At 55.6% G+C, this 68,837-nt stretch overlaps 1 long non-coding RNA gene across 1 annotated transcript, besides 8 other annotated features; it reads right to left on the bottom strand.

Moving 5' to 3' along the window:
* Positions 6,523–7,482: an enhancer, noted in NCBI's record as "H3K27ac-H3K4me1 hESC enhancer chr8:143123379-143124338 (GRCh37/hg19 assembly coordinates)". NCBI's record gives its function as "activates a minimal SCP1, AML or CMV promoter by ChIP-STARR-seq in primed H9 embryonic stem cells {active_cell/tissue: H9 hESC(primed)}" and the evidence as "EXISTENCE:reporter gene assay evidence [ECO:0000049][PMID:30033119]".
* Positions 14,678–15,178: an enhancer, noted in NCBI's record as "H3K4me1 hESC enhancer chr8:143115683-143116183 (GRCh37/hg19 assembly coordinates)". NCBI's record gives its function as "activates a minimal SCP1, AML or CMV promoter by ChIP-STARR-seq in primed H9 embryonic stem cells {active_cell/tissue: H9 hESC(primed)}" and the evidence as "EXISTENCE:reporter gene assay evidence [ECO:0000049][PMID:30033119]".
* Positions 18,498–19,238: an enhancer, noted in NCBI's record as "OCT4-NANOG-H3K4me1 hESC enhancer chr8:143111623-143112363 (GRCh37/hg19 assembly coordinates)". NCBI's record gives its function as "activates a minimal SCP1, AML or CMV promoter by ChIP-STARR-seq in naive and primed H9 embryonic stem cells {active_cell/tissue: H9 hESC(naive and primed)}" and the evidence as "EXISTENCE:reporter gene assay evidence [ECO:0000049][PMID:30033119]".
* Positions 20,352–20,411: an enhancer, noted in NCBI's record as "active region_28056". NCBI's record gives its function as "activates an Ori minimal core promoter by ATAC-STARR-seq in GM12878 lymphoblastoid cells {active_cell/tissue: GM12878}" and the evidence as "EXISTENCE:reporter gene assay evidence [ECO:0000049][PMID:35858748]".
* Positions 27,715–28,394: an enhancer, noted in NCBI's record as "H3K27ac-H3K4me1 hESC enhancer chr8:143102467-143103146 (GRCh37/hg19 assembly coordinates)". NCBI's record gives its function as "activates a minimal SCP1, AML or CMV promoter by ChIP-STARR-seq in primed H9 embryonic stem cells {active_cell/tissue: H9 hESC(primed)}" and the evidence as "EXISTENCE:reporter gene assay evidence [ECO:0000049][PMID:30033119]".
* Positions 28,395–29,076: an enhancer, noted in NCBI's record as "OCT4-NANOG-H3K27ac-H3K4me1 hESC enhancer chr8:143101785-143102466 (GRCh37/hg19 assembly coordinates)". NCBI's record gives its function as "activates a minimal SCP1, AML or CMV promoter by ChIP-STARR-seq in primed H9 embryonic stem cells {active_cell/tissue: H9 hESC(primed)}" and the evidence as "EXISTENCE:reporter gene assay evidence [ECO:0000049][PMID:30033119]".
* Positions 51,948–57,421, bottom strand: LOC124902047 (uncharacterized). Its single transcript, XR_007061160.1, has 2 exons — positions 57,094–57,421; positions 51,948–52,265 (listed from the first exon to the last, which is right to left on the bottom strand). It is a non-coding gene; the product is annotated as an uncharacterized LOC124902047 (long non-coding RNA).
* Positions 58,048–58,548: an enhancer, noted in NCBI's record as "H3K4me1 hESC enhancer chr8:143072313-143072813 (GRCh37/hg19 assembly coordinates)". NCBI's record gives its function as "activates a minimal SCP1, AML or CMV promoter by ChIP-STARR-seq in naive H9 embryonic stem cells {active_cell/tissue: H9 hESC(naive)}" and the evidence as "EXISTENCE:reporter gene assay evidence [ECO:0000049][PMID:30033119]".
* Positions 58,549–59,049: an enhancer, noted in NCBI's record as "H3K4me1 hESC enhancer chr8:143071812-143072312 (GRCh37/hg19 assembly coordinates)". NCBI's record gives its function as "activates a minimal SCP1, AML or CMV promoter by ChIP-STARR-seq in naive H9 embryonic stem cells {active_cell/tissue: H9 hESC(naive)}" and the evidence as "EXISTENCE:reporter gene assay evidence [ECO:0000049][PMID:30033119]".

Here is a 68,837-nt window from a genome sequence, read left to right as displayed (position 1 = left end):
CGTGAGATTTCTCTGTATTATCTCTTAACAGTTGCATGCGAATCTACAATTATCCCCAAATAAAAAATTTATTTAAATTTCCTTTTTTAAAAAAAGCAAATCACAGGCCTGGCTCACACTAAAGGCAAGCGATTTGGAAGAGTGAGAGCCCTGGCAAGGCGGGGTCATGGGGCCACAGGGAGGATGGGGCACATGAAGACCGATATTGGGGATATTGTGGGGCGGGGTGACCCATGGAGGAGCCCCTGATGTGGAGATCAGCAACAGCCATGACTGAGGGAAAAGCTGGTCCTGTTCAGGCAGCAGGAAATTGTCTGGTGTGGCGGAAGGTAACCTATTACCACAGCTGAGAGGAGATGCTACTGGAAGGGTCTGGGGCAGACTACTGAGAGCTGGATGTGCCCAGTGAGGGGGTGTGTGGATGAGCACTCCACACCTGGCCATCTTGCATGTTGCCCGAGCAAGCTAGGCCTTCTTTGTCCTTTCCACAAATGCTGGATCCTCCAAACAGCCCCCGAGGAAGTGGAAGGGAGCCTGATGGATGGGCAGGAGGGGAGAAGGAGGCTGTGCATGCTCCGAGCTGAGAAAGGGGCTACGGCGGGGAGGGGCTCTAGGGGAGGCTCCAGGCCATGCTGGTTTCCTGGGTTGTGGCTACTTCACCGGTGTCCTCCTGTGTTAGTCACTTAGGGCTGCTGTCATGGGGTACCATGAACCAGATGGCCTAAAACAACAGAAACTGATGGTCTCACAGCACTGGAGGCCAGATGTCCAAAATCAAGGTGCCAACAGGCCTGTTCTCCCTCTGAAGGCCCTAGGGGAGGGCTTGTCCTTACTCCTCCAGTTTACAGTGGTCCCAGGCCTTCCTTGCTCATGATCACCTCACTCCAATCTCTGCTTCCATTGCACGAGGTCACCTTCCTGTGTGTCTGCAGTCTCCCTAATTTCTTATAAGTTTACAGTGACTGGAATTAGGGCCTCCCCCATCCAGGATGATTTGCCATGGGATGCCTTCCTTCATCACATCTGCAAAAACCCTATTTCCAAATACGGTCCCATCTGAGGCTCCGGTGGTCAGGAGTTTGGGGAGACACCATTCAACTCCCTGTCTCCCTTCCCGGCCTTTGAGGGTCCTGGCCTGGCCCCAGCCCTCAGGTGGACACCCTCCATTCCCCGGCCCGGGCACCATCCTCAGACTCCCACTGTGGCCATGGGTCTTTTGTGCCGTGTGCTTGGTGGGAGTGGCTCAGGGCCACGCAGGGAGCTTCTCTCGAGGACTCCTTAGGCCCGGTGACCATGGGCAGTCATAGGTCACAGATGGAATTACCCCATTACCTGCAAATGTGAAGGCTGGCAAAAGTGCGGCTTAATCCCATACAAGTGATTTTTTAATACAAAGGAAAAGCCCCATAAAACCTCACAGTTATTCTCCCTAGATCTCTCCCTGTGTGCCCATGGCTGGTGAAAGTAGTCCGGCAATGGGGAGGAGCACACTGCCGGCTGGGAGCCCCTGCGAGCACGCCTGTCCCAGGGTGAGTGTGCACGCGCAGCTGTGTGCGTGTCTGAGGTGCTGTGTGCCTGCAAAGCTGTGTGCATCGTAGTTCCGCCTTTCACTCCTGCACCCGGGTGTTTGCTCCTGCTGTGGGGCGTCTGGTCTTCCGGCTACACAAAGCAGATAGAACTCCTGCCTGCTGGAGCTCACCTCCATGGGGCATTTCTGCTGCGTTAAGTGTACTCCTGAGATGACACCTTGGTCGTGTGCGTGCAGTGGTGTGGGAACATTTGTGCCACGCTTCCTGTGTGCCGGGCCTCAATCCATTGAAAGGTGTGACCCTTGTCTTCCTGATCGGCCTTGTCATCTGGGTCTGAATCCCAGCCATCGTCTAGAGTGGTTCACTGCAGGCATGGAGCTGTCCACTGCCTGGGCGCATTGCATGGGGTGGCCTTCGGCATTGGGGGCAGGGAGGGGGAGAGTCTGCAGGGATCTCTGTCCCAGAGGCTTCTCCAGGCCACAGAAAAAGCACGGTGGAGCAGGGGCAGGACACACGCATGTGGAGTCCCTTTCTGGCCGGACTCGAGTTTGCCATCACGCAGCTCTGGAGCGAGGTGTATTGTGCCCATTGCCTAGAGGAACCGAGGGTGTCAGCCTGGGTCCTAGGGTGAGTGGGGCCAGGCCGCGGATGCCGACTGCAGCCCTGAGCTTGGACACCCACCAGCCCAGCTCTCTCTGACAGCAAACTCTCCTGACCAACTGGCTCCTTCCCTGTCTCGCTCCTCCTCTGGCCCAGCTGTCTCTCCGGCCGCCCTCAGGGACAGGGTGAAAACATTCACCAAGTCACCCTTTCTCTGCCTCACTCCTCCTCTGACCTCAGCATCTGGATTCTGGAATCAGTTGTTAATGCTGCTGGGTACCTGGTGAGAGCTTAGCACACACTTACCGGGGCACCTTAGCTACGCTTTTGCTGAGCAGGTGAGGAAACCAAGGCAGAGAGGGGCAGCCACCACAGGCTCAGCTGTGTCCAGAGCTGGGCTCCCACCTTAGCCTCCAGCCCGCGGATGCCGGGGCCTGTGACCTGCTGGTCCAGCCTCCCTGCAAGATCTGAGGTTCGGGACAGAGCCTGAGAGTGCTGCGGTGATGCTGGCAGGCCTCACCTACCTACCTCTTCTGCAGGGCAGCCACGGTCGGCAGCAGCGTTGGGAAGCTGGCCCCTGTCCAGGAGGACATCCCTTTGCAGACGCTGGCTTTTCTGAGAACATGGAGCAGCCCTGAGCCTCAAGTCCTTCCAGTGACGTCTCTGGGTCACCTGCAATGGCAGGCGACAGACGCAGAGTCGGCTGGGACAGGGAGCAGGGTCCTTGTGTGAAGGTTTTTACTCCACCAACTCTCCCTCCTGCCACCTGGGGGATGAGAAAATCTTCATGCTTGGGTCTCTGTGGACCTCAAGACTGGGCGCTGCATGTGGGGTTAAGGGAGACATCTTGGCTCCAAGCCAGCCTGGCTGGCTTCGTGAAGGGAAAATCTCATTTTCCAGGACAAGAAGGGACGTTTCGTTTGTTTGGCAAAGTGACTGGAGACATGTTGACAGGACGCGTCTGGGCTGAGTGCCGCGGAATTAGCTGGGATTGCTGCTTCCACGTGGGGCAGCTGCTCTCCCCGCGCCTTGTGATGCCCCTCATCATTGCAAGCGGTCTCCTCTCCCACCCTCCCTGCAGCCCCCGCCTTGCCCAGACCCCAGTGTGGCTGCTGACAAAGCACGTGCCACCATTTGTCAAGCCGACCCCTGGCCCCGCAGGCAATTTAATAGCTATGCAGGGCCCTTGGGCCTCAAGTGCAGTGTTCAGACACATCAGGTCCCAGCAATTAGTGCCACGGAGGGATCTTTCAGGGGACTGCAGCAGGCACAGTCAGATTGATAGCTGTTAATTGGAGGGCCAGCTTTCAGCTTCCTGAGCTTCCAGGGAAGGAGAGCACTGAGGCCTGCTTGTCCCGTAGGTGGGCTACGTGAGCTGGCGCCCCTTCAAGCCCATCTGGGACCTCCTTAGCCAAGTCCACCTGTGCTGAAGCTGCAGTTCCTCCAGCCCCCACCCAAGCCCGCAGGCGCGTCTGCCTCCAGCCTGGGCTGTCCTGCCACTTCGGGCCTCCCTCTGCCCCATGCATTCCCCTCTCGCCGAGCCCTTGCATTGATGCAGACTTTGGGCTGTGGATGCAATGCCTGGGCTCTGCCCAGCGGCTTTCTCACCTGCCTTCTGCTGCTCATGGGCCTCGTGCTTCTACCCTGGAGGGTGGGCACATGCCACGGCCTGGACTTTCCCAGGCCCCAGTGGGACCCCAGGGACACCATGGGCCCAGAGCGGCAGGTGCTCCTGTTAGAGCCAATCAGAGCCCTTTCTTGAGAGTGAGATTTGGACACGGGGAGAGAAACCTCTGCTCTGTGTGGGAATTTCCGAGCCAGGGCTAGTCCAGTGCTGCCGTGCTTCCTGCTGGTGGAAAGGGCCTGTGCAGAGGGTGAGGTCACTCCATGACCAAAGCCAGGGACAGGGAAGGGGAAGCAAAGAGACAGGGCCCGGTGTGCATGTGCCGAAGTTCCTCCCACTCCTGCTGGGGAGGGTCTCTGTGGAGGCCCCTCCAGCCAGCCCGGGAGGGAGTGGTGAGCCCAAGCAGTGGACCAGTGGGGAGGGTGCTATTCTAGCCCCATCACTTTCTGTGGGAATGAGGGCACCATGCTTGACTTCTCTGAGCTTCAGTTTTCCCAGGTGTAAAAGGAGGATAAGAAAGTGCCTGTCTCATAGCAGGCTGCGGGATCAGTGGTGGCATCACACGGTGATCACAGCATCTCACGGTGACCGCAGCATCACAGGGATCATAGCATCTCATAGTGACCACAGCATCTCACAGTGACCACAGCATCTCACGGTGACCACAGCATCTCATGATGACCAGAGCATCACACGGTGATCACACCATCGCACAGTGACCACAGCAAAAGAAAAGTCCCTCTCTGGATGACCCCCAGCGTGTGTGAGCGTCGAAGCTGTGGGAGTGAAGGCACGTGAGGAGAGGGGGAGGGTGAGGACCACCCTCGAGCACCGTGCCCTGCATGCCAGTAGTGCACCTGTGCCTGGATCCTGGCTTTGTCCTTTGCTTGTGGAGTGGGCCCATGGTATAGACAGGAGATCTGAGATTCAGGGCCTTACTGCTGGCAGGGGTGACGCTGACCCTGGAACCCTTGAGGTCCTGCCTGCAGTTCCTCCTCCTTTCCCCTGTGTGGGATGGCAGAGATTACATTCTGCAGCACCACAATTTCTGGGAGAGGGAGGGGAGGTTCCCTAGGCCAGGGGTTCTGGGAGGCTTCAGCAAAGGGGAGGCCTGGGCTGGTCTGGAGGGGAGGTGAGGCTACCTCTGGCTCTTGGCTCTGTGGGTGGTACAGCTGTGAACATGGGTGTGCAGATAGTCACTCAGGTTTGTGTCCCACCCCAGTGGCTCACCCTGAATGATCTTTGACTCTGGGCAGAGTTGGCAGGGGCCGTGCCATGCACGCTTCTCCACGGAGCCTCTGGTGAGGCTCTCACTCCTGCACGCTGGCTGTCGAAAGTCACTCCGTCGGCATATTTGCTCAAAAGCTTTGTTTGCATTTGAGAGCGTCTCCATCCACAGAGCCTTAGAGGGAGTTGCCGGGCCAGCCCTTCTGGCACAGATGCTGTGCATGTGAGGTGCTTCTCAGAAGCGGAGCTGACGCCACTCCCTCCAGCGCCAAGCCCCCGCACGGGTGGGAGCATGTGGATAGGCGGGAGGGTATCTCCATGGCGCTACGATTTTAATTTCCGTCCTTACTTGGGAGGGTAAATGATTTATCTCTGCGTGTTTGTTTGGCGTTCGTGATTCCTATTTTGTGGAGTGCCTTTTCATGTATTTTGCTCACTTTTCAGCATTTGGCTTACGATTTCTCTTATCAATTTGAGCTGCTTATATAAGAAGAAGTTAGTGTTGTTGTAATTGCTGCAAACATTTCCTGCCTTTCCTTTGCTGTGTGATTTTGGCTATGAGGCTCTGACATATAGAAATGTAATTTTAGGTTATCAGATGCGGTCCTTGTGTTTGTCTTGGATGCGCAGGAAGTCCTTTTCCGCGCAGGGGCCCGATCAACCTCCGTGCCTGTTTCCTTCTGGTTATTTCAACAGGCTTTCTCAAAAGTTCAAAGGTGAGCCTGATTTTGGAGTAAACACCCCAGTCTAAACACCCCGGCTCCCGGGGCTTGGCCTGGGTTCTTTCCTGTGACATTCCAGGGCTTATCTGCAGGTCTCCCATCTCCAGCTCAGTGACATCGCCCGTGACCTTCCCGGGCCCCTCTCAGATCCTGCCCTCCTGCCACCTGTTCCAAGCAGCCACCCTTCTCATGGGCCAGCCCTGAACTTGTCGTGGCCTCTAGCCTTGTGCTTGACTTGTGGTACCCCCTGCTAATCTCCCTGCCCCTTCCCGGAGCCCATTCCTGGGCATAGCGCATGGCAAGTGCCCGTAAGCAACCACAGTTCAACATGTGCCTTAGAGGGCTGGAAGCTCTCCTCATTGCCTGACGAGGCCAGTATAGAAAGAAATCATTATTTAGTATTGTCCTGGAATCACGGGTCAGAGTCCATGCCAGCCACACACCAGGTGATGCTGGAGGCCCCTCGGGCACCTGCCTTGCTCTGGGGTGGAGGAGAGGATGCTTCCTTTCACAGTGCCCTATGCTCCTTCTGGGGCTGGCCCCTCCCTCTGTGTCCAGCTCCTAGGGAATGGGGGAGCCATCCTCTGTCAAATCTCCACCCACCACCCACCTCTAGCCTGCAGGGATGGCTCCAGCCTGTTATTCCGCAGAGAGGGTGACTCTAAACACCCCGCCCCACCTTGGCTGCTGCCACTCCCGCTCCGCCTTCCAGGGTTTCTGATTGACCATGGCCCAAAATCCAACCTTGACCCAAACCACCTGCACCGGGCCTCATCCTACTGAGGTGCTCAGCACCTGCTCAGCTGAGTGGAGCCCTCTCCCCGGGTCCAGCAGGGTCCCTGTGAGGTTCCCCACAGGACTGGTCCAGGCGAGGGGGTAGAGGAGGCCTTCTGGCTGCTCCCATCCACTGTGCCCTGGGCACAGGCTCCCTCGTGGCTCTTCATGATAGCTTGGTGCCCCCTCCAAGGAGAAACCATACTCTGCGGCAGCCCCGCTTCCTCCCGTTTTCTCTGGGCATGATGTGGTTTGGCACCACCTTCCAGAAGGTGCACTCCTGTGCCGGAGCCTGGCACTTGCCGACAGTGACCCAGCTCTCAGTGCAGCTCCCGTGGGTGGCAGCTCCACCGCTGGCCCTCAGCAGCATCACTGGACCTCATGCCCATGAGTCCCTTCAGGTCAGGGCCACTCCTCCTCATTCAAGGGACACAGACAGCAGCTCTGAGAGGTGGAGCAGCTTGCCCAAGACCAGCAGCCAGGAAGGCAGACACAAGGTCCTGCCCGAGCCGTCTGTGGCCAGTCCTGGGTCCCGGACATCGTGCCCCAGCCATTCCCAGCATGACTGGATGTGTGGATGTGGTTCAGATAACCTGGCCAGGAGTGTGGGCCGGGGCCCATCCTCAGCTGGGCCACAGCTCCCGGGCAGCCTGACTCCTTGTCCCTGCCTCATCTTGCTCAGGACAGATCCCAGCTGGATGAGTGTGGACAGCTACGGACTGAGCTGCACTTGTGGTCTCCAGGGCTCTCGCCGCCCGTGGACCCCGGCCCACCCCGTGGCCATGGCAAAGATGTGGATTCATGGTCAATGAATGGGTCATTGTCCTTGGGCACTCCTGAGGTCCCAGCTTTTCTAAGATAAAAACAACAGACATCCAAAAATGTGTGAGGCAGAGCTAATCTCCAAGGCAGTAGTTTCATGCAACAAGTTGAGGAAGTTGGCTTTCTAGGAAAAGACACCTCCCCTCCACCCCCAGGCACATGGGGGTTTGTGCATAGGTGCAAATTACCACCAAAGCCCAGTAGTTTCTTGAAGAGGAAGTGAGCCCTTCTGTCCTGCCCCTGGAGGAGCACCTGCAGCTGTAGGAGCCTATGAATGCAGCCAGTGCTGTAGGTCAAGGGCACTCAACCCCTGTCAGCAACCAGGCTGTGCAGCAGGAGGTAAGTAGTGGGCAGATGAGCAAAGCTTTATCTGTACTGACAACTGCTCCCCATGGCTTGTGTTACTGCCTGAGTTCTGCCCCGTCAGATCAGCAGTGGCATCAGATTCTCATGGGAGCAGAAGCCTTATTGTGCACTGCGCATGCGAGGGATGTAGGTTGCATGCCCCTTACGAGAATCTAATGCCTGATGATCTGTCACTGTCTCCCATCACCTCCAGATGGGACTGTCTAGTTGCAGGAAAACAAGCTCAGGGCTTCCACTGACTCTACATGATGGTGAGTTGTCGAATTATTTCATGACATATTACAATGTAATCATAATAGAAACAGTGCACAGTCAATGTCACACACTGGAATCATCCAAAAACCATCACTGCTCCTGCCTTCTAGGTCCTTGGAAACATTGTCTTTCATGAAACTGGTCCCTGGTGCCAAAAAGGTTGGGGACAGCTGCTCTAGGGGAAGGCAGAGTCCACAGAGCTGGGAGGGTGGGGTGGGGATGCCTCCCGTGCCCACTGGCTTCCTGTCCCCAAAACCACTTCCCCAATTAAACCACACAATTCTAATCTTATTCTGTGTGGACCTCTCAGACACGCAGCCCATGTGACCATGGCTTTGTGCCTTCAAGGCAAGTTCACCCTCCCCACGACCCAGTGACGGTTGGGAGCTCAGGCTCAACCCAGGGTGGGCAAGGGACCAGTGCTGGCCGGCCACCAAGGTGACAGGAAAGGCTTCAGTCCATGATTAATCTTCAGATGTGAACACAGGTGCCTCTAGTAGGCGCCTTCAACAAGATGGAAGCGGCCTTCAGGTGGAGCCAATGGGTGTGGACAGAGATGATAAATCGAACAATCCCAGCGCCTTGGTGACACTTCTGAGCTCCTGAATCAACAGACCCTGCAGGGGCTCTGCCGACAGACTTTCAGGGACGGAATAACAAATCTCATTGCTCAGGTTTGCAGAGCCTGCTGGTCTGTTAGCTGCAACTCAAGGCGTAAGGCTCTGTCTCTGCCCCTGGAGGAGGCTGGCTTCTCTGTCACCATCATAACCTGCTTATGTGGGGCGATAAAGAGAGCTCCCAGAACCCTCGCTAGGCATTCATTCAACTGCCGTGACTTGTGAGCACCTACTAGCTGCATAGCACGGGTATGAGCATGAGGCCCCTGCCTTGGGCAGTGCCAGGGAATCCCTGGAATGGGCAGGACAGTGAACAAGAGGCAGTACCACAGGCCAGGCACAGATGCTCCCCGACTGACCATAGGGCTCCTGATAAACCCCTCATACATTGAAAATATCATAAGCCAAAAACACATTTAATAGACCTCACCTGCCAAATGTCATAGCTTAGCCTAGCCTCCTGAAATGTGCCCAGAACGCTCACATTAGCCTATAGTCAGGTAGAGTTATCTTATACAAAGCCGATTTTATCATAAAGTACTGTGTATCTCATATAATGTATTGAATACTGTACATTATGTCACAATTGCACAGTTTCACACCATAGTAAAGGCAGTTTCACACCTTAGTAAAGCCGAGAAATGGCAAGCTGGAGGGACCTGTCTCTATAAGGATAGAAGCCCATGACAAGCCCAGAGCTAGGGAAAGGGTGACTGTTGTCAGGAGTGGGTGACACAGGTGATGTCATTCTGGCATTAGAGATCCTCTGGAAAAAAAACCAAAAGTGTCGGGGCGCGGTGGCTCACGCCTGTGATCCCAGAACTTTGGGAGGCCGAGGCAGGCGGATCTCGTGTCAAGAGATTGAGACCATCCTGTCCAACATGATGAAACCCCATCTCTCCTAAAAATACAAAAATTAGCTGGGCATGGTGGCGCATGCCTGTAGTCCCACCTACTCGGGAGGCTGAGGCAGGAGAATCGCTTGAACCCAGGAGGCGGAGGTTGCAGTGAGCTGAGATTGCGCCACTGCACTCCATCCAAAAAAAAAAAAAAAAAAAAGCCAAAAGTAGAAACCCCAGCATCGGGGACTGAGGTAGGAATGCAGATGGGCCCAGAGACAGTGGGAACCTTATGCGATTCCAGAGGAATCAGCATGCGACGTCGCGATAGAGTCCAGCAACGTGCCCTGAGGACCAGCACCCAACCAGCCTGGCCTTGGGAGCTGAGAAGAGGCCAGTAGGGAAGCCCTGGGTCCCCGGATGGCTGGGGTTGGGGGATAGTAGCATCAAGACTGCAGAAGGACAGGTGGGTCCCCACATCTCAGGAAGAGAGTGGAGGCAGGAAGGGTGGCCAGCCTGGTGCGGGACTTTCAGGTTAATAGAAAGGTGCTGCCACAACGGACTGGCAGAGCCTGGTCAGATGGAATGCCCCGGGCCAGGGGCAGAGCCTCACACTGGCTCAGGAATCCAGCTGGTCAAGTGCAGCTGGGTGAGCCTTGCCTGTCAGAGGCTCCTATCTGGAGCAGCCACCTAACTGGTCTCTACAAAGCAGGTGAGTCCTTAAGTGACACAACACAGCGCCATCCTGGTGGCAGGCAGGAGGAGGAGAACAGCTCATCTCTCCTGCACAGCCAGGCGGTCCCTGGCCCAAGTGTCTGCGCCACCCTGGCATGTGAGGGGGACTGGAGGACAGGAGAAGCTGCCTGCAAGGCCAGAGCAACTTTGGGGCTCTGGGCCTCCCTCCTGGCTGGAAGGTGGGGTCCTGTCGGGCTGCACATGTGCAGGGTGTGAAAAGGTAGCACGGGGGGTGCATGGCCGCCTCCTTGTCCCTGCAGTGTTGATGGGCAGAGCAGGGGCCCAGCCTGGCCTCCCATCCTCTTTCTAGCCTCTCCCTTGCTGAGCACCGCCCAAGAGATGTGGCAGCAGGCAGACACTTCCTGCCCCCAAAGGGACAGCTCTACGCTGGGCACTGGGCCAGCACCGAAGGTCGGCCTCCCTGTCCATGCCCCACCTTCCCCATGAGATATTGCCCAGGACTGAACTGTGTACCCGGGACTCAGGGGATCTGGCTTTGTCCCACTCCTCCACTTACCTGAGTGGATTCAGACTCAGTTCCTCCATCTGGAAGTGGAGTGGTGTTTGGGCATCTTAGGGCCACTGAGAGCTGCAGGGAACACAGCATATTTCCACCCTTCTCATGGCCCCAGCTCAGACACATCTCCCCCCACCAAACACAGACCCCCCACCCAGGTCTGCTGTCTGTCCCTGTGCCTGTGGGTTTGGGGGGCTTGGGAGAGCCCAGGCAGAGTGGGGGGCGCCCATGGCCAACCCTGGAGTGCCACTTCTCAGGTGGGAGAACAGAGGAGGGAAAGGCATTTGAGGATGGAAACAGGGCAAGCATGGACTGGAGGAAGGAGTCAGGACAGAAGCCCCAGGGGCTGGCAACACTCGAGCTGATGGGAGCACAAGGCGCAGCCTATGCTGGCTGCCCTTGGTGTTCAGGAGGCCACGCAGCTCTGGACTCCCACTGCCCAGACTGTTAAGGCCAAAGGGCCTTTGGGACCACTGAGTCCCGTCACCCTTGGGCATAGGAAGCTGAGGTCCTGGGGTGAGCAGGGCACAGTGAAGACGGGTTGAGACCTGGCTAGAGCGCACACACCGGGCATGCGCCTGGTCACAGAGCTGGTCCTCTCCCATGCTTGGAGTCTCCACGTGCACACCCGCCCCTCCCAAGCCCATGTGCACCTGCCTGGCTGCCTGCCCCTCTGGCCCACCCAGGCTGGTGCAGATGGTCTGAGATTTTTCTTAGAGGACTGCAGAAACTGGAGCCAGCTCAGGGGTGGCAGGGAGAGGCTGGGTGCATGCTCTGCTCCCTCACACGCTGCCTGCTGGCACATCCACTCACAACTATCCTGCCTCTGCCACAGCGGCCTCTAACACCATGACCTATGGGCTCCTTGGAGTGATTCATTACCAGCCACATAATGTCTGGCATCCTCCTGAGGGGTCTCCCCAGCATTTCACAGGGGGGAGACTGAGTCCCCAGAGGTGGTGAAGTGTCTGCCTCAGATGCTACAGTAAGGACAGAGGGAGGTGGGGTCTAAGCCCAGGGGCCAGCTCCAAAGCCAGGGCCACCCACCCCTCCCACCAATAGGGAGCCCCCAGGTCTTGGGAAGGGGCTGGGAGGGAGAAGAGAACCTCTAACAAACATCTCTCAGGGTAACCTGGGCCTGTCCTCCTCAGGAGGTTCAGTCGACAGCTTCCCAGTCCACTATAGACACTGTGCAGGGTCAGCACCTCCCCCAGAGCCCATCCTGAGCACCTGCCATGTGCTGGCCTCATGTCAGGAGGGGGTTCTGGGCACACTAACCAGGCTGGTGGGCCAGATTGGGGCCAGTCACCCTGGACCCCCGGCAAATGAGGTGTATTTTGTCCTTGTGTTAATAGTTTTCCCTAAGCTTGATTTTTTTTTAATATTATGTCTGCTGCTCATGTTTCTCTTGACTCATGTTAGGGTCCCTTCCTCTGTCTCCTGTGTCCCCCCCCCCGAGGCCTCCTGCTTCACCTGGGCCTTTTGCAGACAGCAGGTTGCCTTCCTCCTCCTCCCCCTCCTCCTCTTCTTCCTCTTCCTTTCTTCTTTTTCTGTTGAGAGACACTTTCAATTAATACATTTGATTGACAAATCAAATCGTGTATATATTTACACGATTATAATTACTACTATCTTACGACTTGTTCCTGCTCTTTTATTTCATATTCTCCACATGTCAACTTTTCTTGTTTTCCTTTTTCTTTCCCTACTTTTCCCTGGATAGATCACACTTTTCCCTGTGGAGAGTGCCGTTAACTTAAAACTCATATTCACCATGTCAATTTCCTAAGCTTTTCAGCATTCCTGTCTCTGCCCCTGGACACGGAGCCCACTCTCTGCTCTCAGGACTGTTGCTAGCCCACCTAACCCTGACTGGTCACGTGGATATTGTCTAGAAATTTCATTCTGGCTTATTGTAGACTTTTTTTTGGGTCTTCTTTTCTCTAGCTATGGATTTTTGTTGTTGTTGTTTATTTTATTTCAAAAGCTAATGATCGATTTTACCAAAATATTTGATCATCTGTACTTACCGCTTACAGCACCTCCTAGATGTTTTCTTCTCTCTGTTGATGAGTTCTTGCAAAAAAAAGTATTTTCATTTTGTGTCTTTTCATGGAAATCATCACTCTTGCCTGCCGGTGAATATTTTCTTTATATCATCATATTTAATTGATAATTTTGCTGAATGCAAAGTCCTAGATCCAATGATTCCTTTTTTGTTTGTTTGTTTGTTTTGAGACAGAGTGTTGCTCTATTGCCCAGGCTGGAGTGTGGTGATGTGATCTCGGCTCACTGGAACCTCCGCCTCCCAGGTTCAAGCAGTTCTCCTGCCTCAGTCCCCGAAGTAGCTGGGACTACAGGCATGCACCACCATGCCCAGCTAATTTTTGTATTTTTAGTAGAGACGGGATTTCACCATGTTGGCCAGGCTGGTCTCGAACTCGTAACCTCAGGTGATCCATCTGCCTCAGCCTCCCAAAGTGCTGGGATTACAGGCATGAGCCACCATGCACAGCCCCAATGTTCTTTTAACAATTAAAAATGCCATTGCCTTGTTTTTAGTGTGTCAGGCCCCTGGTCTGAATCTCATTCCTCCATGGATGATCTGCTTTTGCTCTTCGGAAGTTTTTAGGAGTAGCTCCATCTTGGCCTTTTCTTAAATTTTACTTTCATCTGTCCAGGAAGGATTGTTCATCTCTTACATTTGGCATTTGATGAGCTCTTCAGCCAGACGTCTTTTATATCCCAGAGAATCTGTTTCTAGTATCCCTCAAATGCCTCTATCCTTTCTTCTGTCTTGTAGCCAGGGGCCTTCTGTATGCCTTCCACAGCGCTCAGCTTTTCTTTTACCTTTTCTACCTCTTCATTCTTTCCTGCTCACCTCTGGGGCAGTTACCACCTGATCATTCAGCTCACTGAGCAGCATCTCCACTGTATCAGCCCCAGCCTTCATCCCATTCCTCGTGTTGTTTGTTTCGATTATAATACCTTTCAAATCTAATGGTTGTTCTTAGAGCTTCTGTTATGTGTTCTTTATTTTATAATACCTTTCCTTGATCATCTTATAAATATTTGGCATGTCTACTTAAAATTTCAATCTGTCCATTGCAATGGGCCCAGCTGTGTGTTGTGTATTCTATTGCTTGTTTGTTTGTTTTAGGTAGTTGCTATGGGGTAATGTTTTTACTTGTAAATTCATCTTTCTTTAAGGCAGGGCACCCTTTGACCTTTGACATCTGGGGAAGCCTGTGGGTTAGTTCTCAGAATAAGATGTTTGGTACTGTTCATTGAATAGTGGGTGAAGCCAATTATTCAGAAGCACAGCTATGAAATTCTTCAAAAAACGGATTGTTGATGTAATAACATTGGTGCTTCTTTGTCACATGCAGACCTATTGATGGCTACAGTCATCCTGAGTTTTGTTATATTTTGAGACATCTGTGCTGTCTACTGATGGAAAGTCATAGGATTTCGGGTGGCCTGTTGTTTATATTCATAATGAAAGGAAATAGCACATTTCAGTTGCATTCAGTAAAAGTTAAGGTGTACATTTTCTCCTCACCAAAACCTGGCCTCCAGAGTTGGAGCACAGGGGCTGGGGTACTTGCTGTTGGTTGACAAGGACTCTGTCCCGGTCCAGACACTGGACAGCAGAGGCACCTGCTCCCTGAGGACTGATGGAGCCCTGTCCCTGGACACATCCTCAGGAGCCCAGTTTTGTCAAGAACACTGCAAAGTCATTTTAGAGAGAACCCCCCGACCCTCCCTCTACATCTAACCAGGTTCTCCATCCTCCACCCTCCAAGGGAGGCCTGGTCCGCTGGCCTGCCTTCAGCAGGCATTCTGTTAGGGGGTTCCACCAGAATCCCCTCACTCTGGCTGCTTCCTCCTGGTCATTTTCCATCCTCCAACCCCACCCTGTTGCCAGCAGTAATCCCCACTGGACTGCACTGTGCTGGGGGTCGGGCCCTGTCCTCCTGAGGCCTCTACCCCACTGCATCATCCTGAATGGGAGCTGCTCTCATGGCTCTGACTGCTGCCAGGCTCTGGGTTTCCGCACAGGTAACCAAGCTGGAAAGGGCCAGGCCTGGGTCTGCTGCTGGGGAGGATGCAGAGGAGACACCACACGGGTGGCCTTTGCTGCCTGCTCACAGCTCCTCTGGTCCAGGTGTCCTGTTGACCCTTAGTATCCCCTCAGGGTTTGAGGGTGTCACCCCCAGCCCTGGGTCATGGCGGAGAGGCTAGGAGTGTCCAGCCACCATCTGAACCTTGAGGACAATTTCACTTCTTTGGTGCAGAGAGGTGGACAAGGCTTGTCTGAGGCCACACAGGGCCAGGGACAGCCAGAGAAACGTGGAGGGAGGAAGGTTCCCCAGCCTCTCCAGACCACCATGCAGAAGTGCACCTGAAGGCAGCCTCTTCTCCCGACACCCAGACCACCGTGCAGGTGTGCACCTGAAGGCGGCCTCCCCTCGTGACACCCAGGTGACTCTGGAGATGGTTTTTAGCAGCCAGGCTGGGCCCCTTCCTAGTAGAAGCCTTGCTCTCCTCCTGGCTGTGGGGTCCCTGCTGATGGCCAGTCTCTCTCCACGAGAGAGGTCTCTGCAAGGTAGACCTTGGGGTGCTATCCACCACGGCTGCAGGTTCCCTGATCCTGAAGGGGGTCCGACAAGCAGTGGGACCCCGGGTGGATTTGCTGAGTGGACCAGAGTCTTGACCCTGATGACCAAATCTGTCCCTTAGTGGGGATCATCCCACTTGCTGACCGCCCTGCAGGAGGTGGATGGCACATTCTAGCCGGCTCTGTGCCAAGGCGTCATTCAACAGTGGTGGAGTCTAGGCCTGGCTGCAGGACGGGCTTTTGGCCCACCTGAGAGAACAGGAGTTTGCGGTGCTTTAGGAACGCCTTCCCATGCAACTGACGTTATAATGACAAGCAACTCTTATGTATTTGTGGAAGCAGTTTCTACAGAACCTCACTTAGTGAATTTGTTCACCCGGTTTGTATAACTTTCATGTTCTCACAGAATCGCAAGGCTTTAAAACTCTATAATTTGGACAGGCATCAACTCAGTTGGTTTTAGAAAATGAGTCTCAATTTGTAAGTTCCTGATAAATGCTCCTAAGCAAAAGAGAGGCCTTGAGAGGAAAAGAAGGTTTTGTTTCCTGGGTGCGTTTCCTCTCCCGTTTACTCAGGGATGGCAGAGGGGCGTCCAGGCTACATAAGCCCCTAACCAGCTTTCAGAAATAGAAAAATACAAGTAAGAGGCGGCCTTTGCTCTTGAGACACTTGTCCAGAGATAGAAACAGACATCTGCAGAGCACGGAGTGTGGACTACGCTGTGATTAGCGTGATTTCCAGGGAAGGCCCCCCACCAGAAGGAGCACAGGGATTTCAGGGTAAGGAAGAGATGGGAGAAATGGGGCTGGGCAGTTGCAGCCACCATGGAAGCCAGGCTGACTTTTTGAAATTTCACTCCAGGCCGAGTAGGTCTTGCTCTTGGGGCGCAACGGAGGCACCTGCCAATCATCCCTGCTGCCTGAGTCCCTGCCCACAGGGCCACCTGGTGAATCCGCTGCGTGTGCCCACGTCATGTTTGGAAGGTGCCACAGACAACGTTATGTCCCTTCCAATTCACATATTTAGCCCTAAGTGAGATGGAGCAGGGGCCCCTCTTAGGGGCCTGCGGGCCGCCCCCTCACCCCAAACATGGAAATAAAGAAAAATCCTGAGTTTCTTCAGGGGAATTCCAGGCTCTCGGCTGACCCAGGGAAGTGAATGGGCAACTTGGTAGACAAGAGATTAATGGTATCATAAAACAACAGCCGAGGGAGCCAGGATCACGGAATGTTCGGTTCCCCTATGGAAACTAAGAAACTAAAGGTAATACTTTTTTTTTTTTTTTCAGAGGGTGTCTCGCTTTGTCACCCAGGCTGGAGGGCAGTGGTGTGATCTCGGCTTATTCCAACCTCTGCCTCCTGGATTCAAGCGATTCTCCCGCCTCAGCCTCCTGAGTAGTTGGGATTACAGGCAGCTACTTAGCCACCAAGCCCGGCTAAGTTTTGTATTTTTAGTAGAGACGGGGTTCACCACGTTGGCAAGGATGGTCTTGAACTCCTGACCTCAGGTGATCCGCCTGGCTCGGCTTCCCAAAGTGCTGGGATGACAGGTGAAGATAGCATTCTTCAAGTAAGTCCCTGAGTTGTTTTTCAGAAACCTGGATCTCCACGCTGGATCCGATCCGAGGGCACGCAGGCCTCGGATGCCGCCGTTCTTTGTTCTATATTTATTCCTGAGGGGCCTGGAGGGAGTCGCATCCATGAGACAAAACTCATATTCTTTTCTGCTGATCCCAAATTTTTAAGCAAAACTTCTCTTCCTTTGCCAATTGCAAATCAGAAAATCTTTGAATCCACCTGGGACCTGTAAGCCTCCACTTCAAGACATCTGCCTTTTGAGGCCAAAACCAATGTGTAACCTCCGAGGATTGATTTCCAATTTTGCTTCAACTTCTGCTTTCCTGAAACGTGCCCCTGCCTTTAAAAACCCTTATCTGCCAGCCACTGGGGAGGTCAGGACTTAAGTGTGCCCTGCTGGGGCCCCCCTCCTTGGTGCCTGCAAATAAACACCCTTCTCCCACTCGAACCTCTGTGTGGACGTCTGATGTTACCTTGTGGGGAGAGTGGACCCCCCTTGGGTTCCAGAACATCACCACCAGTGAGACCGTATTTGGAGATAGGGTCTTTAGGGGCCAATGAAAGTTACATGAAGTCTTAAGGGTGGGCCCTGATCCAGTAGACTGTGGCCTTATGAGATGAGGAAGAGAGAGAGACCCCCACTCCCCGCTCCACGTGAGCACACAGTCAGAAGGCACCATCTACATGTCAAGCCACAGGCCCTCACCACACCGGAGCTGGCTCACACCCTGATTTTGGACTCAGCCTCTAGATCCGAGAGGAGTAAATGCCTGTTGAAGCCACTGGCTCTGTGGTATTTTGCATTCTTAGGTCATGAACTTGCCATCCAGCAAATTTCAGTCCAGTCCAGGCCTCTCTAATGGTGTCAACCAGAATTTATTTCATGTTTCCTACAAGCTCCATACTGTGCTTCTTAGGGTAGGGAAACTCATGTAAAAATGGCTCTGATCAGTGCTACACCACGATCAAAGTATGATAAACTTCTTATGAGTGTTGTATTTTCAAATTATTCTACTATGATTCATAGTATCAACAAGTCCTCCCCACTAACCAAACACCTTCATAACCATTATTATGTCGACCCTGCAGCCTCCAGGGAGGCAAGCAGGTGTTGTTATAAAGACACTGAGGTACAGGGAGGGTGAGTGGTTTTCCCAGGGTCAGGGAGCTGGATGAACCTGACCTGGACTTATCCCAGGAAGCCACAAAGAATATTTACTCTCAGGAAAAGAACATGACCTCAAAGAAGCTCCTAATGCTTCCAGCTCTGGGTCCTGCCCCAGGAAAGTTGTGAGGAGGCCAAGGCTGGGTTCTTTGCCAGGAGTCAGGCAGGACAGTGTGGGCCCAACCGGGTCTGCCATGGACTGGTGCACAAGCTGTGCACTGCTCAACTCAAGTAGCACTGCTCTTGAGCACATAGAATATGGCGTGACTTGGCACCCTGGAGTTAAGCAGTGTGTGACCTGCAGGACTGAGCTGAGACACTGGGGCCTGTCAGAAGGCACTGATTACACTCTGCCTCTTCTAGGGAACAAGCTGGGGAGACGCATATGATCTAAACCTCAACCCAAGAGTCTGGCAGGGAGAGCTAGAAGACACCACTAGACAGTTTATTGTGTAATCCTGGGCAGTCCTTCAGGGGGTTCAGACGGAGGGAACTATGTCTGTTGACTGGGGCTGGGAGGAGGGAGCTGAACAAGCTTGCCTCAGAACGTGAAAACCACAGGGTGGCCCAGCTGCGGGCTTGTCTCATGCGGCCCAACAGGTAGATGTTAAGGCCGAGGATGCCTTGGACCTGTTTTTCATTCTTTCAGGCCCTGCTGATAAGTATCGCTCTGGAGAAAGCCCAGGCAGGGAAGCCAGGATGAGAAATGTCACTTGCCAGTAGGTCTTTCGCGGGCTTATTTGAAATCTACAGGCATGGTAATGGGTCTGATGGATTTTTAAGGACTCCGGCTGTGTTCATTTCCCACCAAAATGAGGTTCACATTCAGGGTTAAGTGATGCAAATAGTGCTCTCACTTTCTCATTCTCTCTCTCTCTCTTTTTGCTTCGGATTAAGCAGAGTTTATAGCTGTGGGTCTGTTTTCACATTGATGAGTCTAAATGCAAAATGCAGGCTGTGCACCTGCTCCCTGGAGCACACACATGCCTGTGCACGTGAGCATGGACACACACATGCACACCTGGATAGCCTCCAGCCACATACACACAGCTGTGTTCATATGTGATCAGGGCCCGTGAGCACACACCTGGCAGATCCTTTTGAGCAGGCATACCTGCCAACATGATAAACACACGTGCAAACATGTGAACACACCCAACCTCACACGGGCATTCAGGCCATGTATGCTTCGAAAAAGGAACACATTTGGCCTGCGCATGCACAAGCGTGCACTCACACCTGCAGACAGAAGCAGGCCCTCCAGAGGAAGTCCCAGTGCTTAAAAGTCAGACATTAAAAGCAGTCATAAAAGATTCGGCCAGAAGTTCACGGCAGCATTGATTTCTGTGGTTGTCAGAGCTGAGTAAATAAACCCCAAGTGGTGTTTAATCCTGGGACTTCCCACAAAGGGCCAGGAACTGGCGGCAAGCAGAGGTCAGGAAAGGTTCACAGCCTTCCTCGGAGTGGGCGGCTGCAGCGAGGGCTGGAGACGTGCAGGGCTTTCTCGGGCAGCCGCGGGGGCTCTTGGCCCCGTCTGTTGACTCATTTACCTGAACAGATGGGGCTCTTGGTTCCCAGGATGCTGGGCCAAGGTTTCAGGGCAACTTGACTGCCTTCCCCAGAGCCAGAGGAGGACCCCGGAGCCCACCTGGGTACAGGCAGTCACTGTCTTCCACAGAGCCAGCCCAGAGCCATGGTGCCTCCCATGCGCGGACGGAGAGTGTTCCCCTCCTGCGGCCTCTCAAACCTCAGGTCCTCCTGAGTTCTCATGAGCCTGCCTCAGGTCCTGATCACCAACTGTATGGGCTAAGTTGTGTCCCCTCTAACATTTATTTGCTGAAGCCTGACCCCCAGTGCCTCAGAATATGACTGTATTTGGAGATAGTGCCTTCAAAGAGGTGATTAAGTCAAAATGAGGTCCTTCGGGTGGGCCCTCAACCAATCTGCCTGGTGTCCTTAAAGGAGAGAAGGTTAGGAGACAGACACACACAGAGGGAAGACCACACAAGGACACAGGGAGAAGGCGGCCGTCTACAGGCCAAGGAGCGAGGCGTCTGAAGAAACCAACACTACCAACATCTCCATCTCAGACTTCCAGCTTCCCAGAGCTGTGAGAAAAATACCTCGGCTGTTGAAGTCCCCCAGCCTATGTGTGCTGTGATGGCAGCCTGGGCTGACTGACACATCAAACAATCCTCTACTATATCAACCACCAGCCCTAACTCAACCTGTGCTTACCACGGAACGCTGGCCCTGGGCTACGCCCTGATGCTGCCACAGGCTGGCTCCCACCCAGCCACACATGGCCGCACCATAGGGTCTTTAAAGAGGTTTAAATTCTAAGAAAGAAATCCTGTATGTTACACATGTAGGCAGTGTTTTCAGCACTCCTCATTCCTCTGTGTGGATTCATCTTACTATCTGTCATCATTTTCCTTCTGACTGCAAGACTTCCTGTAGCATTTGTTGTAGTGTGAGTCAGCAGGTGGTAGCATTTTTTTTGAGACAGAGTCTTGCTCTGTCGCCCAGGCTGGAGTGCAGTGGTGTGATCTCGGCTCACTGCAAGCTCCACCTCCCAGGTTCATGCCATTCTCCTGCCTCAGCCTCCCGAGTAGCTGGGACTACAGGCACCCACCACCACGCCTGGCTACTTTTTTGTATTTTTTTTAGTAGAGACGGGTTTCACTGTGTTGGCCAGGGGGGTCTGGATCTCCTGACCTCATGATCTGCCCTCCTCAGCCTCCCAAAGTGCTGGGATTACAGGCGTGAGCCACGGCGCCCGGCCAGCAGGTGGTAGCTTTTTTAGCTTTGTATGGCTAAAAAGTCTTTGTTTTGCCTTTGGCTTCTGAAAGACGTTTTTTCCGGGTATAGAATTTGAGGTTGACAGGGATTTTCCCCCTTCATTCCTTTAAAGAAGATGTAGCTGCACAATCTTCTTGTGATACATTGTTTCCAGCAAGAAATCTATTGCCATCCTTACCTATGTTCCTCTACGTGAAATACGTCTTTTTATTTTTTTAAGGTTTTCTGTTCATCACCGGGTTTGAGAATTTTGGTTATGATGTGGCTCGGTGTAGTTTTCTCAGTGTTTCTTGTGCTTGGGTTTTTTGTTTGTTTTTTGAAATTTTTGCATCTGTGGTCTTATAGTTTCCATCAAATTTGGAAATTTTTCAGCCATTATTTATTCAATTCTTTCTCTTCCTCCTGCTCCCACCTTTAGGCACCTCAGATACATGTATTAGGCTGCTTGTCATTGTCAAATAAGCACCTCACTAAAGCTCTGCTAATTTTTAAGATTTTTTTTCTGTGTATTTCATTTTGAATAGTTTCTATTGCCAAGTCATCGAGTTCACTGATCTTTTCTTCTGCGATCTGTAATCTATCATTAACCACATTCAGTGACTTTTTCTTACCAGACTTTGTAGCTCTTAGCTCTGGAAGTTTGGTTTGGGGTCTTCTTTTTATTTTCCATGTCTCTATTGAGCATGCTCAATCATTCCTGTAATGTTTTGGACATTGCAGATAGAATACGGCTATAATTACAGGTCCTTGTCCACTAATTCTAATATCCCTGCAGTTCTGAGTCTGCTTTGATCCTTTGATCCTCGTTATAAACTGCATTTTCCTGCTTCTTTCCTTGTCTCATGATTTTGCATTGGATGCTAGACATTGTGAATTTTTATCTTGTTAGGTGTTGGAGAGTTTTGTATTCCTATAAATCTTGGTCTTTGTTTTGGGAACTACTTTGATCATTTTGTGTCTTGCCTTTAAGATTTGCTGGATGGAACTAGAGTGGTGTCCAGCTTAGGGTGAATTATTCCCCGTAACCAAGGCAAGATCAGACTGTGGATGATACCCTGTGGATGAAGAGGTTTTCTAGTCAGGCTGATGGAGCTGGGGCAAGACCAGACTGTGGATGATACCCTGCGGATGAAGAGGTTTTCTAGTCAGGCTGATGGAGCTGGCTCTATCCCTGGCCCTGTGTGAGCTCCAGTTGCTGTTCCTTCTAATCCATTCAGGTGGTATTTTGCCTTGACCTTGAGTTGCCTCCTCACATGCCTGTGTTGATCTGTGCTATGCTGAATACTCAAGAGACCCCCTGCAGATCCCAGAGTTCCCTCTCTGTGCAGCTGCCCCTGTCCAGTGCTCTGCCCTGCAAACTATAACCCTCTTGATCTCCCAGATTCTCAGATCCATCTCTTCAATTCAGGGAGTCCACAGGACTCTGCCTTGGTTTCCCCTCCCCCATCAGGACCTGGAAACTCTGTCAAGGCAGAAACCATCACAACTGGAGGGCTCAGCTTGCTTTTTGCCATCTCTCTGAGAGCACTGTCCTTTACTGCCTGATGTCCAATGTCTTGAAAATCATTGTTTTATGGATTTTGTTTATTTGTTTGTTATTCCAAGTAAGAGAGATAATCCTGTACGTTTTGTTCCATCTTGTCAAGAGCAGGAGCCTCCTCACAGAATCTGAGCAGATCCCTGAGTGCACAGATGGCTTTGTACTAGTCTGGTCCAGCTTTCCACGTTCTTGGACCAACTCACCTATCCTTCCCCACAGAACATCCACTGCCCACTCCCTGAATCATCTGTCCTATTGCCCAGTAGCTCTATGTTTCTTCCTGTTCTTACTTGAACAGAACCGAGTCTGTAGTCCTGCTCAGCAGGCATTGAAGGGAGAAGAGACAGGAAGAAGAGGATCAGATGGTGATTAAGAGAGGGTGTATTAGCAGACTGTTTCCTTATAACTTGGCCCAAATCCTTCCCTGAAGAACTCTGGGAACCTGGACTGCATTATCTGTCAAAGTAGACAATTGACTCTGAGCAGCCCATTTCTCATGTGTGTGACTTGTGCTGCATGTGAATGTGTGTGTGTATGAGGATGCATGACTGTACGAGTGTGTGTTTGCATGTGTGTGACTGTGGGTGTGCATCCAGGTGAGCATGCTTGTGAGTGTGTGCTTATGTGTGTACCATTGAGACAATGAGCCATTGGAAGGAGATGAGAGTGTTCCCCAGCAGCCTGGGTGGGATAGGGCTGGTGGGAGGAGATGAGTGTCCCCCAGCGGCCTGGGTGGGATAGGGCTGGTGGGTTCTGAGACCTCAGATTGTGTCTTCCAGGGTGTGCTCCTTCTCCACACCCCAGTTTGCACCCTGAAGCCTTTCAGTCTTCAAATCCTGGCTATCTGTAGTCCTGCCCTGGCCCCCAAAGAAGAGAAAGTGCTTCAGCAGTTGGGAGGCTGGTGGGAAGGACTGGGGTGGTGCTTCTGTTCCGGCACCAGCCATTGACCCGCCATATCACCTTGAACTTCTCCCTCTCTGGGCTTCATTGTCCACATGTCTCCAGGATGTGTTAGTCCTGCCTGTCCACTCTGGGTTACTGGAGGGAGGTAAGGTCCGCATAGGGTGGCCACTGTGGGTGCCTGTCAGGGAGAAGCTGCTCCAGCCATTGTTGAATCAGTGCCAAGAGATGGCACCTGGGCGTGCCTCTACCACCTGTGCGGTGGAGTGGGGCCTCCCAGGGAGAGATTGCAGAGCCCGAAAGACTTGCTTTCTTCTTGAGGCTGTAGGACCACAGGGTCTCCCCTCTGGGGTGTGTGAGGCCCAAATTAGGCTGTGCGTAAGAAGTTGAGGCACTTTTTTTTTTACAAATCAGCATTCTTTTATTAATGATCAGATCACAATGCAGTATGAGAGTCCTAGTTTCAACCGGATGCATGGCTGACGGCCGTGAGCAAGGTGTGGACAGTGTTCCCATCTATCTGGCCTGGGGCCCAGGAGCTCCCAGTCGTCCTCCTGGCTCTCAGGCAAGGCAGCAGATAGGATGCGCCATTAGGGCTGGGCTACAGGCAGAGTTGTCCCAGCCCCTGCCCAGCCCTCCCATCCCCCTGGGGCTGTCTGGGACCCTGCCGCTGAGTCTCCTTCTTGTTCCCTCAAATCTGCCTTTGGCCTCCTCGTTGGGCCTCCTCTCGCTCTGCTTCCCCAGCTGGTTGAAGTCTGTCTCCCTGGGGTCTGCAGCTGGCAGGCCTGCCCAGCCCTCTCTACTTCCAATCCTTGCTTTTTGAAAGCCTCACCTCCTGCTTGTCTTCAAGACCCTGAAAGGTCAAGAATATTTGATCTTCCGGGTTCCACGTCTCATTATTAACAATGATGATAGGAAGTGGTGAGGTCACATTTCTCAAAGCCCGTGGCATGCCACGAGCTGCCTCCGCACCCTCCCCTGCTCACATAACCCTCAGGGCAACAGCTGTTATCAACCCTCTACTGGAGATGAGGGGCCCAAGCACCGGGGAGTCATACAGTGAGACGGAGAAGCAGGAAGTGGAGTAGGGTCAGCCCAGCTCTCTGGCCCCAGGGCTGCTGCCATTGTGGGCACACCATTGTGCCACTGCTGGGAATGTGTCCAGCTGGCCACACGTCCACATTTGCATGCTCTTGCACGACTGCCTGGCTGTGCCCATGGGCCGATTCCAGCCCTTCATTCAGACTAGGGGCTTGTGAAAGGTAGGGAATGGGGAGGGCCCTGATCTCTCTTCCCCATCCCTGGCCTGGGCTGGCCTCCCTAGGTCTGGATGAAGAAAGACTCCCAGGTTTATTGCTGGAGCATGGAGCTGAGGATGGACACACAGAGGCGCGTAGGCTGGGGGACCTGATGTCTCACAAGGGCTCAATTCTCTTCCTCAAGTTTTCAATGACACAATGACACAGGGTGTTTTGCTGGACTCCGAGATGGGTGCTCAGGAACTACCAGGCTCACTCCCCAGCATCTCCCATCACACAGGGGAGAAAGCTTAGCTTCCTCCCTCCAGCAGCCTCGGTTTCCCCAGACTCAGTCCCATCCTATCTGTGGGCAGGAGGGCCCTCCTTACCTGGGTCAGCAGGGAGGGCCCACTGTGGTCCCATGTATGACTTCCATCCTGCTCTCTGGGCCTGAGTCCCTGCCTGGCCAACTTCAATTCATTCAACAAACATGAATTGAGCACCAACTATTCTAGGGATTCAGCAGTGATCAACATAGGCAGAAAGCTAGCCCTTGGGTGCCGAATGTCTCAGAGTAGCTGGGCAATAGACAGGCAACACACAGATGTGATTTCAAGGAGCGATCAGCGCTGGAAGGCAAAGAAACAGGGTGGTTCCCAGGTGACGAGCTGGCCATGTCCAGGACAGGTGCAGCCTCGCCTGGAAGGTCCGACGTCAGGACTGAAGCCTGGCTGATGAGGAGCCCATGCTGGAGTCCCTGCTAGTGCCTGGCTGTCTGCTGTTGTCTGGGCTTAGGACATCTCAGCCCCTGGCCCTGAGCCAGACACACTCATCATCCAGTCCCTCGGTTGGTGGCAAATCCCATCACCAGGCCTGATAACCAGATGCTGGGGCCCCAGGTGTGTTTTCTGAATGAGTGAGCCTGAGTTGGTCCTCCCGGTTGTAATGTGGAGACAGTTATTATCCCCACTTTTCAGGTGAGAACTCTGAGGTGGAGGGGGTCTGAGCACCTTGCATGGGCAGGTCCGTGTCACACGGACACCCCAGGACGAGCTCCCAGAGGGCAGCAGCCATGCCTCCTGCACCTTAGCGGCATCTAGAGCAGAGCCGGCCCAGACACACCACCCGCCGGCCACAGCAGACGGTGCCTGCCTGAGACAGACGGCTGAGCTGGCGCAGCTGGCACTGGCTTTCCAGCGCCTGTCCTCGAAGCTGTGGGCTTCGAGGTGTTTGAGCGGCAGCAGCGCGGCCACGCAGCCTCTCCTTCCATCACTCCTGTCAGCGGCAGCTCTGCCCCCAGGGGTGGCGAGGGCACCTCCAAGGGTGGCGAGGGAATAATTGTCATGTCAAGCCCCAGGCCTGTGACAGCTGCCGGGAGCTGCACGCAGAAGGCCTTGCTGGAAGCTGGTGCAGCAACGTGGAGCATGGGAACCCTGAGCCATAGCTGGGCCACCACAGACCTGCAGGCAGCATGGAGCTGCCTCTCGAGCCATCTACGTCATAGTCTTGCTTTCTTGGGGTGTTACCTCCAGGCAGCAAACCCTGCTGCCACCCAGCCAGGGATGGGGGTCCTGAGGCCGTCTCATTTCAGAGTCCCCGGGGGAAGTCTCCAACCTGCCTGGGGGTGCCAAGGTGGACAGGGGAGAGCTGTGAACCCCAGCTTTCTGATGCTGGGGCATGACCTTTGCCACAGTTGGGCTGGGCTCCAGGGAGAGGCGTGCAGGGGCTTCCTGGCCTTCACATGGGGTTGGGGGCTGGAGGACAGACAAAGAAGGAGGCTGCTGGGGCCAGTGAGGCTGGAGCCTGGGGACCTCTAGGACTGAGCTGTGGGCGTCGGGGGAAGTGTACCCAGCTTGCAGGTGAAGATCTGGGCTTGATGGAGGCCTCAGTCAGTATCTGAGGGGCGGTCAGCTGTGGGGGAAGATTGGGGCAGGGGTGCTGTCTCATTCCTGGCCTGCATATGCCAGTCAGTCTTCCTTGCTGGGAAGCTCTCCTACCCACCCAGACCTACACACGGGCTGACACCCACCCCCACCATGGCAAAGACTTTTCCCTTCTTAAGGACTTCCTTCCTGCCTGGGTCTCCGGAAGTCTCTGCTCTGGTCCTTCTCCCACCAGCTGCTCTGTCTTCAGGGCACAGGTGCTCCTGAGGAACTCTGCGTCCCCAACTTACTGAACCTTCCTCTGGAGTCAGCACCAGGAATGCAGGGCGTGCCTGGCACCTCTGCACCGGGGCGACCCTGGATCGGTGGCTGTCCTGTCATCTGCCAAGCACTCCCAGCCACTGGTTCCTTCTGAGCTCTGTCTCAGCTCCATCCTGCTGGCTTCCACACTGTGGGGCCTGCCCGCGGCCTGAGCTCCGCACCTGAGCTCTGCACCTGAGCTCTGCACCTGAGCTTCCCCACCTGAGCTCCACACCTGAGCTTCCCCACCTGAGCTTCCCCACCTGAGCTTCCCCACCTGAGCTCCACACCTGAGCTCAGCACCTGAGCTCTGCAGCTCCACATCTCAGCCACTCCCTACCCCTCCAGACAGGGGTACCAGCCTCCCATTTTTGTCCACACAGTGAGGACACTTCCTCTTCTAGGCTCCCCCAGGCCCCAGCCCAGCACCCACACCCCGGTGGCCCACCTATCCCTGCCTCCCTGATGGGTGCAGGATTCACACTGTGGGCCTGGTGGGGGGTCGGGGTGTCTGGAACCCAGGTGAGATATGAACTGCATTTGTGTGACAGAGGGGGCTGAGGCTTAGCAGGTCACAGGGGTCATGAGCCCACCTGGGCCTAGAGCTGCAAGATGAGGCCTGAGCCATCCCCAGCATCGCTGAGCCCCCCTGGGCTTCTAGCCTAGGCCAGGCTGGCCTTGCAGGTGGAGGGGTCAGGGCCACAGCAAAAGATGCAGTGGGCTCAGGGACGGGGAGCACCCAGGAGGGAGGCGGGTGCCTGGCAGGGAGGAAGAGCTCAGCGTCAGACACCCGGGCTGAGATGCCACCAATGGCCAGATGCAGGAGGAAGGGGCTCCGTTAGATAAATGGGCAGATGCATGAATGGATAGGGGTGTGTGTGTGTGTGTGTGTGTGTGTGTGCGCATTCATATTTGATGCTCAAAGATAAATGACAGTTGGCTGTAGCACTTTGGGACCACCAAGATGCAGAAGGTAGCTGAAGCCAGGCTAGTGTGGAGCCTTAAGAGAGCGGCTGAGGTGGACCCCTGTTCTACAGGGCCAGTTCCACTCCGCACACTTCACACTCATGCACACACATGCATACTCCCATTCACACACATGCACCCACAGACATGTGTGCACCTGCATGCCCACATGTACATACACACAATGTCCTGTGCCACTGTGGACACCTGGAATGGTTCAGCCACTACAGACTGCACCCTGGAGTCATCTGTTGAGGATCCAGCCCAGCAGCCCATGGAAGCCATTTTGGCTGGTGCTTCAGCCTCAGCCCCTCCTTTCTTCCGGGTCGCACCAGCAGAGTCCCAGTGCAGCTCATAGTGGCTGTGGGCAACCTCAGCTTCCCCTTTTGTCTTATGTCTGGGCAGGAACTGGTGGCCCAGTGGCTAAAGTCTGGTGGCCACTGCCCCCTCAAGTGCTGGGTTCTAGGGACTGTGGCGATGTGTTCGTGGATGGTAGAAGGACGTCGGTAGGCGATGCTGGGGTGGTCCCAGCACATGCCCCACTGCCCAGAAAGCACGGCGCTGCCATTGCCCCCTGGCTGCTCCTGAGGACAGATGCAAGGCCCAGACCCTTCCCTGGGGACCCCCAGGACTGAACAACCCTCTTGGGCCTCACTCCAGCCCAGCAAATGACACCTCACAGCTGAGCCATTCACCTCTGATCAAAGCCTCCTCATTTGAGTGACTGGTGGTTGATGGTCACCTTGGCGTTCAGCACAGCTGGGGGACATCAGCCCACATGGCTGTCAGGGAGGGAAGAGGGTGTGAACCCTGAGGCCGGGGCTGATTCCCCTCGCCACCTGGCCTGAGCCGGACAGGATGGCTTCTGAACAGAAAGATGAGAGGAGCTGCAGGACCTGCCATCTGTGCCCAGTCCCCAAAAGGGCTGACAGGTTTCGGGAAGGGTGCAGAGGAGCCGCAGCCCCAGGCATCCTCCTTGACAAAGATGAGCAAGAAAGGAAGTGCAGGTGCAGCAGCGGCAGCAGTGCCCGCCTGTGAGCAGCCAGCACGGGCCACGCAGGAACCCACATCAGCTGGCAAGGGCCCGGCCTCTCCTGTCCCTGGGGGAGCCAGCAGCTGGGAAAGAACCCACCAGGTGCATGGTGAGGCAGGTAATGAAGGAGCCACCAGCCCCAGTGGCTGCCAGGCAGTGATTGTTTGGCCTGGCAGGGGAGAGAGCAGCCCACAGAGGGGGTGCCCCTGGGTCAGGGAATTTGCATCTCAAAGAGGCAATGGAAAGAGCCATCAGCAGTCCCTCCTCCAGGAGAACTGCTATTCCCAGAGGAAGGCAGAGAGGAGCAGAAGCACATTCCAAGCACAGAGAATGCGGTCAGCCTGGAGCTGTGTGAGGTCAGCCTGGAGCTGTATGAGGGGTGTTTCCTGCAGCTAGCTGACCTTCCTGCGGCTGCCCTGCCTCATAGGCCAGCCCATGGTACCCCTCACCTCCCCACAGCTCCCAGGTGCTGAGCCCAGCCTTGCCCCTGGACGCCCCCTCTTCCTGTCCCAACAGTGGCTGAGGAGGCTGAGGGGTGGCGGGCTGTGCCCATGGTGAGTGTAGCTGACTGGAACCACTTTCCTCTCCTGGGCTCCCTGCCCTCCGTGGCCTCCAGGCCTCTGTCCTCTGTCCCTGCTCCCAGGAGCTCACCAAGTCTCTCTTGGGGCCCAGGTGCCAGTTGGTGCTCCCCAGAGCAGGGCTCTCCTGGCCTCTAGGGTCTTAGTGCCTCTACGTGGTGACAGTCACCGAGTCCATGTGTGAGCAGGCTGCTCACTTGGTAGCCAGCAGCTTCGATGAGACACCAAACCCCATGCCCCGGCCCCGAGGGGAGGCTCATTTAGAAACCCTCACTGAGCACTGCCCTGTGCCAGCGACTGCGCCAGGTCCTCAGAACACAAGGGTGTGGACTCCAGGCAGCAGGGCGCACTAGGGTCATCTCTGAATGCAGACGTTCCCCCGAACACGGAACTTGAGACAAGGGTTTGTACGGGAGCCCTTTGCTTCGGCAAGTGATTTCAGACGCTCAGGAATCAGGGTGCAGGCAGGGTGAGGCAGAACGAGACAGGGTGCTTGGTCCTACAAGGCTGTGGCCTCAAACAGGCCACTGTAGTGGCCACCTGGGGCTCAAGCCCACGGGATGCCCTAGGAGCCGCATGGCGTGTGCCATAGAATTGTGCACCCAGACATGGAAGACCCACCAGGCTCCACCCTCATGGGCCAACGGCTGCCCCACTCCCTTGCACATCCAGGCTATGTGCCTGAGTGCTGAGCGGGCACCCTCAGGTATCCTGGGCTGCACCCTCAGCCTCTGGGACACCAAGGGCAAGGGGGTAGTTGAGGAGTGGGCCTGCCTGCAGGGAATACTGCATGATGCTGGAGCCCAGCAGGAGGATCAGGAGCACGGCAGGGACTTTCTCGGCTCCCACGGATGCATCTCTGCCCAGCCAGCCTCAGACCAGCGCCCCTCACTCGGTTCAGTGGGTCAAAGTTCCCACCTGCTCCTCAGGCCTGAGGGAGGTGCCCAAGTCAGAGGAGGCACCAATTAGCCCAGAGAGCAGACTCCATGTTTTCCTTCCACCAGGGCCGGATGTCTGGGCTCGGAGCAGCCCCCCGATAGTGCTTTCTCCCTGAGTCTCCGAGTGCACGAGGCAACTGTGAGAGGGCTGTGGGAAAGTGCATGCTCAGGACCTCTGTGAGCATAATTGATGCGATTGCCTCTCAGACTTGCACGGTAAGTGCTTTGGAAATGCTGGCTGGAGCAGGAACTCTGGGGTGGGGAAGCCGCTCAGCTGGGAGTAGAGAACTCAGGGTGCACCCAAACTCACTTTGCCACATTTAGCAGTTTGCTCCAGCTCTCTGGCAGAAAGTTCCTGAACTGTCACCTGAATGGGGGCGTAGGGGGGTGGGGTCTTGTGATGTGAATGTCCGTGTCCCCCTGCAAATGTATGTGTTAAAACCCTAAGTCCCAGTGTGGCTGTATTTGGAGATAGGGACTCTAAGGAAGCAACTAATCCTAAATGGGGTTATCAGGGAGGGACACTGACCTTATAAGAAGAGACACCTGAGGTGCCCTCTCTCCTCCCTGCATGCGTGCACTGAGGAAGGCCACGTGAAGATGCACCCAGAAGGCGGCCGCCCATCACCCGAGGAGAGAGCCCTGCGGGTGGATGCCCTGACCTTAAACTTGCACTCACCAGAGCTGTGAGAGTTAAGTATCCACCGTTTAAGCCACCTCGTCTGTGGTATTTTGCTGTGGCAGCCCACGCTGACTATTACAGAGAGGATGGGATGTTTCTGAGCCACCGATTCTACAACTCTCTAGGGACTTTGCTTAATCGGCTGTAGCAGGGAAGGTTAATGGGAGAGGTTACTGAGTGCTGGGATGGGAATGGACATGTGAGCTCCTTCCGCTTGAGCGCCTGTGTGGGCAAGGAGCAGCCAGGGCGCTGTCCCAAGGGCCTGAGCATGGGGCTCCTGCATGAGGCAGGGTGGGGCAGAGACCCAGAGGCCACCCGAGTCAGAATCTCTAGGGAAATTCACACCCCGTGGAGAGTGAGCCCCAACAGTAGGATGGGGAGGACAAGCAGCGGGAGGGGGGACGGGGCCACAGAGTTTGGAGGACATGGGTTCAGAGCAAGCCCCAGAAGCATGAGTGACAGGGGGCTCTGGTGGTTACTATGACCCTCAGGAGATGGGGATGGGCCATGCCTGATGCTCAGGGTCACCTGGTGGGCCTGTGAGACAGTGTCAGGAAGGAGGTTGACAGCCCTCGCGAGGGCAAGAAGAGGCAGGCAGGGCCTGGGGTGGGGGCCCAGCCCATCCTTGGCACAGCAGTAGCCATGGAGGGCAGCTGGGGTGGGGACGGCCGGTGCTGGGGCAAAACAAGAGGCCCCAGATCTGAGTGGAGTGTGGGCACCTGAGGTCCCCCAGGAGCGGTGCTCAGTAGGTGTGGTTAGGGCCACTGGGAGGAAGTACCCCGGCCCCTGTCCTGGAGCGGCCTGAGGAGCAATTCTCCAGGGCACACTGAGGCACTGCCATTACCTAGACAGACGATAGTGGACCTCCTGCTGGCAGTTAAGGTCAGTGCTGGCCCCTTTCCACGTCCTGGTTCAGTGCTGCTAAGGCATTTGGGGGCAGAGGTGTGTCCAGAATCCACCCCAGGTCACCCCTGGCCTCTGAGCATGGGGCCCCTGAGCAGGGAGGCCTTCATGGAAAGTCGTGGGATGTGGGGAGAGGGACTGACCCCTTGTGCTCCACCCCCAGCTCATCCAACCCCAGTGCAGCCTGGAGACTGCCACCGTGCCCCCCGGAGGGCGATGGAGCCTCCGCTCTGCTCAGGAGCAGCCTGGCTTCCGGGAGGGCAGCCTGACTCCCACGGCACTGCCGGTGACCCCTCAGCTCAGGCCCCGGGGCTGCGAGAATCTCAAGTGTGCATTCTGTGAAGTGTGCATTCTGTGACGTGTGCATTCTGTGAGGGCTTCGTGGCTTCTTCCTGGGTGTGTGCTGTCCTGGCTCTGGTGGGGCCACTGGTTGGGCAGGTTCAGGTCTGCAGAGCCTGCCCTGGAGAGAACCCCTTCTCCGGCTCTGGGGGAGCACTCACGCTGCCACCTGTGTCCCTGTGGCGGCCCCTTGCCTGCCTGCATTTGGCTGGCCTGGCCCGACACCTTCCTGCCCCTGGCCCATGTGCCTGCTCCGAGTCCCTCCTGCCACATGGGACCCGGGCAGGCCTGGGCAGCCCCGAGGGCCAGCTGTGCCAAGCGAGGATGCCACCCTGGTTCCAGGGAGCAGCAGTGCCATCAGAGAAGGCCCTGCAGGCTGTCGGCCCCCCGGGTCACAGCAGCTTGTTCTGGCAGCCCCTCCTCCCCCGGGGCCCTTGTTCTCCTCCCTGGCTCTTGGCCTATCCTCAGGCCATGCCAGTTGCGTCTGTCCCCACGGCCAGTGCCCTTCCTGAGCCCTACACACCTCGCCCAAGAGCCTCAAGTCTTTCCATGGAAGTCTGAACCCGAAGGCAAAAGCACTTGGAGGTGGTTCCCAGAAGGCGCCTTCATGAGTGAACGGAGGGTAGGGATGGTCCCAGGTGCTCTGTCTCCCAACATCACCAACGTCCCCTCATCCCTGGGGCCCATGAGCCAGGACGCAGCCCCACCCTGGTCTGTGCCCCTCGGTCCTGGAGTAGGCTCTTGTGTCTCTGATGATTTAGGGCAGGCAAGCTTGGCTGTCAGAGCTGGGAGAGACTGTGGGGCCATTGGCCCCTGCTTTGTGAAGATGAGGAAGTGAGACCCAGGGAGAAGGGACTAATGTGTCTGATGGTCACAGAGCAAATTTTTGGCAGTGTCAACCACAGGGCCTGGTTATCCTTCTTTCTGGTGTAGTCAGAGAGGCCTGGAGGAGGACGGAGCTGCCTGCCTGGAGGCTGGACTCTGGCCATGTGCAGCCTGGGATGTGGCAGGATGGGGCAGGGGCCTCAGGGCTTGTTTTGCGCCCTGGCTAGTGGGACATGGGGCTGGGCGAGCATATGCCTGCCGCAGTGTGTGACAGCTGTCAGCTGTCCAGAGAGCCGGCGGAGACGGGCCTGGGGCTGGGAGCCTGCGCCAGTTGCCATTTAAACCTTGGCAGTCGGAGAGCCCCTCGATGCCAAAGGCCCGCGGTGAAGGAGGCGGTAGTGGTGGCGAGTGCCCACTGCCTCCCACACAGCCAGGCCCAGCACGCAGGGAGAGGCGCCCTCCCTGGACCAGCTCTCCTTGTCTGTGTGGGAACATAGGGCGGCGCTCTGAGGGCTGGGCCTGACAGAGGCAGGAGGTGGCGACTGGAGGGGTGCTTGCCGGGGAGGTGAGGCATGGATGTCCCTGAGGACGGTGCGTCCGGGCAGGCAGTGGGCAAGGCTGGCCATGCCATGTTCCCCAGCAGGCTAGAGCAGCTGGGATGCACTGGGTGCCTGAGGATGGCGCTGGATCACTCCCTGTCTCCTGATGTGTGCAGGGCAGCCGAATGGGCTTCCAGGAAGCCAACTCCAGCCCCTGCAGCAGGCCTCAGGCGGCTTCTCCCAGGCATCTTGAGCCTGGCTTCACACCCCTCCTCTAAGGCACATTCTCCTTTAATCCCAAGGTCCTGTGAAGTAGGAATGAATTCTTTCTCTTGCTTTTCCAATAACCCAACTGAGGCCCAAGAGGTGGAATGGCCTGTCCAGGGTTACACAGCAGGCGGCCTGGCCCTGGGACCAGATGCCCAGCCTCCTGACCCTCAGGCCTCCTGACTGGGGGCTCCCCGGCCTGGGAGGGAGGGCTGTGCACACTCAAGACCCTGAGTCGCCTGTGACCCCAAAACACAGACAGCAAGGGCTCCCAGTGCCTGCACTGTGGTAAAACGAGCCCAGAATGGAGGCAGAAGCACCTGGATTCCACAAGAGCTTCGCCTGGCGCTCTGCGCCGTCAGAAGCCCCTGCACCGGGGCCAGTTCTTGCCCTCGCCTGTAGACAGGAACACTGCTTCTGGCCTTCCAGCAAGAGACTCCAAAGACTTTCCCGGTGTCTCCATGTGTCCTGCTCCTCCTCAGAGGATGCCTGAGAATTCTTGAGGTGGGGAAAGAAAACACAAAGAGGACCGGGGCTGGGGGGTGTCCCTGGCCACGCCCCCCACTGCCATTTGCTGATGGGTGAGGTGCCTTTGTCAGACATCAGGATGAGGCTCCTTTGTCAGGGATCAGTACCATTTGTGATGAGCCCAGGACTGTCAGTCTCCCGTCCCAGGACAGTCTTGCAGGGGGAGCGTCCCTGATAGGAGGGTGGCGGGAGGCGGAGCATCTAGCCCTGCGGTGGTCCTAGCTTCTATCTCAACAGCCCGCCCAGCCCTGGACCCCAGCCCTGCCTATTTGCCATCCATCCACGGAAGGCTTGGGATGCCACTGTTTCAGCATGTCCTGGGGAGAGGCTGGGCAGCCCCGGGACTCTGGCAGCAGCAGGGTGTGAGCAGAGCATCGGGGAGCCGGGCACACTCGGGCTCCAAGGCCAGGCTCTCCCCTTTGCAGTTGGCCACTCGGGAAACCCACTGTGCCTGAAGCCTAAGAATTCCTACATGGCAGGGGCCTTGGAGTCAGTCGCTCACTCCCTCACCCGTTCCTTCATTGCGTGAATGAGTACGGTGCCTGGCACGGTCCTAGTTGCTGGGTTCTGATGGTGAAGCATCTGGACGTCCCTGCGGCTGACCGTTCACGGAGACACAGACAGGAGCAGGCAGCAGACGGGGCCGTGGCACCCGGGGGAGGGTGGCTCATAGCACTTGGGGGACCGAGGCTTCTCGGATCCCTGGGATGATAGCTGGGCATTAGCCAATGAGGGAGGCCAAAAGATGGGGAAGGGCCCTGGAAGAGGGGGTGGCCTGGGAGGAGGCCAGGGTCTGAGCAGCAACAGGGCCACAGGAAGCAGAAGCAGTTGAGTGAAGGCAAAGAGTAGGTCAGTGCTGGGGGGACTGTGCCTCAGGGGTCACCCTAAAACCCCACGGCCAAGGCGGGGTGAGGCCCCAGCATAGTCTCCAGAGTCCTCTATTGCTCCAGCTCTCGAGATTCCTTCTGCTTCCCCCCAGAGCTCCTTCAGTCCAGGCCTCTGTAGCTAGTTGGAGGACAGCCCCGTGTTCACGTCCTAATCCCTGGAACCCATGACTTGTATCTTATTTAGCAAAAGATGTGATGAAGTTAAGGGTGTTTCGAGGAGAAGGCTGTCCTGATTATCTGGCGGGCTCTAGATGCCCCCACATGTGTTCCTATGAGAGAGGGGAGATGTAGGTTCAAGAGAGACACACAGGAGAGGTGCTGTGAAGAAGGGGCGAGAGGCACAGCCATACCCCGAGGAATGCCAGCGGACCAGCACCTGGAGGGTGGGGCACCTGCTCTCCCCCAGCACTTCCAAAGGGTTGTGGCCCTGACCAATCTTGACTGCAGACTTCCAGCCTCCAAAACTGTGACAGAAAAAAATTGCTACTGTTTTAAGCCACCAAATTTGTGCTAATGTGTTACTGCAGCAACAGGACAGCCGTACAGTCTCAGGGAGAGCCCGTGGTGGAGGCAGAAGCCAGGAACCCTGAAAGGCTGCTGGAGAACCTTCCTCGCCTCTCTGGAGGCAGAAGAGGGAAGGGGTGCAGCCAGCCAGGAAGGAGACATCGTGGCTCAGTACCAGGGACCAGCTGGCCTCGGGTGGAGCCGGGAGGGCTGGGATTTCACAGCAATCACTGAGCGTCAGCCTCACACGGCCCAGAGCACAAAGCTACTCAGCCTCCCACAGTCTCCTGATCCAGTGCTGCAACCTCGTGATCCTGGACACTAAGCAGCGTATTTACCTGCTTATTAAGACCCCCATGGAGCAGCGAGCAAGGGCTACTGCTGGCAAAATCTAAGAGGGGTTTGCAGCTTGCTGGCCAAAGACTTGGACTGACTCAATCACCATGGAGACCAGAGCATCTGGCACCACGTGGCACAGCCCAGGACCTCAGCCTTGTTCCTCAGCAGCCCTGGGGGGAGGCTTCTTAGCTCCCGTTTTTGTAGAAACATAGGTCACTTGGGACAGCCATTGATGATGATGATAGTGATGACATTTGTGGTGGTGATGGTGGAGGGGTGACGACAGTAATGGTGGTGGTGATAATGATGTAACGATGGGGGTGCTGATGGTGACGGTGGTGATGGAGGTGATGGTGATGATGTAATGATGGGGTGCTGATGGTGATGGTGATGATGAAGGTGATGGTGATAATGATGTAATGATGGGGGTGCTGATGGTGATGGTGGTGATGGAGGTGCTGGTGATGATGTAACGATGGGGGTGCTGATGGTGACGGTGATGATGGAGGTGGTGGTGATAATGATGTAACGATGGGGGTGCTGATGGTGACGGTGGTGATGGAGGTGATGGTGATAATGACGTAATGATGGGGGTGCTGATGGTGCCGGTGGTGATGGAGGTGTTGGTGATGATGTAACGATGGGGGTGCTGATGGTGATGGTGGAGATGGTGGTGGTGATGACGTAACGATGGGGGTGCTGATGGTGATGGTGGTGACGGAGGTGGTGGTGGTGGTGATGATGTAACGATGAGTGATGGTGGTGATGGAGATGATGATGAGGTAACAATGGGGGTGCTGATGGTGACGGTGGTGATGGAGGTGGTGGTGGTGATGATGATGTAACGATGAGTGACAATGGTGATGGAGATGGTGATGATGTAACGATGGGGGTGCTGATGGTGACGGTGGTGAAGGAGATGGTGATGAGGTAATGATGGGGGTGCTGATGGTGATGAGGACCATGTAACTGTGGTGATGTTGGCGGTGGTGGCAATGGAGATGACTGTGATGATGGCAGTAGTGGTTATGGGGTCTTCCCTCTGCATGGAGAACACTTGGAGCCTCACAAATGCTCCATGTTTCATGATGGAGGTTCCAGAGGTTGTGAGCAGAGGTGGGGCAGATAACGCCAAGTCCTACAGCTGGGAGGAGGGGAGGGCAGCACTGTTGGCACTTTCTTGTGTTGAGGATTTCACTTGAGCCTCCCAGCAGCCCTTTGGAACCAAGCACATCACCTCCATGACTCCCTCCCTCCCCCAAAGCCTTAAAACGGAGATAACCCCGGTTCCCCTTCCAGCATCAGTGTGTGCCATCCCCCTCACTCCACCATCAGAGCCCGCTCCCTCCTGCTCCTAGATCTCACAGCTCACGAGGTCCCGTGGAGGTCCCTCCTGGGGCCAGGTCTCCAGCCCTTGGAGCCTTTGCCTCGATGTCTGCCACGGGGGTTTGGTTTGTGCCCATCACTTTGCCAGACTGGGCATCACAGGGGACAACAGGCTTGTCCCATTGACACAGGACTCCATCGAGGTCCACAGCTTCTGCCCTGGGGCGTGGCTGCCACGAGAACACAGAGAGTCGAATGCTGCTCAGCCCTGGGGCAGGTCCGAAGGTCCTGGGCTGCCAGAACCCCTAGCCCCGTTGTCCTCTGCCTCAAGCAGCCTTTTCCCCATGAGCATTGCAAATGTGACCTTTTCCTTCCTGACACAGGAAAGGCCGGAGCACCTCTGTGCAGCATGAGCAAATGCAGGTGCATCCAGCCTTTGCTGCGGGCCAGGAATGTGCTGCACGGCACCATGTTAGCACAGCCACGGCACAGGGTACCATCACTCCATCTCACAGAAGAGGAAGCTGAGGCACACAGAGGCCCAGTGACTGGAGCAGATCACACATGGCAGGTGGCAGACCCAGGTCTCTGAATCCACAGCCTCTTAAGCCCAGCAGGTTTTTGTTGCATGAATGAGAGCACCTGGCTCCCCATGTCGGCAGGCATTTGGTCTGCTCACGGCAGAGCCAGCCTGGGTGGATGCCACTGTTCCCCGAAAGCTGACCAAAACTGCCTGTGAATACATCATTTCATCTGAGGCTCACAAAGCTCATCTTGCAGATTTAAAGCGTTGCCGTCAGGAGGAAGCTCACAGGCCAACAAACCCAAACTTTTCCTTCCTCCACGAGCGACTGGCTTGCCCAGGGTCACACAGACAACTGCAGCTGCCGCAGGACCCACTTCCACTCTTGCACTCACTGGAGTCTCTGCAGCCGCTAGGATGGACCCAAGGAGGGAGCCCCTTCCCTGTTCTGTTCTCAGAGGGAAGGAGCTGGGAGCCAGGGTCAATCAGACCAGGCCCCAAGGCCCCAACACCTGCAACCCCTGGGGTGAGGAGGGCTCTGCACGTGAAAGTCGCCTCCATCCAAATCTTCTCCTGGCCTGGCCTGGGGTTCTCCCCGGCAACCCCAGGATGGAAGAGCAGGTGTCAGGGCTGAGTGGGGCAGACAGAAGCTTGTTCAGGAGGGTGGGAGGCTGCCCCTGCCTGCAGGGGGCGGGGCATGAAGGGGCCGTGGCAAAAGGGCAAGCGGAGAGAGAAGGGCCATCCAGGTGCTCTGCGCTGGTCCTGAGACCTTGCCCAGCACTCCATCCACCAGCCTCCAGGGGTGCTGGCCAAAGGGGAGCAGGCTGCAGCTCCCAGGGCGGTGCAATGCCTGATCCAGAGGAGGACGCAGGGACCCAGGAAGGCCAGACGCCAGCCTGCTCTGAACCAGCAGAACGGCAAGTCCTCTAGGCAGGCTGCAGGGGTGCAATGGACAGAGCAGGGAGGCTGGTGTCAGGAACACCCAGGGGGATGTCGTGGCAGGAATTAGGCTGAAGACTCTAGCCCTGAGCAGGGTGGGTAGTGGGAGGGAGCGAGGGGTTCAGCCCGGCCCAGGCCTGGACAGGGGGACTGAATGCAGGGCCATAGGAGAGAAGGCATCTGGGGTTCTGAGTTTGATGCCACTGACTGGAGCAGGGAAGGAGCAGGGGAGGTGCCGGTTCACAGGGAGAGATAATGAACTGGGCTTTGGAGCTAGCTGGGCTGGGAACAATTAATCTGCCCAGAGAGGGAGGGCGCCTGCTTTGCTGGCTGGGCACCTGCGAGGCTTCCTCTGAATGTCCCTCTAATCGGCTTAGAGATTTATGCAAATCCAGGTGTGCAGGCGCCCTGATTGGGCTGTGCAGGAATTGTCCAGGCCACCTGTCCTCCTCTTCCCACAGCACCCTGGCCTTGAGCTCCTGCTCCCTGATGAAATCCCCCGGCCAAGGTGGGGTTTTAAACATAATTAGGACTCGAGCCAAAGGGGATTTCCACAGGAAAAAGTGGGTAGGGCACAGGGACCAGGCCACCCAGCCGCTTGGAGCAGGACGCGAAGGTTGCTTTCAGAGTGAGGAGCAGAGGCCCTCGCGGGGAGGCCAGAGCCCGGACCTGCTGAGACTGAGCCCTGATCCCAGGCACATACTGGACTCTGACTCTGGTTCCACGCTGACCCCTAATCCATAACCCCTGTCACAGACTGAGCCCTGATCCTGGACAAATTCTGAGTCTTCACCATGGCCACAGAGACCCCTGTCCCTGGTCACAGGAGGAGCTGTGATCTCTCTCACAGGCTGAGCCCTGGTCCTGCTCACAGACTGAGAGCTCATAGGTTAAAGACAGAGCCTTCATCCCGGCCATATTGAGCCTTGATATGGAGGCCGGTGGGTGGAGTATTGGCCAAGGTCTGAGGACCAGCGCAGAGTGGCTGGATGGCCCTTCTCTCCAGACTGAGCTCAGACCGGGGCCATACTCTGAGCCCTGACCCTGGCCACATGTTGAGTCATTTGGATGCCATGGGCCCTCCTGGCTTGGACATCTGGTGGTCCTCTGGTTCTGCAACCAGGGTTGAGAGAACAGCATTTCTCTACCACTGTCATCACAGTCACACACTATTATGGCACTCGTTTAGGTGTGTGTCTTCCCAGCCAGCCAGTGTGCCCCAAGGAGGCCTCACACCCATCCTGTTCATCAGCTGTCTCAGTCCGGGTGTGCTGCTATAACAGAAATACCTTAAACTGATAACGGCTCATGAACAACAGACATTTAATGCTCACAGTCCTGGAGGCCGGAAGTGCAAGATCAAGGTGCCGGCAGATTTGGCGTCCGGAGAGGGCTGCCTCCTGGTCCACAGGCGGCCGTCTGTCGGCTGTGCCCTCACATGGTGGATGGGGCAGCTCTCTGGAGTCTCATGCTATAAGGGCACCAGTCCCATCATGAGAACCCACCCTCGGGACTCCACCTCCTCCCGAAGCCCCACCCACCCTCAGGACTCCACCCACTCCTGAAGTCCCACCCACCCTCGGGACTCCACCCCTTCCCGAAGCCCCACCTGCCCATCCCATCACTCGCGTTGGCATTTCCACTTGTGAATTCTGAGAGATGCAAACATCGGGAGGCAGCACCCGGATGCCCCTCGAGGCTGGCACAGAGCGCGGCTCCCTGGACGCTCGTGGAGTGAACGGATGAGTTGATGGTCTCTAAGCCGGTATTCTTTCGGTAAAGAGGAAGTTTTGTCTGATGACCCATGAAGTCCACATCCTCGTCAAGATAAAGGTGGGATCAGTTAGGAGATGAATTCATGCTGCATGGAAGCAGGGCTCCCAGTAATGACTCAATTCCACAGTCAGTGGAGCTAGATACGGGGTATGTGTGGGTGATGGGTGTGTGTGCACACACAGTAGGTGCCTGCACGGTGGGTGTGGTGTGTCTGTGTGTAGGTGATGGGTGTGTGTGCACACAGTAGGTGCCTGCACGGTGGGTGTGGTGTGTCTGTGTGTGGGTGATGGGTGTGTGTGCACACACAGTAGGTGCCTGCATGGTGGGTGTGGTGTGTCTGTGTGTGGTGATGGGTGTGTGTGTGTGTGTCTGTATGGTGGGTGTGGTATGTCTGGGCATGTGTGCATGTCTGTATGGTGGGTGTGGTGTGTCTGGGTGTGTGGGTGTGTCTGTGTGGTGGGTGTGGTGTGTCTGTGTGTGGGTGATGGGTGTGTGTGTGTCTGTGTGGTGGGTGTGGTGTGTCTGGGTGTGGGTGATGGGTGTGTGTGTGTCTGTATGGTGGGTGTGGTGTGTCTGGGTGTGTGTGTGTGTGTGTGGTGGGTGCGGTGTGTCTGTGTGTGGGTGATGGGTGTGTGTGTGTGTCTGTATGGTGGGTGCAATGTGTCTGGGTGTGTGTGTGTGTCTCTGGTGGGTGTGGTGTGTCTGGTGTGTAATGGGTGTGTGCGCATGTGTCTGTGTGGTGGGTGTGGAAATGTCCAGGTGTGTGTGACATGTCCAGGTGTGTGTGACGGGGGTGTGTGTCTGTGTGGTGTGTCTGGGTGTATGGGATGGTGTGTGTGTCTGTGCAGTGGGTGTGATGTATGTGTGATGGCTGGGTGTGTGTGATGGGGGTGTGTGTCTGTGTGGTGTGTCCGGGTGTATGTGATGGGTGTGTGTGTCTGTGCGGTGGGTGTGATGTGTGTGATGGGTGTGTATGTGTGTGTCTGTGCAGTGGGCGCGGTGTGTCCAGGTGCGAGTGGTGGCTGCTCAGGGGCTAACAGCAGAGCCCAGCAGGTCAGGGAAGGGCCTGAGGGGATAGCTACAGGCTGGCTTCCTCAGGGGTGGGTGGACGGGGAGACAATAGCCTCTGCACACTGAGCTGGGCATCAGCGGAGATGTCATTTCAGGTCATTCTTCTCTTGGGCATCCTGTCTGAGCCCAGCTCCTTCACTGAGGATGGCATGGGTGGCGGTCCAGGGCACCCAGACGCTCTAGCTTCACACGGGCTGCGAAGGCCTGGGAAGCCGACCCTGAGGCGCTCGAGGGGACTTTAGTCCTCTGTCTGCTAGGCTGGTGATGCCCAGCTGTCTTTGCTGGCACCAGGAGCCGTGTGGGCCACAGCACGAGGGTGGCTGGTTTGCTTTCAGTGCTTTTTATTTGTCTTTGATAAGAAATCAACAAACACCCATGGTATAAACCTTAGAAGATGTTGAAAAGCATAGCAGAAACAGCAATGACTCATCATCCCAGCTCCACCCTGGAGGTAAGATTTCAGGGCTGCCCATATGGCTACGCACGTTGTTCACTGCACAAAGGGGCTGAGAGAGGAGGCAGTTGCACCCTGCGGTCCGTGCAGCCGGCCTGGTGGCTGGGGTCTGCATCCCAGGGCTGTCCGCAGGGAGGTGGTGGCAGTCCATGGTCCCCGGGAGGATGGGTGTGGGCTCTGCTCATTTCGATGTGCTTCTTCCAGGCTGCTCTGTAGCCCTCAGCCCTTCTGGACACACAGTGTGCACACACCTGAGTCTCTCCGTAAATGTAGAAAACGGCGTACACGCTGCGGTGGGCAGCGGCCTTTCTCATTCAGTAGCTTACAGTCCTCTGTGGATGGCCTGACTTCTTCCCCACTCCCCTCCTGTTAATCGGCACACTGTCTCCAAGGGCCTGTCATGACAGATTCTGTTGTGATAGCATCCCTGTTCATGAGTGGTTTCACCGTCCTCATTACTGCACGGAGACAGCTCGCCAGACACCCAGCTGCAGGACCTGGGGCCTGGCAGGCTTTTGGGGCTAATGCTACATACGTGGGGCCCCGGTGTCGCTCAGGCTGGCCAGAGAAACAGAACAAGTGTGAGATCTCCAGGAGACAGCAGCATCTACAGGAGATGGAGAGATATATACAGGCTGTATATGTACACACGGAGAGGGGAGGTTTATTTTAAGGATTTGGCTTGTGCGACTGTGGGGGCTGGCAAGCCTGAAGTCCAAGTGAGGGCTGGAAGCTCAGGCAAGGTTTCCATGTTGCAATCTTGAAGCCAAATCCCTTCTTCTCTGAGAAGCCGCAGTCTTTGCTCTTAAAGCCTTTAGCTGACTGTATGAGACCTGCCCGCCCCGGGGAGGTCATCTGCTGGATTCATCAAAGTCCGCTGGCCATACATGTGAATCCCGTCCATAAAGTACCTTCCTGGCAGCATCCAGAAGTGTGGTGACCAAACACGTGGGGCATCATAGCCCGGCCCAGCCCAGCTGCCACCTTCAGTGACCCCTGGCGGTCCCTTCGAAGGGCGTTCATACCTGTCCACACACCTGCAAGTGTTCATCTTGATACACATGCACCTGTGCTGAGTGTGGGTGGGACTTGCTGTTTTAGTCGTGATATTGAGATCAAGAGAATTTGAACTTCCTGTCACATGTTTCTAGGGCATGAGGAATGTGAAGAGCTCAGTGAGGTCAGACCTCTATGGTGGCCCTGGGCTTGAGAAGAAGGAAGGAGGCTCTAGAAGGGAGGCAGGTGACACCTGGCCACCTGGCGTGGCCTGGTCCTCAGGCTCTGGGCACCAGCCAGCCTCACTTTCCAGGCCTTTCCACATTTCTGCAGCCCCCAGGAAGGGGCTCTATGCTCACAGGGCACCAGCCTTGTTGGGGAGGGGGGTGCAGGGTGGGGTTTGGAATCAGGCAGATTTGGGTTCCTGATCTCGGCCTGAGGTTGACCAGCTGTGTGGCCCCTTGAGCAAGGTCTCACCTCGGTCTTCAGCCATAGGACAGGTGGTTCACACCTGCAGGTCCTCGGCCAGTGGCCCCAGGTGGGCAAAGCTGTTCTCTCCATCCTCATGATGTTGCCATGGTTGCTGATGGGCGTGTCCTACCCTGCATGTCGTGGGCATTTGGGACCTGCTCCACCGTGCCTGTGAGTCACCTCATGAGTTCCAGTCCTCCTAGGAGCTGGCAGACCCGTTCTTGTCTCACCAGGTCTATGGGGCACGTGAGAGGTAGCAAGGGGCCGGGTACAGATTGCAGGCTTTGCAGATGTTTTAGTGAATGGGTGGATAGTGCCAGCTCAGCAAACCCAGGCCCCCACTCCCTCCCACCTTTCACCGCAAAGCTCACCCAATTTGCTGTGAAAGTGGTTGGAAGGGCGGGGTCAGATCCTATAACATCTCCTCACTGACTCAGCTTACCCAGGCAGTTGCTCCATCATTAACCCAGGGCATCATGCTCTTCCAGCAACCACAGGGACCACTGGCACTCCAGGCCGAACCCACATTGACAGTGACTCGGCAGCTGCCAAAAGTCCACTCAAGACATTTGGCTTATGAGGGACGGACAGCACGTGGCACATGCCATATGCCACACGCCGACTCCCTAGCCCCCCAGCAGCCTCACTCTCCTTCCCACGTTTCTGTCAGCCCTGGCTTGAGATCTTGAAAGCCTCCTGATTCCTGCTCATAGTCCAATCACTGGAGGCTGTGTGTGTGTGTGCGTGTGTGGGTGAGTGTGTGTGTGTGTGTGTGTGTGTGCGCGCGCGCATGCGTGCGTGTGTGTGAGAGAGAGAGAGTCCCGCCTTTGTTGACAACAAGTCTAGTTCATTAAATAGCAATACGCATGCCGTGGAGGGGAGGGTTGAGGTCCAGGCTTCAGGCCAAGGCCCCCCAGCGTAGGCTGTCAACCACATGACATGTGACCTTGCAGTGTCCTTGGCAGCTCTGTGTTCCGCCATCCTTGCTTGAAACACTGGGCTCTAGGACTTCACTGACAGGAGTCGCCAGGATCAGACACAACACCATGAAAACACTGGGCCTGGAGCAGGTGCCCGGAGCCGCCGAGGTGGACTTCCTTCCTGCTCTTTCTCTCTAATTTCATTAATTCCTCATTGAACAAGTCATCCATGAATACATTCTCTTGTAAACAATTTAAAGCTTCCCCAGAAGGCTGGAGACCCCCTCCAGAGCTCACCCTGCGGTGGCTGCGGTGTGCCCTCTGGGGCCCTTATCTGCGCATCACACGGTTGGATGCCCCCACAGGACGTGCGGGTGGGTGCCGGCGCTTCGCGGGCGCTTACATCCGTGGCCTATGCCGTGCAGGTCCCCGCACGGCTCCTGCCTTCCTCCAGCAGTGTGTCTGGACGCTTATTCCCAGCAGGGCTGTGGAGCCATCGCTTTCGGCGGGAACCCTGCCTGCTGTCCCACAGAAGGGCTGTTGCTTTTGGCGGGAACCCTGCCTGCTGCCCCACAGAGGAGCCAGCTTGACTGGCTTCCTCCTGGTGCTGGGCATGCATGTGGCTCCTGAGCTTTGTGGTTACAAGCGGTGCCGTGGCGGCATCTCCATCCTCACCTCTCGGGCACACACGTGGATTTCTCAGGGGCAGACACGGATGCAGAGAAGTAATCGCTCAGTCCCGGGTGATCATTGTCACCGTAGGAGAGGCTCCCCGACTGCACTCTGCAGCTGCCATGAGGATTGAGTCCACGTCCATCTATTTCATGGCTGTGTCCCCAACACCCACTTAGTGTTCAGCAAATATTTATGGAATGAATGAACACAGAGATAAATGAATGATTTGTTTTCCTTTCAACAGCAGTGTGCTCCACACCCCCACATCTGGTGCTGAAGATGAAATGTGTCCTCACACATGCATACGGGCTGCGGCCGGGTTGGACAGAATGGTTCTGGGAAAAAAAAAAGTTTTCTTTTATTTCCATATAAAATAAACCAGGCACTTATCAAACAGAACGCGGAAGCCCCTTACCTCTTAGTAAATGTTCTCAAACATAGCACGGGTTGTTTTTATATCCCCAGACCCGGGACATTAAACACGGCATTAATGATGTGGTCCCAGGGTTAGGCTAAAACACCAGAAGGAGATGTGCGTGCAGAGTGTCAGCCCAGCTCCAATGCTTCCTTCCCACGGCTGTGATTTAGTGTTATGTCCCCGGCTTTTATAGAGGGATATAATATGAACATCCATTTGAAGAATGTCATGCTGTCTTTTGCAAAACTATAATCTCAAAGATGTCCACGCTGTGGGAGAAAGTTTCCTGTGAGAAGGCGCATGGCATAAATCCCTCCTAAGCATGCTGCCCTCCAAGACGCACACACAGGCTCCACATTGGCTGTGGGGTAAGACACGCCTGGTTGCAATCCCCAGGCACACCCTGCACATGCCGTGCAACTCTGCACTGGTCCATTAGCCTCTGGTGACCCCAAGTCACTTCACAGTGGGGACAACACCAAGCTCAGAGCCCATCTCCAGACACAGTGAGTTGAGGCTTAGGAACCACCTCTGCAGAGTCCTGACCTCCTCCTGGAGACTTCCCGATTCATCAGTCCCAGGGAGCCACAGCACCTAGTGAAGGAAAGAAGCGCTGGACTCAGCCTTTAGGTGTGCACAGCACCCTGGGCTCTGGGAGCCACGCCTCCTGCATTTCATTGTCCTGCCCCAGTCCCCCTTTGGGTGGTCTCTATCCTGCACAGGAAGAAAGAGAGATCCAGGGAGGCTGAGTCCCTGCCCGATGCTGCCAGTCTCTCTGGCACAGCAGGGTCGGGACCTGACTTGTGTTGCTGGCTTGCACTTGTGGACTGCAGCGCCACCAGCCACAGCAGCCCCGCTGGCCACGTTTGCTCCCTCCAGGGGCCATCTCAGGACGTCCTGCCCCAGCTCAGCCAGCCTCCAGCAGGGTTTCTTCCAAGTGGCTTCAGGCTGAAGGGTGAGCCGGGCAGGGCACAGGCAGAGAGGGCCAGAGGAGGAGGCGGCTGGGGGCTGCGGTTCTGGCTTTGGGGAGAGGTCACAGCAGTGCTCAGAGGATGGTCAAGGCAATTGTTTTAATGTCATGCATCGTTGCCTCAGGAGCGCCCTCTGGGAGGCCACTCGCTCCCGGACCACTTATGAGACTCCTATAACTTTGACGATGGATTAGGTGGAAGTGCCATTGATCGGAATCTGGAGCAGCTGGTGTCTGGTCGTTTGCCCAGTGTCTGGATGCTGTGGTCCCCAGGCCCTTTTCTGGGCCCTGCACCCTCGGCTTCTCACTCAAGGCCTCTTTCCACTCTGTTTTCTGAGCCACCAGTGCTGCCGGTCAGAGGCAGCACTGACCCAGCAGTGGCCGAGGAGAGAAGAGCGCAGAACAGAGCCTGGCTCCGATGTCAGCTGCCACTTGCTAGGGTACACACAACTCAGGCACCCTGCTCACCTCCGTGGACAATGGCCAGAGAAGGGCCCAGAGCGGGGAATGTGGAGTTCCACTGGGTTTGCTCCCACCCCCACTGGGCAAAATCCATAACCTGGTCCATGTCCTGGAGAAAGTCACGCCCACTCTCTGTAGCCCCGCCCACCCAAGAGGCCCCGCCCATTTCCTGCAGCCCATGCTCCCCACACCAGGCGATGGGCTGCTCCTCCCCTTTTCTTCTGGCTGCTGAGAGACACTCTGCATTTTGCCCTTTTTGGAAGGCTCTGAAATGAATCAAAAGAGACTCTGAGGTCACTGAATCCACAGCTAGACACCCTCTCCCGTGCTCCCATCCTGAAGGCTCCAGTTGCTGGGAGCACACAGCCCGCCCAGAGGCTGCAAGAGAGCCCAGGCACCACATGTGACCCAGGGCTGCAGCCCCCGCTGTTTTTAGGGGCTTAGGTCTGGGAAACCTGGGTCTGAGGTGGGTCTGCTCCCAGCAAGCCAGGCACCGACTGTGTAAGTCGAGAACCCTCGGGGCCTCTGCCGCCCGCGTTGCAGAAGCTGCAGGGTTTTCTGCGTTCCTCCCAGCAGGGCCTGCCTGCTGAGGCACCTGCCCAGGTGACTGTCTGTGGGCCCTTCTGGGTACACTGTGTACCCCTTCTGGGGTGCAGCCACAGCTGCCTGTGCCCGGCGCTGCTTGGGCCTGCTGAGGCCTGTGCCTGACGGCCTCTGAGGGGGTAGGAGGAGCAAGGCCCCGCACCTTCCTGAGGCTGCACAGCTTTCTTAAGCCCAGGCCAGCCCCATCAAAGCAGCCCCGGCCTGTGAACAAAGCGGCCCCCATGATAGCCTGTCCTCCACGCTGAAGCCTGACTCCCTGGAAATCAAAGCACGCTCGCCCACTTTTATTGAGATTGTAATCCCAGGAGGCAGCACAAGGGAGAAAGGAAAGTGAGGCTGCAGAAAGGTCAGGCAGGCAGGCAAGCAGGGTGTCTGAGAGCTGGAGGCCAGGCCGCTCCAGGGAGGCCACGGAGGCCTGCATCCCACCCACTCCTCCAGAGGGCAAGTCCCCTGCCTCCGAGAGCCCCTCGTCCTGTGTCGACGCTGCTGCAGGACGTCAGCTCCGGTCTGGCCGCCTGGCCTTCCCGTGTCCCCTGGTGATAGGTGGGGATGCACCCGGGGAACAGGTAGAGCGCCTGCCTTGATTGATTGCCTTGATTGACTGCCCGGGCAGTGCTGGGGAGCAACACCTCCTGTCTGCAGAATGAGGAACATGGTGGGAGCCAGGAGACCTCAGAGGAGCCTTGGAGACATCCAGAACACCATGGCCGAGCCAACCGGGGATGCAGAACCTGGGTCCCTCCTGCCTGGTCCTTACCGGAGCCCTCCCTGGGCACGTTTATCCCCGTCCCAATACCTTCTTCCCTTGTCATTTCTTAATAGTCCTGATAAATAAACCAAATGCTGGGGTCCCTAAGAGGACCCAACCAAGAGCACCCCTCTTCCTTCCCAGGTCCTGAGAAATTGAAAAGATTTTGAAATGCAGTGACAGGTTGGCCCCCAAATATCACCTTCAGTACTGGAGGATGTGGCTTTGGGTTTGTCAGCCAAGGGGACCACTACCTGGCCCCTTGGCTGACAAATGAATGAGGGACTCCCAGCAGTGACAGCACGCCCCCAGAATGAGGGCCCCCAGCATTGACAGCACCCCCCGACACATCGGAGAAGCCCCTGGAGGAGCAGTGGAGCGTGCAGGCTGCCTACGGGGCCTCGCCTCCGAGGGAAGCCCCATTTATTCCCCAGCGCACCCGCCAGATGCACACTGATCCTCTTCGGGAGGGGCTGAGGCTGGGGTTGCTGCCTCGGTGGGGTCCCCTTCACACAGAGGGAGCCTCAGGCATAAAAACAAGCCCCCCAGCAGACATCACCACTCCCTCTGTCTGCTCACCCACTTCCTCAGCCCCAGCCCTGCCTGGTGCTATATTTGGCTCCTGCCCCTCTGCAGACCTCTGCCCTCTTTGTCTGTCCTGGGCTGTAGGGACAGCTCCCAACCAGCTGAGCTGGTGACGCACAGCCGCTCACCCAGTGCCTGCTGACCATCTCCAGCATGTGAGGACCCGTGGCTGATCCCCTCAGCACTCATTTCTGCAGCTGCCAGGGTCCGCCAGGCTGGGGCCCCCACGCTGAGTTAGCCTCTCCTTTTGCTGGGCCCCCGTGAAATGGTGGCACTCTTAGTCATGGATGATGTTCACTTATTTGCCATCCCTTCCCCAGCCCTGGACCGTGCCAGGTACTGGGTCTTACTCATCTCTGCGTCTCACTGTGTGACACAGAGCGTGCTGTTGATGCTTGTCAGAGCACATTTCTCAGGCTCCCGGGAGACACGGTTGAGCAGCAAATGAAAGGACATTGTCCTGCTGCAGGTGCCCAGGTGTCAACGGCTCCCAGGATGGAGAGCTGGGGCTCCAGGGTGTCACTGTCCTGATGTTCTAGAGACACAGGCAGGCTGGCTCCTGTCTGGCTGCTCCCCAGGGGCTGTCACACAAGCCGTTTATGGCACTGTGATCATGAATGGGGGTCCACGGCTGGCTGGTGGGTGTTTAGAATAGCCTTCCCAAGAGCTCCCCTTGGGTGGAGTGTCATGGTGGTTAAATGCGTGTATATCCTGGTCTGCAGGGTCCCCTGGGTCCTGGGTGCTGTCTCGGATGGGCTGTCCTGGAAAGACCAGCAGACCGTAGCATGGCCGCATGACAGGTGCATGACCCCATGCCAGGTAACACGACTACATGCCAGGGACCTGACCCCACACCGATGGCACATGGGACCCCATCTGCGAGGGTGGGTGAGGTGTGTGCATAAACACAATACCAGCTGGGAGGGTCTGGGCACTGCAGGAGAGGGGCCCAGTTTGGGTTCCCCCAGAAGCGGGCTGCATGGCATGGGTTCAAGTTGGGGTCGTTTATTTAGGAAGTGACATCAGGAAATGCAGGTAGCGAAGTGGGTAAGGGAGGCAAGAAAGGAGCGGCGGGCAGCAAGGGTAAGCTGTGTCGCCAGTCATGTGGGGGCCGGGGGTTCCACCCCACAGGGAATGCTACCGGACAGCAGTGCTGAGCACGAGGTGGCTGGGGAATCTCCCACTGAGGAGTGAGGGAGGGAGCTGGGGTGTGTACGCACCCCACCCTGAGTTGTGGCTGAGGGGAGCTCCCTGGGGGTGTCTCTCCCAGGCATGTCTGCAAAGTGGTTCTGGCTGGAAGAAAGCCTCGTGCAGAAAGATGCAGATACAGGGGATGGGAGTTGAGGGGAGCAGAGAGGATAAGGATGGGGAGAGTGTTATGGGCTGAATGGGGCCCCCAGGAAAACATGTCCACATCCTAATCCTCAGAATCTGTGCCTGGGCCTTATCTGGAAAAAGGGTCTTTGTAGCTGTAATTGATTAAGAAGGAAAGAGAGGGCCATGTGGAGACGGAGGCAGAGATTGGAGGATGCGGCCACGAGGCAAGGAGTACCTGGAGCCACCAGAAGCTGGAAGAGGCAGGAGGAAGCCTGCCCTCAAGCCTTTGGAGAGAGTGTGGCCCTCCTGGCACCTGGATGTTAGACTTCCAGCCTCCAGAGCCGAGGGAATCAACGTCTGTAGTTTAAAGCCACCCAGTTTGTGGTCGCGTGTTTTGGCAGCCACAGGCCACTCATGCACGGGCCAGCGGGCACTGGCAGCTCTTGCCACAGAGAGCCACATGGCGTCTGGGGAGGAGACACTCACTCGACCCAGAAGGACTTGGAGCAAGCCTGGAGGTGGAGCTGGCCTGGGCCCTGGGAGCTGTAGGGGGAGCCATGTGACAGCCAGCCAGGCCCCACCCAGAGGGTCTGAGTCCCAGGCTGAGGGGCTTGGATGAAGCTCGGTGTCACTGGGAGCCATGGGGGCCAGAAGCAGGAGCAGTGCCTGGGGTCCGTCTTGAGGCATCTTCTGGGTAGAAATGGTTTCCGTTAAAGCCAGACACTCAGCCAAATGAATCTTCATTTAATCCTCATTCTGGGCCTGGTTCCTGTTATTATGCCCTATTTGTAGCTTAGGAAGTAGACTCAGAGATGTTCATTTCTTTGCTGAGATCACACAGCCTGTAGGTGCCAGGGCCGAGGCTGCTGCTGTGCTCTCTGCTGTGGCCACGCCAGTGGCTCTGCTGTGCTCTCTGCTGTGCTCTGCTGGGCTCTGCTGTGCTGTGCTCTGCTGGGCTGTGCTGTGCTCTCTGCTGTGCTGTGCTGAGCTCTGCTGTGCTCTCTGCTCTGCTCTGCTGGGCTCTGCTGTGCTGTGCTGTGCTCTCTGCTGTGCTCTCTGCTGTGCTGTGCTGTGCTATGCTCTGCTGTGCTGTGCTCTCTGCTGTGCTCTCTGCTCTGCTGTGCTCTCTGCTGTGCTCTGCTGTGCTCTCTGCTGTGCTCTGCTGTGCTCCCTGCTGTGCTGTGCTCTCTGCTGTGCTGTGCTCTCTGCTGTGCTGTGCTGTGCTCTGCTGTGCTCTCTGTTGTGCTGGGCTGTGCTGCTTCTCGACAGCTGTGGAGGATGTGGACCGAGGGCCAGGCAGCTCCTTCTCCTCCTCACTCAGAGGTCCCGGAGGAGTGAGCCAGAGGCAGAGGAGCAGACATGGGGAAGCGGGAATGTTGGCTTCAGTGCTGATGGAGCTCCTTGAAGCCGCAAGCTTGGAAGGGCAGGTGGGTGGATGGTGGGCTTCTATGAGCCCACACACCCTGCAGATGACTACCTTGTCCCCAAGGACCCTTGGAGCCGTGGAGCATGCAAACATCAGGGGGACAGGAGGCTCTAAAGAGAGCACCTTCTCCCAGATCTGACCTCAGCACTACCCCTCGTTGTCCCTTGGGAAGGGACAGGGAAAGGGGTGGAGGGAGCCTGGAGTTTTGCCACAGGAAAGACCTCAAGGACATGAGCCCAAGCAAGAAAGCCCCCCAGGAGCTCTAAGTGGAAACCCAAGACTTTCGTTTGATTGACTGATGGAAAATTCAGTTTATTAACTGAGAATAAAAGCTGAGAACTCATCTAAATAGTCACGAGTTCCTGAGGAATAGAACCAGGAAGGCTGAGCTCTATGGGATGCATCGCAGCATGACATGGATGCCGAGGGCCTGTGTATCCTGGGCTCTTCTTGCGTGCTTTCCCGATGGTGAGCTCATTACCAGCATCACTGCCCATGTCGCTGGTGGATGCTTCATGCTGGTCTCTGTAACATCCACCCTTTTGTGGCGGTTCCTTCCTCAGAACCCTCAGGATTGGCCTTCTTCTTTCCCCTCTAAGAATCCCTGTGCAGTTGAGGTCCAGGTGGTTTCCGTTAGTTCTGTTAGTGCAGTGACAGCCTGTTGTATTCTGCTGCTCAAACACAAACACGTGGCCAGCAGTACACATAACCGAAGCGGTCCTAGCCCCTTCCTCCCTCCCTCAGGCCCGACAACATCTGCCTGGAGATGCGGCTCCCTCCAACCTGTCCTTATCCACCAGGCTTGTTTCATGGACCCTTTGCCATCCTGGTCAAAGTCTTCACAACGCCCTGTTTGTCAAGGCCCCCTCTTAAACTGTGGGTCCTAGAACTGCACCTTGGGCTTCAGGAATAGTTTGGGCAGCCTTGGAGTCAAGCTGCATTCTCTAAGGCTTGGACAGGAAGGGGCTGAGCACCTCTTCTGGGAGGGGAAGCGACGCCCCTGGAGGGGAGGTCCCTGAGGATTCCTAGGGGCCCACAGAATGGTGCACTCTGTGTGGGGGAGGGGCAGCCACCCGTTGCCCTGGCCTGTGGAGAGCGCTTGGTGAGTTGAAGCTGCCATCAGAAAATCAGGTTGGAAGCCAGAGGAAGCTGTAAGTTTCGTGCAATTTCATGCTCAGCGGGGCTGACACATGCACGGGGAATTTGGCATGATGGATGGGCCCGGTGGGTGCCGTTGAGAGCCATGGAGCTCATGGGAGCCAAAGGCCTGGGCCAGCATTGCTGAGCAGACCTCGAGCTTCTCCAGTTGGGCTGCCGCCATGCCAGCCTGGCCCGTTAGCACTCACAGATGGTCTCTGCGATGGTGAGCATGGCAAGAGACAGGCAGGCGCCACGTGTGAGCCGGGTGAGGGATTCCAGCAGCACTTATGGAACAACCACCAGGCTCTAGCCCTGAACGAGGTGCTGCAGGCGGAAAAGACAGGTGCTGTAGGTATCCCAGGGGCACTCAGACCAGCTGGTGGGACCCCAGGGCCAGTTCTGCTCTCATTGCACCCTCTACGTTGCATCGAGCCTGTCTCTTCTGCCTCTGCCATCAGCCTGGACTCATCCGAGTCCATCACCTGCAAAGCTTCCCCTGCTGTGGAAGGCTTCATCTGTGTCTCCTCAGCAAATGCACCGTGCTGCCTGGCACACAGTGGCTCTTCTCCAAATGCTTGCAGACTTGAGCTAAGCATGGGGGTGGGGGTGTCGGATCAAATAGTGCCCCCCCCAAAATTCATGTCCACCTAGAACCTCAAAATAAATGTGACCTTATTTAAAAATAGGGTCACATTACAGATGTAAGTTAAGATGGGGTCACACAGGATGAGGATGGGCCCTACGCCCAATAACTGGTGTCGTTAAAAAGAAAGGAGAAGAGACACAGAGACAGCGACGTGGAGGGAGAAAAAGGCTATGTGAAGATAGAAGCTGAAGTTGGAGTGAGGCAGCCACAAGCTGGGGACGCCAAGGCAGTCACCTGCGACCACCAGAGGCTGGAAGAGAGGCCTGGAACACATCCTTCCTCAGGGGCTCCAAGGAACCACCTTGCCCACAACTGCACTTCAGACTTCCAGCCTCAGAATCCAGGAGGGAATACACCTCTGTGGCTTTAAGCCACCAAGTCTGTGGTCATTTCTTCTGGCAGCCCTCAGAGACTACAGGGTGAGGAGGACGTGAAGACCCTGGGAAGGAAGTGAGAGTCACGGTGTTGATCATGAAGGGCTGAGCTCTGCATGTGACAACAACCCCACATCTCCATGGCTTAAGCCATAGCGGTTTCCTCTCATGCCCTCATAGGTCAGCAGGGTGCATGGCTCACCAGAGCCACTCAGGGACAGGCTGGCAGGAGGGCTGCACCCCGAAAGTCTGCACCTCCAGAGGAGGGCATGGTGCACCAGCAAGTTAACGTGGATGCTGCCAGGAGCACATCCTTTCTGCACAGTGCTCCTTGGCTACAGCCAGCACATGGCTCCACCTCACCAAGAGGGAGACAGAGGGAGGTCTCCTTTGTGCTTAGAAGGGGAGGGGACCTTGGAACCAGTGACAAGCATTGACATCCACCACAGTCACCAAGGACAAAAACTATCCTGGTCTCAGGACCTCTCACCTGGGAATCCCCATGACACACTCCTCCCTGCATCCATCCACAGTGCAAGGCTGTGGAAACAAGTGTGGGGGTGGCTTTGAATCCTGGCCTGTCACAACCCTCAGCACAAACTAGTCTAGCTCTGATTCATTAGCACTGGTGAAGGAATGAAGGAAGGGGAGAAGGATGGGTGGTGACGGATGGATGGATGGATAGTGGGCGGACTGGGGATAGATGAATGGATGGATGGATGGATGGACGGATGGGTGTGTGAGTGAGGGGATGAATGGATGGATGGATAGTGGGTGGACTGGGGATGGATGAATGGATGGGTGGGTGGGTGGGTGGATGGGTGGATGGATGGATTGTGAATGAGGGGATGAATGGATGGATGGATAGTGGGTGGACTGGGGATAGATGAATGGATGGATGGATGAATGTGTGAGTGAGGGGATGAATGGATGGATGGATAGGGTGGACTGGGGATGGATGAATGGATGGGTGGATGGGTGGATGTGTGAGTGAGGGGATGAATGGATGGATGGATAGTGGGTGGACTGGAGATGGATGAATGGATGGGTGGATGGGTGGGGGGGTGAGTGGATGGTGGATGGGTGGGTGGATGGATGGATGTGTGAGTGAGGGGATGAATGGATGCATGGATAATGGGTGGGTTGGGGTTGGATGAATGGATAGGTACACGGGTAGATGGTGGGTGGATGGGTGGATGGATGGGTGGATGAGTGGATAGTGGGTGGATGGGTGGATGGTGGGTAGATGTGTGGACAATTGGGTGTGTGGATGGATGGGTGGGTGTGTGGATGGATGGTGTGTGAATGAACGGATGGATGGATGGTGGGTGGGCAGATGATGGAGGAATAGATTCATTTTTGTTTATTTTGTACCACATGTTTTCATGAATTATGTAATTTATCCTCGTGGCCCCATGTTATCATGGTTTCTAATGGACAATCAAGGAGGCTGAAGTCGAGATGCCTAGCTGGTGTTTCCAGGGTCTCACTGGAAGTGCAGGGTAACTGAGGTGGGATGTAAGCCCAGCCCATGCATGGTCAGGACAGGGTTTACAGCTGGGCTTCCCAAGCTGAGCTGACACTCAGCTCTGCCACTTAGCAGCTGCAAAATCTTGGGCAGGTGGCTTGATCTTCTAGCCCTCAATTTACATATTTTCCCATCTGTGAACAATATACTGTTCCTCATAAGAATTATTTGAGTATTAAATGAAATGTTGTTTATTATTCTGTTATCTCATGGGGACATTTTGGGGAGAAGGAAGATAGGAGGGTTGTAGCTGTGATGGCTATAGGAGACTGAGCTGGCCCAAGTGTGGACCATACGCTTCCCCTCTCTGGGGTTGGGGGAAGGGCTGGGGGAGGGTGTGGGGCGAAGTCACTTCTGCAGCCTCACGAAAGCTGCCATGGCCAGTGCTGTGACCCTGACCCATTATCTTAGGCAGGGAGGGGTGCTCTTGGGCCAAGGCTCCCAGCAGGTGCACCCAGGGGCTATGAGGCTGGACATTTTGTCCCTTCACAGCGGCCAGCAGCAGAGACTTGTGGATCCCAGGCAGGACTGAGAACAAGATGGCAGCCCAGATCAGATCCTCCCAGGATGAGCCCCAGAGGAGGGGACTGAGGCGGAATCCCAGAACAGCAAGGGACTGGGCCAACAGGTGAGAACCAAGTTCTGTCAACAGGAGATAAGGCAGCCAGGGAGGTGGTGTGGGCCAGCCCAGCCCTCACGCCCAATCCACCACGGCAGACACACAGTTGAGGCCCTGGACCACTAGAAACAGAGCCCAACATGGTGCATCTGACTAAGGGAAAGAAGCCACTCCCAAAAGGCCACATATGGTAAGATTCCGACTCTAGGACATTCTGGAAGAGGCGAAACAGCGGAGAAGATGAAAGGATCAGTGGCTGCCAGGGGCTGGGGGAGGGACGAATCAGGGAGCCCAGAGGATTTTTAGGGCAGTGACACTGCTCTGTTCGACATGACAATGGCGGAAACAAGTCCCATGCATTTGTGCAGACCCACAGAGCACGCACCAGCCAGAGTGAGCCCTGATGGAGGCTGCAGGCTCAGAGCGAGGGCGACGCCTCACTGCAGGCTCATCGGTCGTGATACTCACACCACTCGGGCAGGGTATTGAGAGAGGGGAGGCTGTGCATATGTGGGGTGGAAGGTATGTGGGGAATCTCTGACTTTTTGCTTAATTTTGCTGTGAACCTAAAACTGCCCTAAAAATAAAGTGTATGAAAACAAACAAAAGGTCAGAAACGAAGCGCTAGGGCCTCCACCTGGAACAGAAGGCCAGGGCTGGGTGTGGCTCTGGGCACAGCAAGAGGACTGTCCAATGGTCATTTCACAAGATCATCACCTTCCGCTGTCCAGCTTGTGACTCTGAGGCTCAAGGAAGGGAAGGGGAGGATCCCTTCCCCTCTGAGTCCCCATCCAGGCTCTTTCTTGGGTGCTCCCTAGCCTGAGAAGGCAGGATTCCAGCCTGGGCCAGGAGTCCCAGCTGCAGGAGAGCTGCCCCGACCGTGGTCTGCAGAGCTGGTGGCCCTGGCACACTCTCCTGGAACTCCACCCTGACCTGATCCAGGCAGGCCTGCTGCTCTCTCTATCCCTGACTCTCACATTTAGGCCAGACACCCCTTCCCTGCTGGACACCGTCCAGGTGCTGGGATGTAAAGGTGAACAAGATGCACAGAAGCCTGCCCTGGGAAGCTCACGGTCTGGTGAGGGCACCCTCCACGCACAAGGCCGCACATGCATATGCACCCACCTGATGTGTGGTGGCACGCTGGAGTCAGTGCCATGTCGGCTACCGTGTGGAAGGAGATAGGCTAACGAGGGGGCAGTGGGGAGGCCGTGCCAAGGTGGACATGGGTACGAGGCCTGAAGGCTGGTCCGACCTAGCTATCCCAGAAGCATGGGCCCAGGTCGTGGGGGTGGCATGTGCCAATGCCCCAGGGCAGAGAGGGGTTCCAGCAGAGAGGTGGGCAAAGCCAGGTCCTGGGGGTCTGGTAAGGAGCTTGGGTACAAGTCCAGGGCAGAGGAAGTCATCGATGGCCTGTGTTTCAGAGGACTCTGGCTGCTGGGAGAGTGGGTGGAGTGAGTGAGGGGCCAGCTGGAGATGCTAGGGATGATGTCACAACCCCGGGGAGGGGCGTGCATGGAGACAGTGGAGCTGGGAGAAGTGGGAAGACAGCAGAGGGACAGGGATTCGCAGGTAAGATGCTGGCGGTGGTAAGGAGAGACAAGACTTGTAGATGCCTGCCCAGGGTCCCCCACAGCAAACCTGAGACAGGATTGTGGGCAGGTGTTCTGCTTGGGAGGAGTTCCAGAGGCACTGTGGGGTTGGGAAGTGAGACCCTGGAGAGAGAAGACAGCAGAGCCCTGTCACTAGGCTGTTACCTGTTAGAAGGATCCTCTGGGATTGTGGAGAACCGGCCCTGGCACTTTCCCAACGGAGTTCTCAGGCTACCAGCCACCGTCATGTGGGTTAGCACTCTGCCATTTCCTCCCACCCAACCTAGGGAAGACCATGATCAGGAGGCCGGAGAATGTCTCAGGTAGACAGAGGGGGAGGTGAGGACGCCTCAGGTGGAGAGAGGGAGAATTAGCGAAAGAAGATGCATAGGCAGAGGGAGAGAAATAGGGGATGAAGGTGCCTCAGGTAGAGGGAGAGAATTAGGGGGTGAAGTGCGTCAGGTGGAGAGGCAGGAGTCAGCAGGACCTGCAGGTGACCTGGGAGGCTGACAGGATGTGGCTGGCCACAGGAGAATCTCCTTTCTTGCCTTACTCATGGCCCTGGGCCTCTGGCCTGAGGCTGAGCGTGAGCCCATTTCCTGGCATGGGGAAGGATGCATGGGGGAGTTTGGAAGGACAGTAAGAAGGGTGGGGTCCATGTTAGCCCCGGGGAGCTGTATTCGTCATAGCTCCTCAGAGAGGCAGAACAAATTACATATGGAGAGAGAGACATGTAAGAGGAGGTGTGTCGTGGGAATTGTCTCCCGTGACCGTGGAGGCTGAGGAGGCCCTGATCTGCTGTCTGCAGGCTGGAACCCCCAGGAAGCCCACGGTGGGGTCCAGCTCTGTTCGTGCTGTGGATGGTCAGATGCTGCCCACCCCCTTTGGTGGAGACGGGTCATCTCCACTCCATCCACGAACACATACTAATCAATCTCCTCTGGAATCACCCACGTGATCACAGAAATGACGTTTCACCAGCCGTTGGGCAGCCCTCAGTCCAGTGAAGGCGAAGCACAGGGGGACCCAGCAGAGCAGCCCAGCCCCGTCATGAGTCAGTCAGCTCTGCACAAAGCCAAAGAGGCAGCCATTCAACTCGCACCTCACGTCTGGTGCAAATCCTGTTTCGGGACACGGCTCCAGGCCCCCTTCCTGCAGACGTCTTCCCGAGCTTCTCCCATGCGAAGATCCCGGAGCGTCCAAGGGTGAGCGTGTATGTGAAGGGAAGGGCCTGTGAGGTGGGAGGAAAGTCAGGAGTTCCATATGGGGCACATCTAGCTTTAGGGGACATCAGATGCCCCCATGCAGGACAGCTGGGTGATGCATTGGGACAGCTGCTGGGACATCTATGAGCTGGAGTCATCTAGGTAGGGCCCTATGTCTTGCACATGGTCTTTGAGTATAACGTCTTAAGAATGTTTCCATTTGGGACATATTTATACTCAAACATTGTTTGAGAATAGTTTATTTGAGTATATTTATACTCAAACATTGTCAGAAAGTCAGATTTAGTGGCTGGGTGTGGTGGCTCATGCCTGTGATCCAGCACTTTGAGAAGCCAAGGCAGGAGGATCACTTGAGACTAGGAGTTTAAGACCAGCCTGGACAACATAGCAAGACCCTGTCTCTACAAAAATTAAAATTAAAAAATGAGCTGGGTGTGCTGGTGCATACCTGAAGTCCTGGAGGGTGAGGCAGGAAGATCGCTTGAGCCCAGGATTTGGAGACTTCAGTGAGCTGTGATCACACCACTACACCCTGTCTGGGTGACACAGCAAGACCTTGTCTCTACCTTTAAAAATTAAATTAATTTTTAAAAAGGAGAGGTTCAAATTTAACTGGGCATTCTGTATTTTCTCTGGTGACCCTGAGGGGATGTCCGTTAGAGGAATCGGGACAGCACAGAAGATTCCTGTTCTTACAGTGAAAGGGCCTCAGGGCAGGGGTGGCTGGGGTGGCTGGGAGGGTGTGGGTGCCAGGCTGCGCGGGGCCCTGGAGAGGGTGCACTGTGTTCCCGGGTGATGGGCAGTCATTCAAGACCAGGAGCGAGAGAATGGCACCTCTCAGTGTATGCTTTGTAAAGATCAGTCTGGCCATTGGGGCAGAGAGGAAAAAAAGAGTCTGGTTCAGGGGGGATATGGTCAGGGCAGCCGGGAGTCCAGGGAGGAGGCTGCTGTGCTCCCTGGAGGGGAGAGGGTGGTGGGTGGTGCTGGCAGTGGCAACAGAGAGGCCTTTGCAGGTTGCCTTGATGGAGGAGAAAGAGAGATGAAATAACATTCCTGTTTCCACCTTCTGGCGAGTAGGATCCAGATTCCGCATGAGGAGTGGGGGGCTTCCCCAAGGAAGGGGCTGCTGGCTGAGAGAGGGGGATCTCTCCCTGAGACGGTGGGTGCTTGCAGGAGGGGCCGCCGGCCTCCCAACACGAGAAGAAGCAGTGGAGGGTAGAGAAGGAACGGCTTATCCAGGAGACCCCCTCTTCCCAGCACAGACAGCTCACCCCTCAGTGTGGCCCTGCACCTGCCCCTCTGTCCCGGGGTAGAAGGGAGGTCTGCAGCTCTGAGAAGCCACAACAGCCCCCAACTCGACAGCCAGGACCCCGGAGCCGCGCAATTTCACATTGACGAGATGCGTCCCACTCAGGGTCTTTGTGTGAGCAAAACGTTCTTTTTCTGATTCCATTCTTTTTCATACAAAGAAAAAGTCTCATAAAAGGGCCCAAAGCCACAGCGATTCGTCTCCAACTCATTTCAGAGTTTCAATTATCTAAATTATTGCTTTGCCCTGGCAGAAAAGGAAGAGGCTCTATTTTTAAAGTCACTGGGAGATAAGTGCCGGGTTGCCTCCCCTGTCAACAATGCATAAGAATTTTGATCAGGCGCTCATCACGTTTCAATAGCAGCAACAATGGCAGCCACCGGGGTCCCGGGGATTTTATTTTTAGCCCGAAAATCACAAAGGAGGAGCCAGGAGATTTCACACGGCAGCCTGGGCTTTTGAATGTTGCCTCTACAAGGCCAGCCAAAAATCGTGCTTGGCTCCCCGCGAGCTGGGAGAGTCCGAGTGGGAGGGCCACTTGGCTGGGAGCGGAAGGAGCAGCCTCTGGCACCGGCTTCGTGCATCCTTCGCGCATCCATCCACGATGCTCCATTAGCTCCTTCGGCAGATGGCCGGGTACCCGCAGGGAGGGGAGAGCCGGTGCTGCGCGGTCTCTGTCGGCAGGGGCGCTAGTTCCCAGCTGAGGGGCAAGGGCCCTGCTGGAGAGAGACAGGGAATGCCAGGAGGCTCAGGGAGACATGTGGGCCTGACAGTTATCACAGGAGGCTTCTGGGAGGAGGCAACTCAGCCTGAGCCTGGGGAAACAAACCTCACCTTGATGCTTGCAGATGAGAGTGGGAAAGGGGAGGGAGGGAGTCCCGGGGCGTGGAGCAGCAAAAGCAAAGAGCTGGAGACTGAGAAGAGCAGGGAGCACGGGTGGGCAGTGAGTGCAGCACAGAAGAGGGAGGTGAGAGGATGTGGGCACATGTCCCTGACTCAACCACCCAGGCCAATATCCCAGGACATGGAGGTCCAGAGAAGCTGTGACCCAGGAGAGCTGGCTGCTCCGGCCTCGGTGGCAGTGCCCACAGCTGGGGTTCTGAGCTGGCAACTGCCGGGGTACGAGCTGCAGCCCCCAGCCTCCCAGGGCTCGTACTCTGGCAGTACATCCTAGCTACAAGGCTGGGAAAGTGATTCTGTGTGTCTGACTTCTATACTGGAAAGGAACACAGAGAGGGGTCCAGGTGTTGACAGCCAGAAGACCCCACAGGTGTCAGCTGTGCAGGGTCACAAAAGGGAGCATGGCTGTTGGGAGGGGAAGCTGCTGCGAGCCTGCACGGTGGTCTCTGAAGGGAAGGCCAGGTGCGGGGCAGGCTGGGTGCGCAGACCTGGATCGGCTCGTTGGAATAATTTTGGTGGGTGAATCATTTCAGTAGGCTCTGGGCAATGTGGGTGGTCAGGTGTTGGTGACTCAGCCTCTTGCAGACACAGCCAGTAGACACACAACTGGCCTTGGGTGATTTAGGGCAGGGGGCTAGTGTCCCGGGCTGCGGGGGCCTGATGATGGCAGGTGAGTTGTCTTTGGGCTCTGGGTGGGCCGGCTGCATCAGAACAGCACTCTGTGTGGGAGCTTCCATCCCTGGGGAGTGGCCAGCCTCTCCTAGTCAGCCCTGGGAGGGGCAGCCTCTCCTGGTCAGCAAGGTGTCTCGTCAAAGCATGGTAAAATATGCAAAATTGAAAGCACAGTGAATACAGTACCTTCGGCTCCAGCCTCTGCTGTTCCGGGGCTGGGCAGGAGATTCCTGTGGGGAAGGAGGCAGCTCTGCCAGGGCTTAAGCCTCAGCTCCCTGTTGGCGTTCTTGTCCTCCTGCCCCCGTTCCTGGTCCTGCCTGTGATGACAACTTGCTCATGTGATTGCTCCAGGTGCCCGGCCTGGCTGTGGGCCTGTGGACCCAGCTTCCAAGCCTGGAGTCTCTGTCCCTACCTCCTGACCTCCTGACAGGCTTAGGTCTTAGGTACCTGGGAGCACACACCAGGTCCCCAGCCCTGTGGGAACACCTACCACTGACAGAGCCTGGGGCCTGCTCTTCAGACCCTTACAGCCTGGAGACCCCTCTGTCCCTGGCCCTGGAGTGAGGCTCAGGATTGAGGATGACTGAGTCGTGGCCTCACTCTTGGGCTCTGGGCCTCTGGGAGAGGCACATTCATCCATAGAACCCTAAGTCAAGGTGGGAGGTGCTCTCATTGAGAAAGGCCTCACAAGCACCGAGTGGCCTCATTTCCAGTGTGCTGGGAAGTGCAAGGGGTTCTGCCCGAGACAGGTAGGTGGGGTTGGGAGCAGAGCGAGAGAGAAGCAGATGTTCAGGAGCTGGGCTGAGGTGCGCGCTCAGGAGGGGACTTTGGGGGAGCTGGATTTGGGGGGACCACGTGGTGGAGAAGAGAGTAATCCTGAAGCCTTGGCCTCTTGGGTGCCGGGACCTGCAATTTCAATCTCCTCTCCACCCACCCAACCTATCCACATGTGACCTCCACACCGGACACTTTCCAGGGACCTCCACGTCCCTAACAAAGCCCTGAACTCAGAGACCCAGAATGCTGATCCCGTTGCCTCCCTATGCCTCACCCTCTTGGGTGTGTCCAACTGGATGAGACCCTGGGCAGGCTGGCTGTGGGTGCCCGAGGTCACAGGGGTTAAGCCCTGACACGTGGTCCAGCTTGAGTCTGTTCCTTCCGAGAGGCTCTGACCTGCCAAGGCCCAGGTCTAGCCTGGCCTCTCCCTTCCCTCAGCCTCTCAACCCACAGAGCGGAAGGAAGACGTGTTGGGAAACAGCCCAGAGTGCTGGTGCTCCTACCTCTTGTAGACACAGCCAGTAGATACACAACCTAAAACAACACACACACACACACACACACACACACACACACAGAGTTCCTGCCTTGCACCCAGCCAACCTATGGGTTAGGGATGGGTAGAGTCCCATGACTCAGGTCTGAGGCCCTCTGAGGCTTGCAACCCCTTCCCTGGTACTTAATGCAAAATCCTCTGCAGACACTTCTGCGTTCTACGTTCTGCATTCTCCATGTCATGGCTCACCTCGCGAGGCACTGCCTAGGCCTGGTGTGCGTCCACCCCCGGGTCCCACCACATCAACAGGAGCATGTGGCATTCTCTCGGTGCCTGCATCAGCACCGCCCAGCCCCTGGGAGGGCACTGTCCAGGAAGACCTATCTCCTTGCAGTAGACCATGAGCAGCCGGCCCTCCCTTGTTTATTTCAGTGTGAAGATGAACAGTGCGCATGGAGCAACTCCATCACCAAACCTCCTTCCCCACTCCTCGGTGGATGGAGTCTTTCTTCAGTGCCTCACTTAACAGCCTGCCTGACAAAGAGTGATTGGCCCGATGGGCTAGGAGATATTAGCTCATTTTCAGGAGGATTCAGGTTTTCCGTTTATCATCCTCCCCGAGCTGTGCTTCCTGGAGTGATTGATGGGGTGAGGAAGATGAGGGGCTGGTCAGAGGCAGCCAAACCACAGGGAGCTCTCCATTTTCTTCTAGACTTTCTCCACCCCAGCCCAACCGTAGCTGCTCACCATGGCTACAGGTCAAGAGAAGGAGGCGTCCGGTTGAGGGTGGGCTGGCCTTGGTGCCAGCGTCCAGGGAAGGGAGGCAGTGCAAGATGAGGCTTGCACTGGAGGCAGCCAGGGCTGGGCAGGGCAGCCTCAGAAGCCCTCAAGGAGGTGGTCTTGATGCTGGAGCCCTGGCTGTAGGTGTGGGGGTAGCATGCTTGTCTTGTATTTTGAGAAGATCACAGTAAACACAGCATGAAGGGAGGTAGCAGGGGATACACTATGATGCAGGAAGCCAAGCAGGAAATGAGTCCAGGAGACGGGCAAGCTGGGGTTGTTGAGGGACATAGGAGTGGCTTCCCTGAACCAGGACAGAGTCGTTGATTCATGAAATAGTGGCCCCAGTGCATCACTGGGCTGCAGTGTGCACCTGTCTACCTCTCTACTCATGATAGATACAATTCACAGAGTTGGAACCAAGAAGGGTTTTCTGGCCTGCTCACCCCTATGTTGAAAAAGATACTTGGCATAGTGAAAACATGGAATTTTGGTATTAAACATGGTTGAATCTCACTTTTTCTTTGTTGTGAGATCTTGGACACATTAGGTGAGACCCTGGACTTGCTTAAGCTTTTATACCCACTTCTGACCCAGATAGCTCCTAAAACACACCCCTGCCTCGTAAGGCTACAGATGCTGCCTGCCTGTTCTCAGCAGGTTAAGTAACAGCCTCACTCCACAATCCGGACATTAGCACAGGTTGGGGGACTAGACCTCCCACACTCCTGACCTGCAGGTGAACATTATTTATGAGATCAACCCAAGATGCTAGGCCTTTCACAAGAAATCAACAGACAATGGCTTTGAACTATGGTTGATCAGTATGGACTATGGATGGCCAATATGGACTATAGATGGCCAGTGTGAACTAAGGATTGTTAATGTGGTCTATGGATGAACATTATGGACTATGGATGGTCAATGTGGACTATGGATGGTCAATGTGGACTATGGATGATCAATGTGGACTATGGATGATCAGTGTGGACTATGGATGGTCAGTGTGAACTATGGATGGTCAGTGTGGACTATGGATGGTCAGTGTGAACTATGGATGGTCAGTGTGGACTATGGATGATCAATGTGGTCTATGGACAATCAGTGTGGACTATAGATAGCCAGTGTGGTCTATGGATGGCCAATGCAGTCTATGGATGGTCAGTGTGGCCTATGGAGGGTTCGGTGTGGACTATGGATGGTCAGTGTGGTCTATGGATGGTCAATATGGTCTATGGATGGTCAATGTCACCTATGAATGGTCAATGTGGTCTATGGATGGTCAGTGTGGTCTATGGATGGTCAATGTGGTCTACGGATGGTCAATGTCACCTATGAATGGTCAATGTGGTCTATGGATGGTCAGTGTGGTATATGGATGGTCAGTGCAGTCTATGGAGGGTCAGTGTGATCTATGGATGGTCAATGTGGCCTATGGATGGTCAGTGTGAACTATGGAGGGTCAGTGTGGCCTATGGAGGGTCTGTGTGGACTATGGACCTTCAATATGGCCTATGGATGGTCAATGTGGTCTATGGTTGGTCAATGTCATCTATGGATGGTCAGTTTGGCCTATGGAGGGTCAGTGTGGTCTATGGACAGTCAGTGTGGCCTATGCATGGTCAATGTGGTCTATGGACGGTCAGTGTGGACTATGGATGGTCAATATGGACTATGGATGGTCAGTGTGGACTATGGGTGGTCAATATGGTCTATGGAGGGTCAATATGGTCTATGGATGGTCAGTGTGGTCTATGGAGGGTCAGTGTGGACTATGGATGGTCAGTGTGGACTATGGGTGGTCAGTGTGGTCTATGGATGGCCAGTGTGGTCTATGGATGGCCAGTGTGGTCTATGGAGGGTCAGTGTGGACTATGGATGGCCAGTGTGATCTATGGAGGGTCAGTGTGGACTACGGATGATCAGTGTGGACTATGGATGGTCAGTGTGGACTATGGATGGTCGATGTGGACTATGGATGGTTGATGTGGACTATGGATGGTCGATGTGGTCTATGGATGGTCAGTGTGGTCTATGGATGGTCAGTGTGGCCTATGGAGGGTCAATGTGGACTATGGATGGTCAGTGTGGTCTATGGATGGTCAGTGTGGCCTATGGAGGGTCAATGTGGACTATGGATGGCCAGTGTGATCTAAAGAGGGTCAGTGTGGACTATGGATGATCAGTGTGGACTATGGATGGTCAGTGTGGTCTATGGATGTGAATGTGGTCTATGGATGGTCAATGTGGTCTATGGATGGTCGGTGTGGTCTATGGATGGTCGGTGTGGACTCTGGGTGGTCAGTGTGGTCTATGGATGGCCAGTGTGGACTATGGATGGTCAGTGTGGTCTATGGATGGCCAGTGTGGTCTATGGATGGTCAGTGTGGACTATGGATGGCCAGTGTGATCTATAGAGGGTCAGTGTGGACTACGGATGATCAGTGTGGACTATGGATGGTCAGTGTGGACTATGGATGGTCGATGTGGACTATGGAGGGTCGATGTGGTCTATGGATGGTCAGTGTGATCTATGGATGGTCAGTGTGATCTACAGAGGGTCAGTGTGGACTATGGGTGATCAGTGTGGAGTATGGATGGTCAGTGTGGTCTATGGATGGTCAATGTGGTCTATGGATGGTCAATGTGGTCTATGGATGGTCAGTGTGGACTCTGGGTGGTCAGTGTGGTCTATGGATGGCCAGTGTGGACTATGGATGGCCAGTGTGGACTATGGATGGTCAGTGTGGTCTATGGATGGCCAGTGTGGTCTATGGATGGTCAGTGTGGTCTATGGATGACCAGTGTGGACTATGGATGGTCAGTGTGGTCTATGGATGGTCAATGTGGTCTATGGATGGTCAGTGTGGTCTATGGATGGTCAGTGTGGACTCTGGGTGGTCAGTGTGGTCTATGGATGGCCATTGTGGACTATGGATGGTCAGTGTGGTCTATGGATGGCCAGTGTGGACTATGGATGGTCAGTGTGGTCTATGGATGGCCAGTGTGGTCTATGGATGGTCAGTGTGGACTATGGATGGCCAGTGTGATCTAAAGAGGGTCAGTGTGGACTATGGATGATCAGTGTGGACTATGGATGGTCAGTGTGGTCTATGGATGGTCAGTGTGGCCTATGGAGGGTCAGTGTGGACTATGGGCGGTCAGTGTGGTCTATGGATTGTCAGTGTGGACTATGGATGGTCAGTGTGGACTATGAATGGCCAGTGTGGTCTATGGAGGGTCAGTGTGGACTATGGATGGTCAGTGTGGATTATGGAGGGTCAGTGTGGTCTATGGATAGTCAATGTGGTCTATGGATGGTCAGTGTGGTCTATGGATGGTCAACGTAGACTATGGACAATCAATGCAGACTATGGTTGGCCAATGTGAAGAGGGAATTCAATCCCTGCCAGAGTAGAGAGTTGAGTCTTGTGACCCTCAGGATGGATTCAGCACCAGAGTGTGAGAATATAGTAAGATAGGCTTGCTCACGACATAGGAGAGCTGCCTAGCACAAGGTCCATCTTCAATCTTAGGGCTAGCTCAAAGGTACTGAGATCCATGTCACTGGAGGTGTTCAAGCAGAAGCTATATAAACAGAAGGTTGCTGAAGACATTCTTGTACAGTAAAACAAAACAAAACAAAAACAAACAAAAGTTGAATGAAAATCTAATCCAACCTCCAATACCTCTTCCAGTTCCAAGTTTTAAAAATTTTTCTTGATCTTTGCAGGATCCTCTCCACTTGCCTATCCCTCTGGTGTCCCTTCTGTCTTTAGTCTTTCTCCCTTCCCCTCCCTCCCCTCCTCCACTCCTCTCTTCTCTTCACTTCACCTCTCTATCTGCTCATTTTGGCACCATCTTATCCACAGACTCAGTTAACCTGTTTGTTAAGGATTCTTACCTGCATTTTTAGCCTCTCCTTTAAGCTGTGTCTGTCCCAGTCCATAGCCAATTGCCTTTGGAGCATCTTCTCTTGGGCATTACAATGGTGTTAAAGGTCAGTGGGTCCAAACTGAGTTATGGATCCCCCTAAGTCTTCTCCTCTCCCAGAGGCACAGTCTCTGTGAAGGACCCCTCTATAGATCCAGTGTCATGGCTGGCTCTGTGCTGTGTCTCACCCACCCTCTTGGCCTCCCAAGTTCTCTTTCTGGATATCTACTCTGACTCCCCCAAACTCACCAGTGCCACTTCCTGTCACCCTCCTTCCTCTGAACACATCACACCTCTGCCTCAGGAGCTCCTGGCTTCCCGTGGCCCAAGGAGGAAGCCCAACATCTTCACTTTCAAATATGGTCTTTTGCCTTTACTTGCTTTTATCCTACTAAGCCAGCATCCTCCCTGCCCCCATAAGGCCCACACCCCAGCTATCCTGGACAGCATGGGGTCCCATGGGTGCTGCAATCCCTCATTTCTGTGGCTCCTTTGCATGTTCTGTTACCTCTGCTTCCGATGCCACCCCTCCAGGAATCCCTCCTTCCTCCAGCCCTGATAAGTGGCTGCCCATGCTTCCAAGTTCAGCTGAGGCAGCATCTTCTCCCCAGGTCTTTCCTGCACACGCTCCCTCCAGCCCCGCACTGAGCTCTCTGCTTCTCCTGGACTTCCCTCTGCCCCCTTCTGCCCAGAGTGTGATGATGGCTCAGCACTCTGACCTGGACTCTGGGAGAGAGGAGGGGCCTGACCACCTCCAGCCAGCACCATGTTCCAGCTCAGCTTACCCAAGGCCCCTTCCTCGGAGGAGGCACCTGTCTGCTTTCCCAGCCCCATGGCAGGCATGCTCCCCAACGAGACCTCATGGGAAGGGTGGCCATGGCTTCCTGCCTGAAGCCAGTGTCCTATAGTGGCAGCATAATCCTGCCATCACTTCTAGAAAGTGGTGGGCCTCAGGATCGTGGAAGAAACACCTGTCCCTCTTAAGAGGCCACCGAGAGAAGCGCCGCTGCTGTATCTCTGCTTAGTGCCTGTAGCCAGGTCTCGGGGCATTCCCTGTGCCCAGACCCAGTGTCCTAAGGGGGTCACATTTCTATCTGTCTATGGCCCACCCTACCAGGAGACGAAGCAGAGCCATGAGAGCCTCCGGATGACACCAAGCCACCAGATGAATGGGCTCCATGTCC

Source organism: Homo sapiens, chromosome 8, assembly GCF_000001405.40.
Source record: "Homo sapiens chromosome 8, GRCh38.p14 Primary Assembly".
Taxonomy (NCBI): Eukaryota; Metazoa; Chordata; class Mammalia; order Primates; family Hominidae; genus Homo; species Homo sapiens.
Note: the sequence above shows the minus strand (reverse complement) of the source record. Positions and strands in the feature narration are given on the sequence as shown.